At 61.0% G+C, this 65731-nt stretch overlaps 2 protein-coding genes across 2 annotated transcripts in view; one reads left to right on the top strand and one right to left on the bottom strand.

Annotated features, from left to right (window-relative positions):
- The first annotated feature begins 8908 nt into the window (after positions 1-8908).
- On the top strand, positions 8909-41304 carry LOC117643956 (mucin-5AC-like). Its single transcript, XM_034383143.1, has 7 exons — positions 8909-9607; positions 33742-33826; positions 33974-34395; positions 34980-36712; positions 36852-37014; positions 37126-37294; positions 37376-41304. The coding sequence occupies exons 1-7, from the start codon at positions 9298-9300 to the stop codon at positions 37560-37562; spliced, it is 3069 nt and encodes a 1022-aa protein (XP_034239034.1). The 5' UTR covers positions 8909-9297; the 3' UTR covers positions 37563-41304.
- Positions 41305-50314: 9010 nt separating this feature from the next.
- LOC117643795 (tapasin-related protein-like) overlaps positions 50315-65731 on the bottom strand; it is a 66690-nt gene continuing 51273 nt past the window's right edge. Inside the window, exon 5 of the mRNA XM_034382892.1 lies at positions 50315-51660. Within this exon, the coding sequence (XP_034238783.1) occupies positions 51539-51660 (122 nt within the window). The 3' untranslated portion in view covers positions 50315-51538. The remainder of the gene's footprint in view (positions 51661-65731) is intronic.

Genomic DNA, 65731 nt, shown 5'->3' with positions numbered 1-65731 from the left:
GCGTGGGCCGTGGGGGAGGCTGTTTCTGCCAGTAGACTGGCCTCGCCTCGGCTGCTCGCCCCCCCCCCTCTCCCACCCCAGCGGGGCCGCGCGAGAGAGTTAAACAGGTGCTGCATAATTTTCCGTGATTTATCCCCCCAAGTTGGGCTTAATGAATTCTTGCGGCTGCGCGAGTTTGTAGCGATTCGCACGGTGACGTCATTGTCGGTCACTTTGTCCGCGGGAAATTGGAGGGGGAAGTTGATGACGCGGCTCCCTTAATGCGTCGGCTGATTTAAAAGTCGCTCATTTCTGCTTTTCGTTCTCCTTCCACTGTAGTGGCTTCGTTTGGCGTGTACTGTATGCAGATCCGTGGCCAGGCATGTGCAATGTGTGCCGACGAGAACGCCTCACTGACTGCTCGCTCATGACTGCTGCGGCGGATCGCACGTGTCTCTGTAAACTGCTGCTCGCCCTTACTCAGCGACACACTGCGGCACTGGTCATCAAAGGCTATTAGCGGAAAACGACTTTCGACTCTTTGAAAACCAGCGCGTGACAGTTATTTATATTTGGTAACGATTCCTCGACAGTGCGCTGATTTCTGAACATTGACTGCCAGCGGCAGCGGTGTGGTCTTCCGAAGCTTTTCTTTTGCAAGTAGTGCGTGCGAAGTGCGCCGTCTAAATTAGACTGTCCCGGGGGGGGGGACTTTGATATATATGGGACGCCGTTTTTCGGAGGTGCGTGGTTTGACCGGGCGCGCCTGATGAAGATGGAACAAGGGGCAAGGGGAACGTAAGCCTTCTGACACGGAGCGCGCCCCCACCCCCTTCCCCCTCCCCTCTCCGCCCCCTCGCCTGATTAATTCAGTCTCCGAGTTTGCACAGCCAACGACACGGCAATAACTCGTCACCTCGCTTTACCCCGCCTTACCTGGAATCCCCGCGCGGTTTTTGCAGCTTTGGAGAGCACCGAACAAAGTTCACCACTCCGGTGCGCCGCGGCGCTGCAGTTGGAGAGCTGATGCGTCCTGCTTGCTTTTGTTGTTGTTGTTGTTGTTGTTGTTGTTCGTAGGATTGAGCCTGGATGAGGTGAAGCACGCAGTCTGCGCTCCTGATTTTGTCCGACCCGGGAGGCGATATTCGGCGGAGCGAAGCCTGTGTTACGCAAGACTTACTCTGGCGTGACACACTTTTTGGAACGTGTTGCGCAATGTCACGCTGGCGTTCGCCGTGTTTATCAATGAAGCGGAAATGCGGTCGGCACAGCGGAGGATTGCTGGAGATTGTTTGTTAGGCCCCTCGGATTCACTTCGGCATACAGGCCCGCGCTCCGAAAACAACGGAGAGGAATAAAGGAAACCTAATTCTCGGTTCCCATTCGTCTTGCTCCCAGCGGACCCGCCTGTCCCACTGCACTCCGGGAAAGAGTTGACGGAGTCTCCGGCAGGGCGCGCTGCCGTGCCCCCGGTTCATCTGGCCCGCGGCCCACCCACTGCACAGTGGGCCAGAAGACCGGTGGAGGCGGCCAAAATCCCGGACCTCCAGAGTCGCCAAATGGGGCTCGAATCGAACGTGTGTCCCCACCAATGGATTGCTCTCCGAACGAGGAATCCAATGGTGGGGTCACACGCTCTGTTGGAGTCCCATTTGGCGACTCTGGAGCTCAAAACGCGTCTGGAGTTTCGGCCGCCTCCGCCGGTCTTCTGGCCCACTGTGCACCGGAGAGGCCTCGTGGCCGCCGTGCCGCCGTGCCGGAGGCCTCCGCCTGGTGACGTGATTGTCATCTCTGCCGGAACTGGCCGAGGTATTCATGAGCCGCGTATTCATGAGCGGGCATTATCGAGTGCACGGCCTCGTCGTTTGTCTTTGTGACGCCCGAAAAAAGGAGAAACAACCAAAAGAAACTCGTGGGCTCGCCTGCTTAATGACTTTTCCCGAATTTAAAGCGAGATTCCGAACGTCCCCCCGACTGCACCTCGTTTCCGGGCGGCGCCCTCGCAGTGCCCTGTCGACAACGCGACTCAGAACGCGTCTTGAGCTCTGCGCTCCATGTGTCCACGAGTCACTGCCACTTCCAGTGCGGGCGCAAACACGAAGCCAGCGAAGCCAGCGAAGGCGGCCGAAAGATTTACTGGTGTGGCAGTCCTGGCGGAGTGGCGTGGCGGCGCTAGGGACCTGTTCCCTGGAAGGACATGCATGCAAGCCCGGCCCGGGCCGGCCCTACCAGTGGCCCTGCCCGTACGGCGACAGGCGCGGCCCAAGTTTTGATTACTAGCAACATGCGTGTCGCGTGGCGCTCTGCGTCGTCCGCGAACCAGAACCAGGGAACCCGGGTTAAACTTTCGATGGTCTCGATTCCCGCGTGACTCCTGCGGCCCACCACAGTGGGCCAGACGACCGGTAGGGGCGGCCAAAACTCGGAACGCGTTTTGAGCTCCGGAGTCGCTTAACAGGACTCGAACCGAACTTGTGACCCCATCAATGGATTCCTCGTTCGGAGAGCAATCCATTGGTTGGGTCACACGCTCGGTTTGAGTCTTATTTAGCGATTCTGGAGCTCGAAACGCGACTAGAATTTTGTCCGCCTCCGCCCACTGAGCCCACCCCTACCTGACCCCTAGGGGGGCTCCCCCGGGCCGACGATCGAAACAGGGGCGTTACAGGCGAACAGCGTTGTCCTTGTCGTTACGCGGACGATAGAGAAGAATCGGCTTTTAAAAGGCGCAGGTCTTTTCGAACCGCCACGGACTTGTTTGGCGCGCTTTAGGGGTGTTCTTGACCACTGGTGACGCTCTGTCTCCCTCGCTCCCCCGCGGGACGCCCCATGAGTGCGACAGTGACAGAGCGACGGGGCGATGCTCCGGAATCAGGTGGCAGGGGATCTCGCCCTCGCCCCCCTCGGCTAGATGGATCGTCCAGCCGGCCGGGCTGTGTAAGGGGACAGTCCTGACGCAAATGTCTGGAGCGAAGTAAACTTGTTGGAAAAGTAGTTCACAAGAGGTGTGATGCTCACGAGCTGCAATGCTTCTGCTTCGGACACATCGCATGTCGGCCTGCAGTCCGCACTGTGCGTTGCCTCGCGTGCACGAGCAGGCGCCTCCCAGCAACTGGATGGCCGTGTCGAGAGGCTCACGTCCTGGCGTCTGCATTCGCAAAACCCGAAAACATAAAGTGCAGCCAAATGCGAAACGGAACCAGAAAACCAGCTGCGAAAGGGAGTGCATTAACGTTAAGTGTGTTGTGAGCACGCCGGGGTCCCTCCTGAGGCCCTGCATGGCCTGCAGCCCGATCCGCCGGACCAGCCAGACCGCCACCTGGCCACACAGTACACTGTTAGGGCACCTGCCGGCCAGCCTGCACACTAGTCCTCTTTTTACACCTCCCTAACCCCTCTCACTGCTCGCAGCGTCACGGCGAGGGCGGCCTTAACGACCCGTGTTTGCTCAGGCTGAGCCACCGTAAATAAAAACCAATTGGTGGCGGTAACCGACACTTTGCTTTTCGGGAGCGGTGACGCATTTCGGAGCGCAAACTTTTGAGCGAAAATTTGAGCGGCACGTGCTGTGCTGCTCGCTGGCTCCGAGTGCCTCGTCGAGCGCAGCGACAGGGTATCATTCGATTGATCGTGTAGTCGATGGCGTTAATTATTTGCGGGATGACCCCGTTTGGGGCCCGTCGTCCGCCGTCGATATTTACTTGTGAACCCTTCCTTCCCGGGCCCGGCGTATGCATGAGGCGCTCCGGGGCCGAGCGGCCGAGGCAGCACCTGGCGAGGACACCTGTCCCGTTTCCGGTATCGCCCGGCCCTTCCCGGCAGCCCTTGCGGCCCTCGCGGCCCACGTGTCGTTTTCTTTTTACCCGCCTCGCACTCCGTCGTCCTCGTCGCGCTGGCAGTACCGCCGCACGCGATGCCGGCAGGGCGTCGATGGGTGCCCCCTCGGGTCCCTCGGGTCTCCCCATCAAGACAGGGGCCGCGCTGCTCCTCGTCACAGTCACTTCAGTCAAGGCGTAAATAATGCATCGTGCACACTATCGTGCACTGCTTGTACAATTTTGCAATCAATACTAAATTTTCAAAAAATTTAAGTTTAAAAAAATTGATGAGAATGAGAATGAGTTAGTCATTCTAGCAGGTCATTCGAAGCAATTGGTTCAAGGCTTTCTTCCTACATTAACTCCATAATGTGATCTCTCCGATCAGAGAAACTGGCTAAGCGATTTTGCGAAATGCACAGCAGCAGCTTGGGGCAGTCCTGGTGGCCTCGGCCCGGCTCGGTCAAGCCGTCAGCTCCGCTCGGCAAGGGCCGCTGGAGATAGCATCTCGCATCGCGGTCGGGGAGGGGGAGGGGGGGGGGGGAGGCGGGGCCCAGGGGACGAGCCGGCGGCCCTCGAGCACCACTGTGTCAATTAGCGTCGCCAAACGGTGTCAAAGACAGGACGCACTTCACTTTGCATCAAAATTGCCGACCGGTGAAAGAAAACTTTCAACACATTTTCATATGCGTATTTAACGCTGTCTAGAATTTTGACCGCCTCCACCGGTCTTCTGGCCCACTGTGCTGCGCCGCCTGTTATTCCGTGGGCTGGCGAAGAGCTTCCTCGAGACAATGGCGGGGCCGCTTTTCCTCGTTCTTTGCTCTAACCTCGGCACTATGTTCTTCTGTTTCCAGGTGAGTCGACGAGCAGGCCGACGCAGCGCGAGTGTGAGTGGACCAGAGATTATGGATACGCCTCGCTCCCCGTGCATGCGCCAATAAGCTTTCCACGCTTTGTCTCTGGATGATGCTTCGATTCCGTCAAACTATTTTCCAGTGCTTTTGACGTCCGACAGACTGTTTCCCGATGCCCAGAAACGAAGGAAAGTCGAATATAATTGGCTCTCTGTATTCAACTCGGTGAAACTCCAAAAAATGGGTTTACACCTCCGAAAGTTTGACCGCGGTGCGTTTGGGGCCGGCCCGCGGTTCGCGCGGAAAGCGTTGCCGCACCGCTAACTGAGCTCGGTTTGCTTCCACTGCAAAACACGTGATGGACTGCCGACAAACTCCACGACTCCGCAGGTTCAATCAATACTTGGCGCAACTTTTTTTTTTCACGAGGTTGTTGTAATAGTCGCACCACGCGCTCTACCGTGCCCGTCGGTACAACGCGGCCTGCGCGCGGCGGCTTAGCCTGTTTAGTGTGACTGGCCGGCCGAAAAACGCGCAAAGCCCACCTGCGCCCCGGTCGGCACGGTCGGCACGTAGGCAACCCAGCCGAGCGTTCAGGCGAGTACCCCGGCCCTTTCACGGCGTGCTAACGACCAAGCCGAAGGGGGACCGAGTCCAGCAGACTGATTCCGGGAGCAGGGCGCTCGGGGGGCGCACAGTGGGCCAGAGGGCCGGCGGAGGCGGCCAAAACTCTAGACGCGTTTTTGAGGTGCAGAGTCGCTCAATGGGGCTCGAACCGAACGTGTGACCCCACCAATGGATTGCTCTCCGAACGAGGAATCCACTGGTGGGGTCACTTGTTTGGTTCGAGTCCTGTTTATACCAACTGTGGAGCTCGGAACGCGTGCAGAATTTTGGCCGCCGGCGCCTCCGGGACGGCAGGACTGGACTCGCAGGGAGGCCCTCCCAGGCCCTTCCAGGATGACACCGGGGTGCCGCTCGGGGGCCGCTCATACGCTTACAGTAATTCACCTTCGTATTATCGACCATGCCCCCCCCCCTCCACTTCGCCGCGCTGCTTTGCGTACGGCCCAAGGGACGCTCTGCCACGCCCCGCCACGCCCCGCCACGCCCCGCCGCGCCGCGCGCGACCACAGAGAGGCGCCACGCCGCGCCGCGGGGAGGAACACAAGCCGTGCTCAACAACGTGGTCATTGCTGTGCCTCTGGAGAAAGTGTCGGGGCGATGGTGAACCCTAGGCCGAAGGGGCGTTTCGGGCGTTTCGCACTTTTATTTGAATGAGTGCACCAACTCAGAGGCCTCTCTTGTCACAAGTTTGGAGATGGTGCAATATCCGACTGCTTCGTAGATCCGCCCGGTGACGAGTCAGCCAACGCATAGCATCGCATGCAGGCCTGGTCCTGCTCGCGGAGTGGAGCGTGGCGCCGCACTGAGCACTCCGCTCACCCGATACGCCAGTGAGTCACATCAAAAGCGCAGAGGATCTTTTCGTCGCTCCGTCTCTGTCGCACCCACTGGGCGAGAGAGACAGCCTTGGCGGCCGAGAAAGGCAATCGAGGCGGCCGAGGCTGGCCTACCTCCCAGGAGCTCCGGTATTTGTTTGTTTGTTTGCCTTGGAAGGCGCTAATTTATTCGTCCGACGACGCCTGCAGACTGATTCCGAGAGTCGTTTTTCGTCGCTCTGTCTCTCTCGCAACGCACGGGCTGCCCCTTATGGGTGCCAGAGAGACAGAGCGACGAGAAGGACTCTCGGAATCAGTCTGCTGGCGCAACTTTGACGCGAGGGAGGAGGAGGGGGGGGGAATTCGGCAGCTGAAAGCAGCCAGTCCGCGACTCGCTCGAACGACCCATCCAATATGCGACTGCGGCTGCAAACAGCTCCATTCATTTGCTCCGTTCGTGCGCGTGGGCGGTCAAGAAGATAACAGCGTGGAAAAGGGGGGAGGGAATTCCGCCGAACCGCGGAGGAGTATCGCGACAGGTCCCTTTTCCTCATTCAGTCGCCGATCTGTCAGCTGGGCTGCTGCGTTGCTGTCAGCAGGGCAGCGCGTGCTCCAGCCATTCTGCATTCAGAGAGGGGGGGGGGGCGACAGGGGTTTAGTTTGTTCCACCGAAAATTAGTTCATAAATCACAGAATATTTTGTCTGCAAGCTTAGCTCATGTATGGCCAAAATACTTTGCTGTGACCAGCTACTTTTTTGTCCGTGTGGCCTAAAATAGTCTGTAAGGTCTTGAGAGAGAGAGAGGCGGGTGACCCAAGGTCACGTGGCGTCCGTCCGACATGCCACTGACTTGCCTTTGCCGGTGTGGGATTGGGCCGTGCCGGTCCGTGCCATGAATTATCAACCAGGCTCTGTCGTGGCCGCCTCACCGCGCTCGCCGCCGCCGGGGCATCAGAAATGCAAGCGCGATCCAGGCCTCGGCGTCGCGGCCCGGAGTGCCCGGAGCAGAGCTCGGAGCAGAGGGGCGACGACGGCGTGCTTGCTTGACCTTCACACGTGAGACACACTGGCGGCGATTCCGGCCCGGGGTCCGTACGTAAAGCGGCGAGGCGGCACTGCCAGGGCACTGCCAGGGCACTGCGAGGCGTAATGGTGAAAGCGACCTCGTAAAGCAAGCCGCTCGGCGCCGCGGCGGACGCCGGGACGGGACGGCCGGGACGGCCGGAACGGACGCCCTGCCCCTCCCCCTCCCCCTCGCCTTGCCGCCGCGACGAACCGAAGGCCCCGAAGGCCCGACGGACGGCGGCCCGAACTGGGCCGAACCGGGGCCGAAGCCAGAATGACGAGACCGAAAAAGTGCATCGGTGAGAGAGCTCGCGGGGAACCCTTTTCCTGACGTACGCGGGGGAATGCGTGCGGGGCGCGCGCCAGCCGCTCCGTTTACAAATATTTGGGGGCCTTATCCCGACAGAGAGACATCGTTACGCATGCGGCAACTTGCCGGTGTGTTGTTTCTTTGTTTCTGGTGGGGTCGCTGGCGCGCGTCCCCGCCAAGCAGCCGTCAAGCGGCCGCCAAGGGAGAGGGGCCGTGTGCCATTGACGCGAGTCCGGCGGTGCATGCTCTATGCCACTCCACTGCGAGGCGGGGCGGGCCGGCCGGCCGGTCGGGTCCAGCACCGCGTCGCCGCGTCGCCGCCGAGGCGGCCGAGGCCGTGGGAAGGACCGGCAGCCCTTTGTCCAGGCCGCAGGGCCGCGGGCGAGGCAGGCCGATGCTCTCGAGGCCGGCGTCGACGTCGTCCTGGCGAAACCGCCACGCCACCAGCGGGCTCATTCCGCGATCACTCTTCGCTCTGTCTCTCTCGCACGCACTCGCTGCCGTGGAGCCAGTGGACCGATCTCGTCGCTGTCTCTGTCGTTGACCGTCTCGCACCCCGTCGAAGGGGTGCGAGAGAGACAGGGCGACGAACTGATGCTTCGGAAACCGTCGACTGGTGCACCGGAAAGTGAAGTGCTGTGTACTATGTACGCAGTGCGGCTCGCGGCCTCGCGGGCTCAGGGCTCAGGGGAGTTTCATCCAGTGAGTGTGTTGAGGGATTCCGGAGCGGGCCGCGGCGGCTCAGGGATGATCCATGCGTGTGTGACGGTGACGGCGATAGGATCAGCGTGAGGGCCCGGAGTGGGGGGCGCGAGCTGACGGTGTTTTGTGACTGCAGCACAAACCTCGCGTCGGCGAGGACCTCGCGCGCGGCGCCTCTCGTGCGCAAGCCAATCATTGACAAGTCCAAGGGACTGTCGGGGGCAGCCCGGGGCGGGTCAGCTCAGGACGACCCTCTTGACCGCCCCTGGGACTGCGGGCAGCAGATAACCGGCTGGAAGGCAGGCAGGGCAGGCAAGGCCGAGGCGAGCCGCCACGGAAGTAGGATGTCCTGCGACATGTCGTGTTTACGCCGCGTCGCCGCGCAAGAAGTTTGTTCGGGAAGCTTCCGTAGCGGCCCGCCTGCCCGGCCTGCCCCGCCGCGCCGCGCCGCGCACCGCGGCCGTCGTGTCAGGGAGGCGGGGCGGGGCGGGGCGGGGCGGCGTGCCCACGGCACCGCGACCGCGCTCCGCTGCCAGCCGCTCCTTCCCTCGCCGCCCCGCGCACCGCGCCCCGCGCCTCGGTGGCAGCCGGCAGTGCCGCGACGTGCCGAGCCGCGCCGACTAGCCGCCAGCCGAGCCGAGTCGCGCCGGACCGAGCCGAGCCGAGCCACGGCGGTTGGAGCCGGCCCGGCCAGTACACAGGCCCGGCAGGCCCGGCAGGCCCGGCCTCACAGACACGACACACAACAACCAGTTCACGTTCACCAGTTGAGTTGGATCGCTCGCGCAAGGCGGTCGCGTCGCCTCGACAAGCCGTCTTGATGCGCCGAGCCGTCGCCGTCCTCGGAGGACTCGGTGGGGCCGTGCCGCGCTAGCCGCGAAGCCGCACAGTCAAGTGTCTAGCAGTGTGGCAGTCCAGCCCAGCTGCTTCCGGGTCCGGGCGTCTGTCCGTCCGCCTGTCTGTCCGCACGCGCCCCCCGAACCGTCGCGCTTTCGCGTGCTTAGGCGTGCTTTCGCCACCACGAGGATACACGGATACAAGGATACAGTGCTCCAGTGCCAGTGTGTGAGTGCGTCAGTGCAGTGTGAGTGCGTCGTCGACGTCGTCGTCATGAGAGGCAGCAATGCGTCCGTGCATCGCGCGTGACTCCATGGAGAAGCAGGGCAAGCAGGGCCTCGACCTGTCCACTGGCTCGGGGCTGTCCGGCCTCCACGGCCTGCAAGGCCTGCAAGGCCTGCACGGGGTGCACGCCCTCGCCTCCCTGCCCCCCGCCAGCCCCTTCGGGGCCCTTGGAAGCCTAGGCCCCTTCGGCCGGGCCGTGGACGCGCCGCCCTCGCCCGCCACGCTCAACCTGAGCGTCAACGTGCCGCTGTCGCAGTCCTCGCCGTCGCAGCACCAGCTCCGCGAGATCCTCCTCGCGCAGCTTATCCGCGGTAAGGCTGGCCGACGAACGGGGCCCTGCTGGCCCTGCCGGCCTGCCCCCTGCTCAGGCCCCTCAGTGTGGCACCGGCACCGCGCGCGCCGCGGCCGCTACGCCGTGCTACGCCACGGAGATCAACGGATGCCAGCTATTTTCACCGGCGCCGCCGTGGCCGCGCTGTGCCCGCCCCGCCCCGCCCCGCCGCGTCTCTCCTTGGGCCTCTCGGGCCGAGCGCGCTCCGACGCCGCGCCGCCGCGCCGCCGCCCCGCCGGGCCCCAAATAGTCGGGACGAATCCCGGCCACGCCCCGCCACGCCCCGCCACGCCCCGCCACGCCTCGCCTCGGTCCGGACGGACGCCGCCGCGCCGCGGCACTGCCGCCACGACGACCCACCGCAAGCACTGCGTCATTGACCACCATTGACACGTCGCTGGACGAAGCGACGCTCCAGCCTCCTTGTCGTCGCCCCTAAATGTCGCCCCTCCCCTCACGCATCGCGATGACGTCACCGTCAGCGTGCGACTCGCCGTGACGTGCCCGTCGCGCAGGGGTTGGGCCGACGCCGAACGCGGCGAACGGACTCGGGTCGGGGAAGGCCAAGGTCGTCAAGGCCGCGGTGCAATGCTTTGCCGCATCGCGCCTGCCTGCCTGCCTGCCTGCCTGCCTGCCTGGCCGCCGCTCGATGCGGCCCAAAGCCGCGGCCAGCCATTCATTACTCGCATTGACCGAAGTGTGACAGTGTAGCAGCCCGCAGTGCGGCGCGGCGGCCACGTCGCCAGTGGCGGTGCTGGCGGGCCACGCACGGCCTGCCAGGCCACGCCGCCACGCGGCCCGGGCGATGATTAGCAGCTGTGATTGGCCGCCGCCGCCTTGACGGGCTGGTCGAACCGGCGGCGCGTCGCTTCGCACACAGTGGAAGCGCTCCGCCAGTGTACTTACCAGACTGCCAAAAGGAGGAATACCTATAGTAGAACTAATGCACGACCGCGTGTGCCAAAGCAGATGCCGCCCCGCCCCGCCGCGCCCCGCCAGCGAGCAGCATGGCAGGCTGCCAGAGGCGCTCCAAGGCTGCATCGCCGTGGAGCCCAATGAGGCCGAGCTCTTTGTTTTGGCGTGGGGATCCACAGTCCCCGTCCAGGCCGCCCAATCCCTGGCCCGGAAAAGCGCCCCGCCCGCGTGGACGCCGTGTGGACACTGTAGACTCTGTCTGGCGCCGCTCGGCGCTCGGCGTCACAAAGCGGTCGCAGCAGACTCATTCCGAGAGTCGTCGCTCTGTCTCTCTCGCACTCGTGGGGCGTCCCGTGTAGGTGCGAGAGGGACGGCGGCGAAAACGGCTCTCGGAATCGAGGGCGAATCGGTGCCCCAGTAGCGAGTCGTCTGCCGCCGTTTGAAACGTGAAGCCGGTGCTAATGCATCTGTAATGCGTGCCGCGGGCGAAGCGCGACGCGCGACGCGACGGCTCCTGGTCATGGCGGGCCGGCGGCTTCCGCGGCCTCCGCAAAGCAGGGCCGTCGAGGGACGTTCTGATATGGAGAGCGGCCAGCGGCACGGCAGCAGACTGATTCCGAGAGTCGTTTTCGCCGCTCTGTCACCATCCTCGCACCATGAGTGCGAGGCAGCCAGAGCGACGAAAACGACTCTGGTCTGCAGTACGGCAGTCGTTTGGGGGCATGCTAGACCACCGAGGCGCAGCGTGGCGCAGCGACGCCCAGCCCGGCCGCGTGCTTCCCGAAAACATGTTTGCGTGACGTCAGTTTGTTGTTCTGGTGTCGTTACGCCCCGAGGAGGGGCGGCCCCCGCGGCCCCCGCGCCCCGCACTCGAAGAAGGACTGGCGCCGTCGGCGGCACAGTGTGCGTGGGGATCGCCCGCAGACCGATTCGCTCTGTCTCTCTCGCACCCGTACGGGACACCCCATGAGTGCGAGAGAGACAGAAGCAACCCCGGTGGCGAACGGCGAGTCCATGGGAGGGACCCTCTGGGGCCGTGAAGCAAATAATTGTCCATTTGGAGACAAGCGAGGCGTGGGCTTGGCGGTACGGCCACAACGTCCCCCCCGCGGAAAATGGGTCCTGCAATTTGAAAAATTGGTTTGGCTACGAGAGTCGGACGCGGTGGCGTCGGCAAGGAGGCGGTGGTGACAGGGAGACGGAAACTGGGCGGGCCCGGCTGAAATTGCACAGCAGCGAGATGGACAGTGGAGGCCCGTCGCAAAAATGAACGTCTCGCGTTTAGTCTTCTCTCTACTTACGGTGGACGTTCTACTGCAGTGAGTGCTGCCGCGGGGCGTTCTTATGGGTGCGAGAGAGACAGAGCGACGAAGACGACCCTCGGAATCGGTCTGCTGACTTGCCATTGGCCTGTTTTCGGACCCTGAATACACGTGTGTCACTTTGCACGGCTTGGTTTGACCGGCTTCCGTCGCGTACGTGTTATATCCTTGGACGGAATCTGTTCTCACCGACACGCCGGCACTGCCTGTGTTTGTTTGTACCTGTGTGTGTGTGTGTTCTGTCTAAATGTGTGCGGGCGCGTTTGGACGAGGAAATCGCGCCCCGTTCCGATAGAATAATCATTCGCCGCAACACCACCAAATGGGATGAAAACAACAAAGCGAAAAAGGCGCGTCGGCGCGCCGTGATTTGCTCCAGAGGTGTTCGCATTTTAACCGCATCGCCGCGCGCCGCGTCTGTATATAATGCGAGTACAGTACCACGTTTGGAACATTCTGAAAAATATTTGGTTGATGTTGTTGTGGGGAACGCGCAGGCACGACGGAGGAAGGGAGAGCTTGAGGACCTTACTCGCTTTTGTGTATTCACTGCGGCCGGCCCGGCCAGCCCGCATGTCTCTCGTATTAGCATCGGCGCCCCTCTCTGTCCGTGAATGTGTGTGCGTGTGTGTGTGTGTGTGTGCGTGTGTGTGTGTGTGTGTGATGCAAGGCTTCGTTCACTCCCCCATTCTCACTCAGTAGCCATCCGTCCTCCTTCCTTTTCGTCTCCTTGCTTGCCCTTCTCGCCTGGCCGTGTTGCTCGTGCGGAACGCACACGCTCTCTCTCTCTCTCGCTCTCTCTCTCTCTCTCTCTCTCTCTCGCTCTCTCTCTCTCTCTCTCTCTCTCTCTCTCTCTCTCTCTCTCTCCCTCACGCGACGTGGCGTCGTGGTGTCCGGCGGAGAGGCCCTTCAGGGGTGCCAGTCATGCTGAGTTTGCGCCGCGTGTGTGTTTGTGTGTGCGTGTGAGGGAACGGGGAGAGCGGCGTTGTAATTCCCAATGATTAATACCAGCCGCTTTGGCGCCACTCGAGTTTGAGTTTTGTCCGGGCAAATTTTTTTTGACGGTCCCATTTGACGCGCCGGCACACTGTAACGTAGAGTACCATCGGCCGTAAATACGTGCATGATCTTTATGTCTTGGCCCCGTGCCCTGCCGATGAAGTGCACGACGGCGAACGCGAGAGGAGTCACTGCGGCGATCAGCTAATGGGAGGCGGCGGTCGCGAGAATTGGACTCATCAGTCGTGTTGTGTAGCGGTTTCGCGGCCCGCGGCAGCAGCGACGCCTGCTTCAAGCGGTGAGAGGGTGCGCGGCGGCGTGGCGCGACCCTCACGACGACGCGACCCTTCGCGCCCTCTGTTTCCTGCCCGGGCCGGCTTCCCTCCCTCCCTACCTTCCGCTCCGGCCCGTGCTGTCTGCTCTTCCCGCGCGCCCTGCTGTTCCTGCGCTGCTGTTCCTGCGCTGCTGTTCCTGCCCTGCTGTTCCTGCCCCACTCTTCCCCCCTCCCCCCCCCCGGTGGCTGCCGGCCACTCGATACTGCCAGGCGCCGTGTCGTACACACGGTGGTACCCGCTGGCGCGGCTGGCGCTGGCGGTGCCCCGTGGCGATGCCTCGGCATGACAGCGTGTTCGCGGCGACGCCAATCCCCTCGAGAGGCGTTCGGTCCCCGCCGCGCCGCGCCGCGTCGCGTTGGGTTTGTGTCGGCGCCGCCGCTTCTCCCGAAACGGGTGTAGCGGCTCTCGCTCGGACGTCGCGCGGCCGCACGTACGACAGCTCAATGAGACTACTGGCGTGCCGATTGAACTCCCCGATCTGTCACCCGCTGCGCGGTGCGCGGCTGCTCGGTACACACACTGCTCGGATTGCGTGCCGCCGCAACGCCCTGCTTGGCGGCGTCCAGCGCCGTGTGCGAGTACGCACACTGTTTCCGAGAGGCGTTTTGGTCGCTCTGTCTCCATCGCACCCATGTGTCGTCCCGTAAGAGTGCGAGAGAGACAGAGCGACGAAAACGGCCCTCGGAATCAGTCTGCTGCTGGGCGAGGGCCGGCGGGGACAGGCGCCGGCCGACCTTGGACGAGAGGGGTTCCGTTTGGGAGCCTCGCTACTATTTATCTCGCTTCGTCCTCGCTGCTGGCTGGTCGATTTCGAGGTTTTCAGAGCGTATGGCACGGTCGAGAGTTGACTTGCAAGAAAGAAGCGCTACCACTCGCTTGGACGATCCACTGCAAAAAAAGAGTTCCTGCTTTTCCCTGGTAGCAAAGCCGGGTGATTTCCAGGGAGTTGCCGGGAAAACTAGGAACGGTTTTTGCCGTGTAGTGAACCCAGCGCGTGGCTTTGCAGTGACTCATCGCCAAGGGCCCGTCCTGCAACGAGCGTCCTGCTTCGCTGTACAAGCGGTGTCGCGTTTTTTCCGCGTGCGTTACGCGATTGGTGCACGGGCCCTTATCTAACGTGGGAGGAAATTGGCGGTCCCGGGTCCCCGTCCGTCGGGCCGGTCGGGCCGTCGGGGCGTCAGTGCGCGTGGCGAGTACGCGGTGAGCAGTCCTGGGGCCGTCCTGGGCGTCGCCCTACCGGCATGTGGACGCCTCGCTTTCGGAGGGGCTCAGGTGCGTATGCGTGCGCGCGCGTGGCACAGTGGGCCAGAAGACCGGTGGAGGTGGACACACAACTTTAGACGCGTTTTCAGCTCCAGTGTTGCTAAATGGGACTCGAACCGAACGTGTGACCCCACCATTAGATTCCTCGTTGGGAGAGCAATCCATTGGTGGGGTCACACGTTCGGTTCGTGTCCTGTTTAGCGACTCTGGAGCTGAAATCGCGTATCGAATTTTGGCCGCCTCCGCCGGTCTTCTGGCCCGCTGATATCCTACGACAAGCTTCAATAACCACTCCACTCGGTTTCAATCACAAGTGCCTCACTTTGAGGTTGAGTTGGCCTCCTCTCGCATGATCCGTACTCGAAAGTGAGTCCTTTTTCTTCAAGCATGTGGCCAGCGGCTGCCATGTCGTTTTCGTCGGTGACCACTCTCGGTCTCGCTGGCCGAAGGCCCCGAAGGCCCCGAAGGCCCCGAAGGCCGACGTGTCCAAATTAGGGGGCCCTGCCGAGTATTTGGCAGTGATAGTGCGGCCCTGCGCGATTGGCCGGGCGCAGATTAAGGCCGGTGTACAGTGTGCCAGTTTGGGCTGGATGGGTGTTTGCGCTGAACGCGTCGGCTGCTTCTGGGAAGCGAGCGTGGCGCCGCGCGGCGTGCCGGGCCGGGCGGTTTGATAGAGCACTTGACCCGAATGGGCTCGAATGGCAGATGGAAGCAAAGCGAAGCGAAGCAAAGCGAAGCAAAGCGAAGCGCGGGGCGGATTAGTTGGTGCTTTGCCCACTTTGCCGGGGGCGTCTCCCTCGCCCCCTCCCTGTCCCCCGAGCTGCGCGGCGTCCTCCTGGACCGGTGAGAGGGAGAGGGAGGGGGAGGGGCGGGTAGCGGCGTAGCCAGCCGGACTTCCTTCAGGGGGATCCACCCGCTGAAAATTGGTCGTGCAATTGGTGGAAGACCGGTGGGCTGGCTGGCTTGCCACTGCTGCAGCACAGGCGGCGCGCCGATATTCCCGGAAAGCTCGTTACAGTGGCGGGGAAGGTCGGGGCTGGATTCTAGGTGGGCGCCCTCCCTATGCGCCGAGGGGGCAACCACGTTCCATGTTTGGGCGCTAGATTTCAGCCAATTTTACGCCATAAATCTGCGCTTTTTTGCCTCTGTGGGGAAAGATTTCGGATTTCTGGAGACTTCTAAGGCTCCAGGGTACACAGGATTTCTCGAGTGGTGGCCTGGAATCCCAGGTACTGCTTTTGCCGCGTGTAAGCTGGCTGACTTTGAAGTCCCCGACCACTTACTCGTGCTATGTAATTTTCACACTCGAACTTTCACCCATTTTAGACAATTTTTTTGGTAGTGTGAGGAAGAGGGGCCACTTTTTCCCCTTTTGTCTAATTTGAATGGCTGTGTGTTGACGCGGTGGTGCCGCGCTGCTCGAGCCGCGGCGCGCCGGTCGAGCCGAAGAGAAATCGGAACGACGATGGAAGCGGGTCGCGGGGCCCGGATGGAAAAAAGAGGGGGGGGGGAGTCCGTGGAGCAGCCTACGGCCGAGGCGCCCAGGCATTCACTCGGCCCTAACGACCCGAGTACCGCTTCATTTGTCGTGCTAAGTGGGCGGCCTATCTTCGTTTTCGCGGCCCAAAAAATGAAGAGGTATAAAATATCCGAACGCGTGATTTGCATACAGGCGTTTTGGCGGTCGTGTCGGTTTCGGCCGCCAGCCGTTGCTCTTTGACATTTGGCAGTGTGCCGCTCTCTTCCGCGTCGGCTTTGCTTTCTTTCTGGGTCGTTGGATGGGCGAGCTTTCTGGTGGGGTAATAAGTCAAACCGTATCGGAGATCGATGTAGGCAGTGTGTCCCGCGGATTCGGGCTTCGCTTCGGCTGTTGAACTCGCCTCGCTGCTTGTTCGCGCCGTTCTTGGCCTCCTGGAGGACCAGCAGAAGCCCCTGACCGGCGGCCGACCAGCCTCCACGTGGCGGCGCTGGAGAGTCAGAGTCCGCGCCGCGCCGCCGACGTCGACTGCGTCCAGTAGATCCTGTTGGTGCCCGTTGCGTAAGCAGCAGACGCCTCCACGGCGAGTGCGTGGCCGGGCCGAACCAGGCCGAGCCAGAGAGCACAGTGGGCCAGAAGCCGGTGGAGGCGGCCAAAGACGCGTTTTGAGCTCCAGAGTCGCTAAATGGGACTCGAATCGAACGTGTGACCCCACCAATGCATTGCTCTCCGAACGAGGAATCCATCGGTGGGGTCACACGTTCGGTTCGAGGCCTGCTTAGCGACCTGGAGCTCTGCACGCGTCTAGAGTTTTGTCCGCCTCCACCGGTCTTCTGGCCCACTGTGGAGAGGCGGCCCTGCCAGCGAAAGGTATCGGCGAAAGTCGCCGCGCTCGCTTCATTTCCCGATGATCGGTGATTGTTTTTCGCGGAAGGGTGGGCGTATGGCGCGGCGCGCCTGTCAGCCGCAGCGTACTCCCTGCAGGCTGACTCCGAGAGGCGTTCTCGTCGCTCTGTCTCTCTGTTGCACTCATGAGGCGTCCCGTATAGGTTGCGACAGAGAAAGCGCGACGAAAACGACTCTCGAAAATGAATCTCTCCATTTTCGAACTTCCTCGCTGAAAAAGTAGCTCCGGCCTCTCGCTTCGTGGCTGGTGAGCCTGAAGTCGGGTTGCGAACGGCGCTCTGTCTCTCTCACACACCTGCGGGACGCCCCGTGAGTGCGAGGGAGACAGAGAGAGAGAGAGAGAGAGAGAGAGAGAGAGAGAGAGAGAGAGAGAGAGAGAGAGAGAGAGAGAGAGAGAGAGAGAGAGAGAGAGAGAGAGAGAGAGAGAGAGAGAGAGAGAGAGAGAGAGAGAGAGAGAGCGAGAGAGCGAGAGCGAGATACAGAGAGAGAGACAGCAGCCCGCTGGGCCGCCGCCGTGCTGCTCACTCGAGCCTCCCACGGATGGACCTCTGTCGACAAATTGAATCCCAGCGACTAATGAGCCTCTAACGGCGGGCCGCGCGATCAGTGTAGGGGAGGGGGGAGAGGTCGCCGTTGGCCCACACGGTGTGCGAACGGAACAAACATGAGTCTTCCCTGGCGGGCCGGCTTGGTGGATAGCCAGTAGACACCACAGTGATAACGGCGTGCATCGCGCCGGGTTGCACCCGTCGCTCGTGTCGCGTATTTAGGGCCTCGGAGCACGGCTTGGAACGAGCCAAGCTCCTAATTACTCGAGTAGTCGACCCTGTCGGCCTTTGGGGCCGTGAGCACACTGTGAGTCGACGGCCCATCTGCCGACAGTTCGCGGCCCGGCCCGGCCCCCTTCCTTTCCTCTCCATTACGACCCACCTGTGGGTGGCGCGGCACAAGCGCGGCACCAACGGTGTAGGCACCAGGCCCCACTGCGGCGCGCTCTTACAAGATTTACGCTCCAGTCGTCAATGATCCACTCGGGTCAAGCGGCCTCGACCGGCAGTGCCTCGTCGCTCTGTCTCTCTCGCGCCACCCCCCTGCGGAGCCCGAGTGCGAGAGAGACAGAGCACTGCTGTTCCGGTACTATCAGTGTGGGCCCATCGTCGCGGCGCTGCAGCGAGGGGGCGTCGGACCATCGCGCCGAGGCCGCGCCTCTGTGCCTCTGCGGTGGCCGCGGCGGGGCGGGGCGGGGCGGGGCGGGTGGCGCCGGCGAAAAATAGCAGCCGGCGGCGTGTCGCAACGAACACGTAGTCGCGGAGACAACAGGCTAATGATAGAGTACATTCGCACCCGTCTGTCTGTCTGTCCGTCCGTCTGTCCGTCTGCCCTCGCAACGCATTTGCAGCACTAATCCGTTGGGAGAGAGAGAGGGAGAGGGGTGGTGGCCCCGCCTCCGGGGACGCCTGTTTTGCGCACCGGACATCCCTTATTCACCGAATGAATAAGAATCGGCGACACACACACACACGCACACACACACTTCATCACACACACACACACTCACACACATGCTCTCATAAGCGCGCACACACACGGCAGAGGCGTTGTCATGCACACACGTCAGGTTGGTCTTGTCACGTTGAATAATGTATCTGGGGCCGCGCGGACACACACACACACACACGGACACATGCAGGCGAAAACGCACATCTAAACACGCGCGCGTGGACACACGAACGCCCGGCGATGCACTCACACACACACACACACACACGCTCGCGCTCACTTACCAGGACAGACACATAAATAGGCGGGCGGGCCGCCACCCGGCTCCATTTGCCAACTTAAAAACCGATTCTCAAGCCGTTGAGAAACAGCGGGGCCGTGGCCGCGGGGCCGCGGTGTCGCCGAGGGCCGCGGTGACGTTCGAGAGGGGGAGAATCCTCTCCTCACGCGGTTGGGCCCCACACAGCGGCCATAAACATTATGGAATTCAGGAGGGGGGAGGGGCCTAAAAGGAAAAATAGTCGACTAAAGAGCTCGCTGCATTTGGTGTGGCGGCTTGACAATGAGAGGCTAGACGGGCGGGGCGGCGGCCGGAGTGTCGCCGCGGTCCGGGGGACGACGAGGAGGACGACGAGGAGGACGAGGACGGCGGCGTGGTCGTGGCTCCAGGCTGCCGACCGCTCGCACCACCGCCAAAGTTGGTTCACTGGCCAGTCAGCAAGCCGGCTAGCCCAGCTGCTGGGCCGCGAAGGGAAGAGCGAGGAGAAGCACTCGCCTCGTTTCGAGTCGCCGCCACAACTTGATTTTTCGCGGCGCCAAGTGCGACAACCACCCGCTGGAGGTGGATCAGAGTCGTCGCGAAAACTGTCAGAAGCAGTTGAGTTTTTGCTGTGCAATTTCAAGTCCGGCCTGCCCACGAGGGGAGTTCACGGTTTGAGGGTCCGGGACGCCAGCGGCCGCACAGGTTCGCGGAGCCCGGCATCGTCGTGCCCCCTCCCCCCCTCCCAGTTTTTGCCGTACCGCACCTGGTTGCCGCGAGTACAGTTAGGCGGCGCCGGCTGTGCCGAACCGCGGCGTCGAGTCTACAGCTCGCGCGGCCTAACCTCACTCGACGTCCCAAGAGCCTTGCTCGACACTTGGCGAAATTCTCCATGCATAAACGACTCGTTGCCGCTTTTCCGCGTCTGTTTCCATTTCCTCGGCGCGTTTTCCGCGGCAATGTCTGCGGCCGTTGGTAGTGTGGTGGCAGGGCGGCGGGCCGGACCGCTGGCTGCGCGCCGCGCGCCACCTCGCCGCTCCAGCCCCACCTCCACCTGCCTGACAGCCTCGACGGCGACGCCGGGCGACGCCTGGCCGCCCAAGGCGAGCCGGGACGGAAGTTAATTCTGCAGGGCCGGATTTTCGACGTAACGCAATCAGGGCAGAGCATCGCAGGGGAGGCCTCCCCCCCCCTCTCAATCTGTCATTTCCCTGGCCGGCCAAATCCGCGCCATCCGCCGCCCTTCTAATGACTTTGCCGCCTTGCGAGATCCGGGTCGCGAGGGTCGCTTTCGTCGCTCTGTCTCTCTCGCACCCACACGGGGCGCCCCATGAGTGCGAGGGAGGCGGCGCGACGAAAACGACTCTCGGAGGCTGCTGGAGTGATTCCGCGCACATCGTCGCTGTGTCTCTCTCGCGCGCCGTGGCGCTCGCGGGGCGCGAGAGAGACACGGCGACGACGAAACGGCGCGCGCGTGCGCGGCCGAGATCGAGTTTCTTCATTAGGCTGCCTGCATCCGATCCGGGCATAGCCGGGCACTGCCGGGCACAGCCGGGCACACCGTGGCACACCTGCCGGGCTTACCGCCGGCCGCCCGGACCGCGCTGTCGCGGCTGTCGCGGCTGTCGCGGCTGTCGCCACACCTACTTGAAGCTGATCTCGGTGTTGGCGGCACGGCACGGCACGGCCCGGCCCGGCCGGCCACACCAGCCCGCTCACCTCGCCGCCCAGTTTCTCATTTCGCAATGGCCAGTGAGTTTTGCCGGCAGGAGCCGCCGCCGCCGCTGCCGTGTGCGGTTTCTCGGCCGCCCTGCACACTGATTCCGAGAGTCGCTCTGTCTCTCTCGCACCCACACGGAGCGCCCCGCGAGTGCGAGAGAGACAGAGCTCGGAATGAGTCTGGCGGCCGCCCTGCGCGTTCTGCATTCTTCCCTCCGCTGGGCTCGCTCCGTGCACCTCTGCTGCGCGCTGCCGGGCTGCCCAAGGACACACCCTCCCCCTCCCCCTCCCCCTAACGGGTTCTCCTCGCTCCGTTTTTATTTTTCCCAAGTGGAGCTCGTTTGGTGACGATTGTGAGGGTGATGCAATTGCTGTGGGCTTTGCAATGTCCCTCTCATTTCTCCCTTCCCGCCCCTTCCTTCTCCCTTCGCTGCCCGTTGCCCTTCGCCTGCCTTGGCGGGGCAGTGGCGGGACCACACAGTGGGCCAGAAGACCGGTGGAGGCGGACAAAACTCTAGACGCGTTTTGAGCTCCAGAGTCGCTGAGTGGGGCTCGAACCGAACGTGTGACCCCACCAATGGATTGCTCTCCGAACGAGGAATCCATTGGCGGGGTCACACGTTCAGTTCGAGTCCTGTAGCGACTCTGGAGCTCAAAACGCGTCTAGAGTTTTGTCCGCCTCCACCGGCCTTCTGGCCAGTGGTGGGACGAGGGGTGGGCTCCACCGTTCCGCCCTTTGGGGCAGTGTGTGTGCGTGCGTGACGTCCTCCCGGAAGTCGGCCCTGCCTACGCCACTGCGGCCTGTGTCACGGAGCCCGCCCGGCAGGCTGATCGCCTCTGTCCGTCTCTCTCCCACTCGTGGGGCGCCTCGCGGCCCGCGGGGGTGCGAGAGAGACGAAGCGCTGCGAGGTGGCGTGCCGGATCGGGTTGATTGCCCTCGGGCAACAGCCCGGGCGGGGCGCGGGGCGCTCGGCCTGTGCGCAGAATAGACTCGCGGTTTGGGCGTTTGGCCCGGGCCGGGCAGCTCGCGGGCCGCGACCACCGGCACCGCTCGCCTCGCCTCGCTGGATTTTGGTTGATGATGGCAAAGGCTAGGCTGACTCTATCCCCGCCGCGACGGGGCCCCTCGCGGCACGCCGCTGACCCCCCCCCCCCCCCCCCCCCCCGCCCCGCCCCGCCGCGCCTTCCGCTTCCCCGCCTCGGCCTTCGAGCGTGCCATTGCCCTAGCGGCCGGCTGGGTCGGGCCGCGGGGCCGTCAGGCCGACGGGCTGGGCCCCTCAGCTCGGCTCGGCTCGGCTCCCACCACGGACCTCCAGCTCGACTCGGCTCGGCTCGGCTGTCCGTGTCCACTACAGTTCCACCTTAGCGGCCCGATGAAGTGCTACCGGGCTGCGCGGCTCCAGTGAGCTGCGCTGGGTGGCCGAGAAAGAGAGAGAGAGAAAGAGAGAGACGCGCGCGGCTTGAAGCAAAGCGAGGCAGAGCAACGAGTGCGTGTCCTACAGTGTCCAACACGCCGCCGAGGCGCCAGCGCCGCCATGGCCAGCACGGCCAGCGGGGACACACTGCCTGGATTGCATCTGGTATTTAGATTGTGTGTTTGCCTGGGAGCCGCCGCACCCCACCCCACCCTTTAAGCCCTCACCTGCCGCTTACGCACCGGCGCAGTAAAAATTAGTGACCTGAAATGAAGGGACGCGTTCCGTTCCTCCAAATCTCACCTCCTCCTTTTCGCTTTCCTTCTATCTTCCTCTTCTTCTTGGCCTTCGTCATTTCTTTACTTCTTCTTTGTCTCTTCTTTTCTTCTTTCCTTCTCATTTTCTGACGGTATCTCCTTCCGCTTCTTCTTCCCCCTCCTCCTCTTTGCACACCTGTTTTGATCCCGTTCCTTGGTTTGCAATGCGCGACTCCTGCGTGTCCTGCCGGCCTCTGCGAGTGTGTGTGAGTGTGTGTTGCGCGGCACGCGTTCGCTGAAATGGACAAGCCGGCTGGGGCAGGGCAGGGCAGGGCAGGGCAGGGCGGGGCAGGGCAGGGCGGGGCAGGGCAGGGCGGGGCAGGGCAGGGCAGGGCAGGGCAGGGCAGGGCAGGGCGGGGCAGGGCGGGGCAGGGCAGGGCGGGGCAGGGCAGGGCAGGGCGGGGCAGGGCGGGGCAGGGCGGGGCAGGGCAGGGCGGGGCAGGGCAGGGCAGGGCGGGGCAGGGCAGGGCGGGGCAGGGCAGGGCAGGGCAGGGCAGGGCAGGGCGGGGCAGGGCAGGGCAGGGCTTGCTGGCTCCAGTGGCGCCTTCCAGGCGTCTTCCATCACGCTGTGGCGCCTGCCCGAGAGGGGGGGGGGTGTTACAAGGCCCTGCAAGGGCCCGGAACTAGGTCGCAAGGACGGGCCGCAAAGCGAGAGGAAGGGCACCGAAGGGCCGAAGGGCCGAAGGGCACGGATTGGATGCATTCCGGTCAGGCAGTCTCGCGTCCACCTGAACAAGTGTTACTTTCCGCGCGATTACGCGCCCGCTCGCCGGACTTTGGGATCGTTTTGTCGGCCGGGCGGAGCGCGGAGCGTAAAGCGAAAAGCCCGCGCCGTGAATAGGGCCGCTCGCGCCGAAAAAGGTGATTCGTGCGCTGTCTGGGCAAACAGCCCGTTTTCCTGGAAAGGGGTCGCGGCGTCGCAGCACACGGACGGGCCCTTGGCCCTCCGGACCCTCGGACACGCAAATAAAAGTGTCTTTACTGCTGGTCGGCGTCCCGGCGTCCCGCTCGGCGCTCGGCAGGTGGGCGGGGAGCACAGCACGGTAGCCGGCCGGGTGGGGCGGGGAGGCGGGGCGGGGGTGGAGGGGGGGGGGGGGGTTGGGCCGGGAGGAGGAGCAGGTGGCAAGCTGCGGGCAAACTGTCAAAACACATGCCGTACCAAATTATATTGATGCTCCGTGTTTGTACGGAGGTGCCTCTCCCGAGTAAAACACCCCCGGCCCGTTTCCTTGTTGTCCGACGCGAGCCGATCCGTGTTCCAATCTTGTCGGCTGCCGAGTCGAAGACCAAACCTGCCCGCCTCGGAATTATACAGTGCAGAATTTGTGCTACAACGGCGGCGCGGCGGCCATCGGTCGGATGAAACTGTCACTGAGTGAGCGGGGCGTATGAATTATGTATTGACGAATGGCTGGGGCGCGTAGCCCGGCGTAGCCCGTTGGAGAGAGGAGGGATAGACGAGTTTCAATTTGAGCCGCGGCGGTGCCGAAGGATCATCCCGCCGCTCTGTCTCTCTCGCACCGCTACGCGACGGCCCGCGAGTGCGACAGAGACAGAGCGACTCTGCGGAATCTGTCTGCAGCTGCCGAGTTTGCTCTCGCAATCCGAGGCGGCGGCGGGCCGAGGTGGCCGCTGTATTGCCGTGCCGTACTCCGCACCGCCGCACCGCCGCACGGCGCGGACACGTCAAATATTGGTGGAGCGAGCCGCTTGCGATTCATGATAGGCGTCTGCTTTTGATGCGAGCGGCCCTGCTTGCCCTGCTCTGCCCTCCCGTGGCCTGCCCTGCCCTGCCCTGCCCGCAGCGCCGACCTATATTTGTGTACTTTGTCGGATAAAACATGCAAGACTGTGTCCCGGTTTGCGGCACGCCACGCCGGGTCGGGCCATGAGGAGCCAAGCCAAGCCAAGCCGCCTCGACGGATTCGCTGGAACGCGCTACGCGCCGCCTCGCGTTGATGCCAATCTTCAACCCCGTGGCGGCCTCCGCTTCTTTCCCTTCTTTATTTCTTTTTCTTCACTTTATCTCCGCGTCGCGGCAGTGTAAAAGGACGTAAGAGGGGCCGAGTTTTGGCAGTGTGCGTCCAGGGGCCGCTGGCGTGCCGGCGGTCCTCTCCTTTCACCTGCAGTCTGATTCCGAGAGTCTGCAGCTGTCTCTCTCGCACTCATGCTGCGTCCCGTGTGGGTGCGAGAGAGACAGAGCGACGACTCTCGGAACGCGTCGCTGCTGGCGGTGGGCAGCTGTGAGCGCGGCGGCTGCTTTTTAGCGACGGAGAGGAGCAGCTCCGGTACTTGCCAATTGATTGCTTGGCGGGGGGCAGCGCGGCCGGGCAGGGCCGGGCAGGGCGCGCGCTCCGCTCCGCCAGGACTCTGCCAAGACTCCGCCAAGCCTGGCCGGGCGGCCGGGCGGTCGGGTCGGCGGCCTAGAAAGGCGGCTCTCTACGCGCACCGCGGCACCGCACGAATGGGGAAGGACAAGGCCAGGAAGTGTGCCGTCGTCCTGGCGGCGTCCTGGCGGCGTCCTGGCCGCCGCGTCCGCCCCGGTCCCGTTGCCCCGACCGGCGAATTTGGCCGCGCCACACCGTGGGCCGCGCCAGGCCGCGCCAGGCCGCGCCAATCCGGGGGCCGCTCGGGGAAACCGCGTGCCTAGCAGTCTCCCTCGCACCCGCTGCGGCCAGCGAGAGGCGCCGCGAGTGCGAGAGAGACGGAGAGCGCTGCTGTCGGGAATCAGCATAGCGGCTTGTTACGGTGTGCCGGGCAGCCTAGTGCGCGCCGATCGGCCTCGACTCTCGGAATGAGTCTACTGCTCGGACGTGCGGCGCGGGCTTCGGGCGAGAAAAGTGGCGCCTAGGCCGAAAGAGAATGACGTTGTTGCCGATAGCGGGGCTGGACCCGTGCCAGACGCAGGCCCGGCGGGGCGGAACGGGAACCAGAGGTGGAAATGTGAATGATGTCGCGCGGCGCGTCGACGCTGCGCTCACTGCTAGTGTTGACTGACCTGACTGCTGTCCTCACGCCCTGCCCTTTGTCTGCCTGCAGGTGAGTCGGCGTGCCGCTGGCCCGGTGGACGCGGCGCCGGTGAGCTAATGAAAGCGTTAATGAAACACCACCGTTAAAGTGGGATCAAGCTCAGAGTTTAATGCGGCCGGGCCGCGTCGTCCGCGAGGCCGCCTAGCTCGACTGCCTGCCTCCCCCACCCCCAACCCCTCCGGAATCTTGTGAATATTAAGTCAAAGTTCTCGAGGGGGAAATATTCGAGTTGGCTTCCTTCCTCGGGCGAGCAGGCTGCTCTGCTGGCCCGCCCCGGACCGCCCCGGACCGCCCCGGACCGCCCCGGACCGCCCGGCCTGATTCGATAATGCGGCGTCATTTGTACACCGCGAAAACGCAGAGCCAGCGCCTTTAGGACTTGAACGCGGCGGTCTGCTTGCACCGGGCCCGGTTGCACCGTGTGTTTTCAACGGGTTCCTTTTTTTGAGCGACGTTTATCGCGCGGCTCATTCTTTAAATGAACGTTAACAACCCGTTCCGGGCTTTGGGCCGGCCGGCCGGGCCAGAACCCTTTTTACTCCTGGAGGACGCCAAGGTGGTGGGGGCGGCCGGCCGGCAGGTGGCGGAGACCCTCGTCCGCCTGCCCGACGCCCTCGTGCCCCGTGCCCCGAGCCCTGGCCTCGCGACCCTCCGCCGCCACTCGAGTCGTCGTCGCGGCGTTTGTTCGGGTTTTCTCGTAAATTGATTTGTGCCACGATCCTCCACCTCTTGCCTCCGTGCACGTGCTCCTCCTTCGGTCCTTTCGGCGGCAGCGCTGGCGTAGTTCGGCGAAGTCGGCGACGTCTTGGAAAACCAGAAGGTGTCACCAACAGCGCTCCTCGGGGCTTCGCTGTTTTTTTTTTTTTTTTAAAGAATGCCGCGCGAAGCGGATGATGATGCGATGGACGTCTTTATAACGCCGTTAAAACGGCCGCCAGTGTTTGGGCTCGCGGAACGAAACGGAATGGAATTACTGATTGCCTGTCGTGATGGCCAATTGATCGCAGGGATGTTAATTCCTTTTTATGTAATTTTTATTTTTTGTTTGACGCGGGGCGGTTATCGATGCGTCGTTATAGGTTTTTGATGCCTCCCCTTTTCTTCCCCCTGGCCCTCCTTTTCCACGCCGCGGTTTCTTTCTCGCAGCGAAAGCAGGCCGTGCTCGGCCTCATCGCGTCGTCATTGTAGCCGCCCCGCCCCGCCCCGCCCCGCCCCGCCCCGCCCCGCCCCGCCCCGCCCCGCCCCGCCCTGCCCGCCCCGCCCCGCCCCGCCCCGCCCCGCCCTGCCCCGCCCCGCCCCGCCCCGCCCCGCCCCGCGCGCACCGGTCCTCCGCCGGGTCGCCGGGTCGGGTCATCGCCGGCTCGTGCGCGGCGAGGCCGTGGCGGCTGGCCCGGCTGCGCTCGGCCGCGACGCGGCGCTCGGCTCGGCTCGGCCCGCGGCCCGCCCGGCGCAGATGCGAACGGCCGGCGAAGACGGGGACGGGACGGGGGTCTTGAAGGAGGCGAAGCAAGCCGGCAGGAGGACCCGCTCGCATTATTACCCGACCTACTGCCGGCTTTACGTAACCGTCGTCTTGCCCTGCCCGCCCGGGCCGCCTCGCCGCTTTGTCCCCCAGCGTGCCCTTGCAGCGTTCGCCCCTTCGCCCTCCGCGCGACACCTCGTTTTATACGCTTTTGTGGTGTCTTGATGCGCGTGCGCGCGCGTGTGTGCGTGTTGCTGGAATTGAACCTCATGAAGGGGGCGCGGCGGGGCGGGGCGGGGTGGGGCGGGGTGGGGGCTTCTGCCTGGTTAAGCTGTGATCACACTAGCGGGTCTCCGAGCGGTTGGCGGGCGCGGGTGGGGGTGCGGTTGGCGGGTGCTCCAATCACACTGGGCGGCGCGGTTGAAGGCCCCGCTCCTCTCCACCGCCGGGAAACATAACCTCCACAACTGTCGCGCTTGGCGGTAAAAATGTCAACAAAAGGGTTTGGAATGAATGACAAAGGTTTAAATTCGTATTCTTTTACTCACTTGTGAATTGCGGCCCCATGATTTGTTCTACTTCTTCCCAAACCTACCGCTTCATATCAGTCCTCTTATAGCACTCAGCTGTGGACTCCCACAGCATGGGCGCATTTCCACTAATTCTACGAAGAGAAATTCTTTCTCTATCGAGAAAAGTTCTTTGTCCTTCGGTCCCATTATTGTTCAAGTTCAGTGTTCAAAGTCTATATCATAAATTCACAACTACAAACAACTGTGTTGCGCAACACCGATCACCGTTCGCGCCTTCTGGAGAGCAGACGACAGGCCAGAGCTGGTCACATGACAATCCAGCTGCTCTCGTTGGCTGCGGTGCGGTTAGCGGGTAAAAAAATAGACGTCGGCTATTCCCAGGCCCGCACCCGCACCCGCCGGGCGCTGCGCTCCTATTGGTCGAGCCAATACCCGCAACCGCACCCGCGCCCGCCAACCGCTCGGAGACCCGCTAGTGTGATTAAGGCTTTAGGCGCGCTATGCCGCCGCTGCCGCGCCGTCGCCGCGCAGCTGCTATATGTGTTCCACACTCGGAAAAACGTGTGTGCAGCGGTTGTACACTGTAGTATATACACTTGACGCGCAGTAGGTGTAGGTGCGAGGGAGGCAGAGCGACGACTGCCGAATCGGCGCGTGGGAGGAACCACTTTGATTGAAACGGCACCGCACCTTTTGGCTCGGTCTCCTCGCCCTCTTCGGCATGTGCGACTTGCCCTGCCCTGCCCTCGCCTTTGCAGTGTAGGGGCAGGCCGGCGTGCAGCCTTTGGGCGCTACTCCCCGGAGAGCGGCAGGCGGGGCAGGGCGGGGCGGCCCACCTCGATCACACAATGGCCATCCTACCGTTTGGGCCGCAGTGGGCGGCGGGCGCGTGCCCGCCGCTTGTGTGTGTGCGTGTGTGCGTGCGGTGTGTGTGTGTGCGTGTGTGCGTGCGTGTTGCGCCGCCGCGGCCGTTGGCGCAGGACTGCTGCCAGCTCGGCCTTGCCGCCTTGCCGCCTGCCCCTTGATAGGTGCGCGTCGTCGTCGGTTGCTCTAGTCCGGCTCGGCTTGCTTCGCCTGCTTCTGCGGACCGATCCCGAGAGTCGCTCTGTCTCTCTCGCACTCGTGGGGGCGTCCCCTATGGGCGCGAGAGAGACAGCGACCCTCGGCTCCTTGGCTCGTGCCGTGAATGGGATCTTCACAGGTAGCGGAGCCTAAGCCTAAAGGTGGAGCCTGCTGAGCCGCACCCCATTCAGCGGAGGACGGCCGGCGAGAAAGAAAAAGACGGAAAAGTGTCTCGAGTCTCCCTCGAGCGCCTCGAGCGCCGGGGGAGCAAACGAGCAAACGTGGAGCGGCGCACAGTGGGCCAGAAGACTCTACACGCGTTTTGAGCTCCAGAGTCGCCAAGGGGAACTCGAACCGAACGTGTGACCCCACCAATGGATTCCTTGCTCGAAGAGCAATCCATTGGTGGGGTCACACCTTGGGTCACACGTTCAGTTCGAGTGCTAATTAGCGACTCTGGAGCTCAAAACGCGTTCTATCGGCGTGGGATGGCCTTTTGACGCCTGCTTCTTTCACTCGGGTCGGCGTTCGTCCGGCCGATCTGTATCCACTGGCCTCGCATCGCCGCGCCGCGCCGCGCCGCTCAGCGGATTGCGGAAACTGCTGTGTTGTGCCGCGCCTCGGCCGCGCCCCGCTCCCCGCGCCCCGCCTTGCCTTCAGTGGAGGGGAGGGGAGGGGAGGGGAGGGGATGACGTACCTGGGACCTCGGCCGCCGCGGCCAGGGGATCGGCGATTGCGGACGTACGTAATGGAGGGAGGATGGTGCCCAGGTAATTAAGGTTAAATCGCTGCCTACCTTCCCGGCGGCGCAGCTGCTGCAGTGTAGCAGACTTTCCGCGCTGTCTCTCTCGCACCTCGTAAATGGGAGTCGAACCGAACGTTGTGACCCCACCAATGGATTCCTCTTACGGAGAGCAATCCATTGGTGGGGTCACACGTTCGGTTTGAGCGCAATTTAGCGACTCTGGAGCTCGAAACGCGTCTCGAGTTTAAGGTGCCTTCCCACTGTGGCTGTGCTGGGGTTTGCTCGCCCTCAGTGGCCTCGTCGCCGCGTCGCCGCGTCGCCGTCGTCGTGTTGCCCGAACACTGGCATTAGCGATCAATATGTGGCGCGTCAGCGCGTCAGCGCGACAGAGGAAGTGAGGAAGTGATTGAACAAAACGCCGCCAGCGCCAATGTGGTGGTGGAGGCACCCCGGCCCCGGCCAAGCCGCCACGAGCAGCACTCTGTTTTCGTCGCTCCGTCTCTCTCGCACCCATGCGGGACGCCCCGTGAGTGCGAGGGAGACGGAGCGACGAATCAGTCCGGGACGATGCCATTTAGCCGCCGCGGATTGCCGTGCTAATGATTATATCACAGTCGAGTTGAATTCGTGGCCCTCGCCTCGCGCGCTGATTGGTCGATGGGGCACCAGCGGCGAGGCCCCCTCCCCCCTCTCCCAACCGCCAAAATACGTATACAAGGCGACCCGCAAAGGGCTGTGACGTCACCCTGTCTCTGTCGCACTCGTGGGTCGCGTTCCGTAGGGGCGCGAGAGAGACAGAGCGACGAAAGCACCCTTCGGACAGTGTGTGCGCGCGCTTCCGACTCCGACGGCGAAGCGGAACACTACATTCGGATTGGCTGAGCGATGAGGCGTCTTTGCGCATTTGCAGCGGCTTGTTTGTCGAGTCGAGGAGGGCAGGGCAGGGCAGGGCAGGGCTTGCCGTTGCACAATGCCTGTCGGGCCGGGCCGCGCCGGGGCAACGACAACACCCCCGTCGTTGTGGCTGTGCTGGGCCAAGGCGCCAAGGCCTTGGCCGCCCCCAGAGGCTGCCCGAGGCGTCCGGGGAAGTCGTCCTCCAGGCCGAGGGCGCCGAAGGCCTCGCTTGCGCCGAGGGCGTGCCGAACGGCCGAAGTGGCGCGTCGGCGTCAAAGCGTGTACCAGTCGCGCTGTGACGGCGCCGCCTAACTTTGCCCCGCACGGACGCTTTTTCCTGTTCGGAGTTGGCTGTAATAGAAAAGTATACGCGTGGACCATCGCACACACACACACACACACACACACGCTTCACTCACACACACACTCACTCACAGTGGCGCGCGCACGCTCCCACTCACTCTTCTCGGGCCAAACAGTGGCACTAGTCGTGATGGTCCACCTCTGCGTAGAAGGGTGCTCTGCGCTCTTCGGCGCGACCTTTCCGGCCTCGGTTTGTTGGGACCCCTGCGGGAGATGCCCGCCGCGTGCCCCGCCGTGCCCCGCCGAGCCCCGCCCGGCCTCACCGTCGTTGAATCGATTTTGGCAGTTGATGGAAAGGTGTGCTTCCAAGCAAGCGGCCGTCCTCTCTCTCTCTCTCTCTCTCTCTCTCTCTCTCTCTCTCTCTCTCTCTCTCTCTCTCTCTCTCTCTCTCTCTCCTCTCTCTCTCTCTCTCTCTCCCCCTCTCCCCCCCTCCCCCCCCTCTCTCTTTTACTCCTGTGTCTATAGTCCATTCTCGGCGAGGCGCGTTTTCCTGTTGTTCCGCACACCATCAAAGTGGGGCAGCGCAGAAAGCCGCCGCTGCAAAATTTCCGAGCTAACCAACTGAGCGGCGCTATTGCTCTGGCTTGTTCGTCGTGTTTTGCTTGTCTCGCTGAGCTACCCGGTATGCCGCTGCCGCTTTTCCTGTTTCCACGGGGAAAAGCGGAAAGCGGCTTTCTGTTTGAAAAGGTTCACTTTTTGCTCCCCCGATGGCTGCGAGGTTCCTCTCCGTGACCAGCGCTTTTATGTGGCCTCATTCCCCACCCCGCCGTACTGTATTAAACTAGATTTTGGTTTTCTGTTTCATCCTTGACAGCAGGGAAAACTGACAACTCACAGCTTTATTTCTTTCAGTCTGGTCACCGTATTTTGATGTTGTTCCTCTCCTCTGCGTTCTTTTTGAAAATGATGTGAGAGAGGTAGACTGGGAGCCACGGCGTCTGCCCGGCCCGCCGGACAGATGCAATATGCACGCCGAGCGACCGCTCGGCCGACCAATGGCGGCGCAGTCCTGGAGAGATAAGCCTTCGCCGATAAGCGCGATTGGGTCGTCTGGCGTGTGTCCCCTCGTCCCGCCCCTGTCACTACCCTGTCACCGCCGCGTCCCCTCCCTGCCCGCCGTGGCGCCTGCCTCGGCCAGCATCAGGCGTCCTTCCAGGAACTCCATGCCGCAACGCGCGCGACGCTGTGCCGCAATAAGCCAGCGGTATGGATGGGCGGACACGGGTACGGCGTGCGTGGCGCGTCATGAATGTTCAGAGCAGAGTACACTGTCAGAAGAGAAGTTTGATCGAATCGACTGTATAAAAAAAGTCGATTTCCTTCCTTTTTTGAGACCCCTCCCTGCAGTCGACACAACTGCATGCACTGATATTTCAGCTAGCGGTAGCCGAGCGTCGCTGTGTGTTCCTCCGTGCAGTCCGTGCGAACTTCAATCATAGGGCAGCTTGTGTAGGCCGTGTAGGCCCATAGTGCAGTGCAGCCCTCCCGAAACGTCCGCCATGGGATTTGGGGATTTCCCGCGGAGCCACCTGGGACACGGGCTGGGCCCCCCTGGGCCCCACTGGGCCGCGGATGGCACTGCACTGGGAGCGCTGCGCGGCCCGTGCGGTCCGGCTTGCAGCAATTGGCCGTGACTCGGTGCCTACACTGCCAAACCAAAGTCGGCCCAGCGGCGCGCGACCAACAGGAACGACGGGGCACGACGGCGGCATATAGAGTCATTCCTAAAACGTGACCGATGTTTCGGAAGGTTTGCGAGGTTGTCTGCCCGCCGGCGTGCCGCGTGACGCACGGGCCGCCGCGCTGGTGACGCTTTTGGCCGCCGGCCTGTCTGTCCCCCGACGGCGCGAGGACGTAGGACGCGGCGAGGACGCGACCGCGACGCGCTCGGCGTCGTCTGTTTCCCGAGCAAAGTCGCCTGCAGGCGGCCCGGCGCGTCAACACGCCGTCACTGCGCCGCCCTGCGCCCTGCTGCCTCTTACCGACCCACCACACTGTATTGTCCACGCGGGACGGGACGGGACGGATTCATCGGACCGACGGGCCGACAGTGTAGACCACACCGACGCCGCTGACGACGCTGACGACGCCGATCCCGGCGACTGTAAATGCCAACAGCCCGCCGACCACTTTTCCGCCCCGCTCTCTGCCCCGCCGCTCCCGCCCCCTTCCGCCGCGCCGCTCCGCCGCCCCCTCCTCCTTTCCTGTGCGAGGTTGCGGCGTCGGCCGCTAGAGCGCGCCACCGCCTTGGTCCTGGCCGCCGAAGTGAAGCCTGCTTGCACTGCGTTTAGCGTGGCGGGCCGCGGCGAGGCGGCCGAGGCCTCGCTTGGGGCAAACGTAGCGCTGGCTGGCGCTGCGGGCTCGTTCGGAGGACGCCGTCGACGCCCGGGGCGTTCCGGGCCTTCGGGGCCTCCTTCGCCGACGTGGGATGTTTGAATCGGGGAGCGTTTTCCCGCCCGACTGGCCGTCGCCGCGCGGCAAGCCGAGCGAAGCGCGAAGCGCGCGAGGGGGGCTTATCAGCAGATAAGCCTCGGAGCAAGCTATCTGGGCGCACACTATCGACGTGTGTGTGTGTGTGTCGCCCCCCCTCCCCCGCACGCTCGTCGCGTCGGCCTGTCGCCCGGACGGCCGTCGTCGCTCCCAGCTTGCCTTGCCACATCGCTTTCGCTGCCGAAGGAGAGAGGCCGTTCATTAGACCCTCTTACATCGCATGCCTCTTGCCTCTGCCGCCCCGCGTCGCGCCTGCCTGCCCGCCTGCCCGCCCGGCTGGCCCAGCTCAATGGGACGGCTGCTTGCCGCCGCACTCGCCCCGTGACAGGTTCGCACTTTTCGCCGACAGCCGCGACCACTCGTGTGTGTGAGTGTGCGTGTTGGTTTCGACGACGCGCCGCCCGGAACGGTGCTTTGCGGCTTTAACCTGTTTCGCACATTCGGCCGAGTAGGGAGGAGCAGCACGCGGCAGGCACACGCGCAGTCTTCTTTCGCACGGTGTACAGCACGTCCCTCACTCCTTCGCCGCGCCGCACCTTTTTGATTTTTCTGCCCTGGTGCGAATGTTTTGGCGAGCCTCGCTGTGGCGTCCACGATTGACCTTTGTGCTCCCGAAAACACGATCGTATCCAACGCGTACCAAGCGCCTTAGTCATGGCGGTTGGTGACGATTCCTCTGAGTGTCGTACCGGATGTGCAGTCTGTGAGTGTCGGTTGGCTTGTGTTTGTGACACTTGACCGTGCGCGTCAGTCTGTCTGTCCGTCCGTTTGAACACGTGGCGAGTGCTTCCGGACTTCCAATGCACCGTCGGCGTGGAGGCCAGGCGGCGTGCCTGCGCGCCGTGTGCGCCTGTGGCGGCACAGTGTAGGCAACTAGACAGGCCGTTGGCACGCGTGCGCACCGGGTTGCCTACCCATTGGTTGTCAGGCGCTCGGCCAGCGAGCCGCGTGCGGGGCGGGGGCAGCGTTCCCTGTCTCTGTCGCCGTGTCTGGCTGGCTGACAGGGGCCGTGGTGTCCTTTCGGTCACGTTCGCAATGCCTCTTGGAGACGCTTTCCGAGTTTGTTTGTGGTTGTTTTTGGTTTTGACCCAGCTTGTTGTTGTTGCAGGCGTCGCCGGCTTCGCGGGCATCATCCAGCCTGCGGGCCCCGTCATCTCCTCGGCGCCGCTGCTGGCGTCGCTCGCGCCCCCTAAGTCGGCTCCCCCCGGCCGCCTCGGCGCCACCCCGCCGCCCGCGCCTCTGCTGACGGACGCGGAGGCCGACGCCGCCGCGGCCCACGCGGCGGGCAGCAGCGCGCCGACGGCAGCGCCCTTGACGACGGCGACCTCGGGGACGTCGGGGACGTCGGGGACCTCGGTCGGCAGCGCGCCGCCGTACCGCTACCCGTACGCGGCGCACGCCGCCCACGCTCCGGCTTACTACTCGCCGTACCCGCAGCAGTACTACCCGCCGCCGTACCAGGACCCCTGCTACCCCAACTACTACCACCGGGCGCTCCACTACCGCCGCCACTACACCTACCTGCACCCGTCGTCCGGGCACGGAGGCCCAGGCCCAGGCCCGGCCCCGGGGCCCGACCCCTACGCCGCGGCGGGCTCCACCTTGGCCGTGGCGCCGCCCGTGGGTGCCCCCCTGGGGGCCGTGCACCAGATGCAGATGGTGGTGTCCAGCGGCCCGCCGCCCGGCGCCCCGCCCGCGCACGCCGCCCCGCCGGAGTACCCCGTGGAGCCCTACGTGCACTACCCTGCGTACCCCGCCTCAGGTCAGCATCAATTCTCGGAGTTCTCGGACCGCGTGCACCTCTTGGTCGTGGCTGCGCGCGGCGCCCTGGCCTCGCACCACCATCACTACCACCACTACCACCACTATCACGACCATGGCCACCCCTACCATGGTGCGCACCATGGCTACCATGGCGTGCCCCCGCCCTACCCCTACCCCGCTTCCTCCCCGCACAAGGGCGGCGCGTAGCTGCGCCTGCCCGGCCTGCCCCCTCTGTCGCGTCTTCCACTGTCGCTGTGTGTTTCTATACTTTGATGTCGTGGGAAGGAAAGGCTTTCTCTGACTCGTCGGAAGGACGTGGATGCTGAGCGTGGCCTTGGCCTCTTTTCCGTGACCTCGTCACGACGGCCACGCTCGCCACGATCGCCAAAAGGGCGAAGAGACTGTGTGTTGGCCCTTCCGACCGCCTTGATCGCCTTTGTAGAACCTAGCACTTCTTCTATCCACTTCTTCATGCTAGAAACACTTTAACACTGATTATCTTTTTTATTTTTTGCCGTTTTTCTTTCCTCGTGGGACACACGATCCCTAATGCGTCTTTTCTTTTTTTCGTGTTTGTTACAGAGACAGCGACGTATAGGTGCCCCTGCCCAATGCAATCGTGTCCAAAAAACGTCCATACTGGTCCCCTTACTGGTGACGGTAAGGGGCCCAAAATGCAACCTCTGCCCCCAGTGGCCCTCGCGCTGCCCCACGAGCCCCCGGGACTCAACCCCGGGGCGCTCGGCCCGCCGTCGCCCGCCAGGGGCTCGGCGGGAATGCCGCCCCCGCCATCCCCCGCGGCGGGGGCCACGCACCGCTATCACGCCTGGGACAACATGGAGAGCGCCAAGAGCGTGGTGAAGCAGGACCCCGGCACGCCGCCAGACGGTACCCCGGGCGGCACGCCCCCCGCGCGAACACCCCCGACCCCCACCGGGGGCACCCCCGCGGGGCCCACCGGGCTGCTGGCCATCAGCAAGCACGACTCGCCCCCCACCCCCGGCCTCGGACCCCCACCCCCGGTAACCGGGGCGCCGCGACGAAAGCGGGACCGGCCCGTCAAGGGCCAGGGTGTGCACACCAAGGAGGACGCCGTCAAGCTGGAGGACTTGAAGGACGTCAAGAAGGCGGCGCACGACGCCGTCGCGACCACCGAGGAGGCGACGCAAACGTCCCCGCCGCCCGACGCGGTCAAGGCAGCCAAGGCCGTCGGCGTGCACGTGACCAACGGTCCGCTGAGCCCCACGGAGAAGCAGGGCGCGCCCGAGGACTCGGCGCCGCCCAACAAGAAGAAGAAGACGAGCAAGGCGAAGAAGGTCGACGCCGAGGTGCAGGGCGTCGAGGCTGACGGCGCGGCCAAGACCAAGGCCGCGGCAAGCAAGTCCAGCAAAAAGGCGACCGCCAGCGGCCCCGCCAACGGCCCCGCCAACGGCCCCGCCAACGGCCCCGCCAACGGCCCCGCCAATGGCCCAGCCAACGGCCCAGCCAACGGCCCAGCCACCGAGAACAGCAAGAAGGCCAGCAAGCAGAAGAAGCGCTCTCAGTCGCGAGCGGCGTCCGTTGACAGCAACAAGTCCTCGGGCAGCGCCAAGCGCGCCAAGTCCCGGGACAAGTCCCAGGACAAAGCCGAAACCGAGAGCAACAACAACACCAAGTCGACGTCTCGCGACAGCAGCAAGTCCCGCAGCCGCAGCACGTCGCGGTCCCGGCTGGCGGAGGAGGAGGCGGCGGCCGCGGCCGTGGTGGCGGCGGCGGAGCTACCCGAGGGCGTCCCGATCAACCAGTGCCGGCGGCTCATCGCCGCGCAGAAGAAGCTCATCTCCAAGTGCCTCGCCAAGAAGGAGCGAGAGCAGGCGCGACTCGCCAAGCAGGAGGCGACCCGGGCGGCGCGCTTGGCGGCGCTCGTGCGCGCCGCGGAGGCCAAGAAGACCCCCAACCCCGACGGGGACGGCGAGCACGACGGCGAGGACGCCGCGGAGGGCGTGGCCACAGCGGCCGCCGCCGTGCGTCTGGCGATCCCCGCCGTCTCCAGCGCACCCACCACGACGTCCACCACAACACCAGCCCCCGCGACCACGGCCAGCCACCGCCACAACCACCACGGCCACCACGGCCACCACCAGGACGACCCCCCCGTGGAGCGGAGCCGCGTGGAGGCGCTGGCGGCGCAGGCCGGGCTGCACGTGCCCGCCTGCCTCACCATCTCGCAGTCAGAGCTGCGACTCCTGGAGTCCTGCGCCGAGGTCAAGGCGCCCAAGTATTCCAACGGCTGGCAGTGGCGGGGGACGCCCTTCCTGCACAGAGTCTTCCTCAATGTAAGTTGTGGCCGAGGTCTCCGTGTCTTGTTTGCTACCTTCTCGTGTTTGAAAAGGGGGGGGGGCTGTCTTTGAAAGCCGGATGAACATAGGAAAAGTGTCGGTGGACTGTGAGCTGATTGTTTGCTTGTGTTTGCAGTGCGACGACCCACCCGTGTTACGGAAGTGCTTCCCGGGCATGCAGCACATGGAGGGCGACAACATCGTGCTGGGCGACACCATCCTGCTCAAGTCGGGTACCAGGAAGATCGACTTGCCGTTCGTGGCACGAGTCATTCATCTTTGGGAGAACCCAGAGGATGGTAAGTGTCTGTTTCATGACCAGGAATGCATTCAGGAATTTATCCTAAATAAGGAGGGGTGAAGCCCTTTTACTAGACCATGTATCTCACAGTTTCTTTTCTGAATTTCAGGTGAAATGATGCTGTCTTTGGTGTGGTTTTATCGGCCCGAACACACCGAGCAGGGGCGCAGACCTTGTGATCTGGATGATGAAATCTTTTCATCCCGTCACAAAGATATCAATAGTGTGGCATGTATCGAAGATAAATGCTACGTTTTAACTTTTAATGAATACTGCAGGTAATTATTATCCTTTTTATCACTTGAATGCCATTCTTTCTCAACTGGAAGGGTCTCATTGTTTTTTATCTTTACCTTTAGATATCGCAAAACAATTCGTCGCCTAGAAGAAGGCCTGTCCCCTCCTTCGTTGGTTGTGCCCGCACCTGAAGGAAAATATCCTCGTCATCATCGGTTACCTCCTGGGCATGTTGCACCTGATATGGTGTTCTTCTGTCGTAAAATATATGACTTCCGACAACGGCGGTTACAAAAGAATGTGTTTTAATAATTTAAGGCATGTTCAATTTGGCACTGAGGCTTTTGCAAGAAGTGGCTTCCTTTCTAATTTGTTGAAAAATGAATATTATTATTTGGTGAACTAATGTTTGTGTACCTGAATGAATTTCTTGTATTGACAATGTCAAAATATTGCTATGTGTGTTGTACAGGCTAGGATAATTTGACTAACAACTCCGTTATCAATTTGCCGCTACTTGCAAAACCCTCTAAATGTTTGTTATTTCTTTTTTGTTTTGTGATCATATTTGTTTTCTAGAAAGAAGACCACTTAGTTTGTTACATAATGTTACTACTGAGTTATGGTCTGGTGTGATAGACTCAATCTGTTGTGTTTACCAGTTCTATATATATCTGTTAGTGTTTCTCATGATGGTGGACTGAAGCAAATGGTGCTCTGTAATGGATCCCCTGTCTTGTGTGATTGTTCTGTTTTCTTTTGTTTTGTTTTCTCTTTCTACTATGGAGAGCCAAAAATTCCTTCAGGACTGTGAATTTTCTCCTATTTCCTATTGTTAAGCACATTGCATATGTGAAAATCAAGTTAGTATAGTTTTTTAATTCTTTAAAAAGAAAAATATTTATGCAAAGATACTTTTTTAATTTGTCTGTAGGTTGTAATTGATTGAGATATTCCAAACATTTTCTCTAAGAATCAGTCTGACGTGAGGTGTATTTGAGTGTCTTAGATGATACGCATTTAAGTTGTTTGGGATGTGTGTACCAAGCAGCATTTCAGGCAACATGGGGTGCCTTTGAAATAAGGTAGATGTTCTATTGACTACCTTCATCATACAATTGTGTTTTTTTGTTGAGTGAGAAAAAAATGCTTCTCACCTGGTGTACATACACACTCAAGTCGTGAATGATACTCCAAGTCAGAGCAATTGTTTCTTGTCTTGAAATTTTTTTCTGTGTCTAGGCATTGTTATTTGCCTTCCTTATTTAGTCATATTTATTTTAGTCTTAATGCCAACATGTTTCCCCTCAGTATGTAAGTCTTCAAGTACATACAACTTTCTCAGTGTAACCTGTTTTACATGAAGGTATTTATTTCTACTACAAAATGATCATTGCTGCCTCAGTTGCTGTTCAGCATTCTGTTTGCTGTGTTAAAATCTACTTTAAAAGTGTCAATCAATTTGATTCAAAATCATGTGACTTTTATGGGCCGATGTGACATATCTTAGTGTGCATTGTCAGTATCTCAATTAGTGTTCAACAGTCTCAAGTGGAGAAAACTTCTTGAAATAAGATATCAACATTCCAATTGTGTAAGCTGTTTTACTAGTTTCTGGACAAGTTTGTGAGTGTCGCTTCTTACTCACATGTATTCATGTGAGGCTCAGAGACCAAAGATATAAAGTATAATGGTAACTTCTTGAAGTTGTGTTTGTTTTTTCCTATTAAGTGATGAATTCGTTCTTGAAATGGGTAAATGTCTGTGAGACACTTCCTGCTTGTGTAAAATTTCCCTTGTTTGTGAAATACTTAGATATTTAATGTTTCCTCTCTGTGCTACCCTGTAGTTAAGTCATAAAGTGTGAATGGAGTGTGATGATTGAGTTTGGCAGCAATACAGCTGGTGACTGTAATGGTGGTTCTGAAACAAAAGAATTTCCAATATTTTCACAAGATGGTCTTGTATGTGTGATACTTATACCATCTTTGGACTGGTTATATTTTAATACCATGGAACAGTTACATACAAAATTGTAATTTTAACATATCTTTCTGTGTAAGATTCAACCTCTTTTCCTTTGCTTTGTTTTTGTCTTTTTTCTTTTCCTTTAGTTTGTTTCTTTACTCTGGGACCTTGAGCTTTAAAGTAAAGGCTGACTATGGTGCAGCAAGTTAACAATTTCTACTAGGAAAAGATTAGCCTCAGAGGTACTAATTTCATAGATTCAATCTCCAAAAGACCAAGCCGGAAGCATTGAGATAAATTGTCTTTATTTTCATGTTGTGTACGCTCTTACCATTTGGAGGCAAACCAGAATAATACACAAATAAAAACTAACTGTTGAGATGATGACCATTTTGTTGAAGGATCCTGTCTATTTTAAAAACGGTTAGTTGATGTAATCAGATAATAAGGTCATGTGTTCTTGCTTTTTTCCCTATCGATTTTGATTCATATTTATGTGTGGGTTAAGCTTCACCCTAGAATTTATTTCCTGTATCTTCAATAAATGTCTTGTAGTTATTTTCTCTTTGCTTTAAATGTGTTAGGAAACAAATCAATTACAAAGTCATTTTTTGAAGAACTTTTTGTTTTCTGTTCATGAATTCCAGTTTGCAAGGAATGCGAACTTTTCAAATTGTAATATATTGCCTGTATATTTCATATATACATATACATAGATTCATGTTTATTTATATGTGTATATGGTCATGTAGGAATTATACTTTGTATGCCACTATGGATGTCATTTTGTTAGGTCGATAGGAAATAAGGAAAACTACAGAAAGTGGATAAATTTTTATATATCGTGAACCTTGGGAGGAAATTAATGTTTCTCTCCACATTTTTTTTGCTTCCTTGTTATATTTGCTGAAAAAAGGCTTTTGCCAGGCAAGCAAGAAGAGTAAACCTGCTAACTGTTGCATTTAGTACCCTGTGAAATTTGTTGCTAGCATATTGACTGTAATGTGTGTTTCTTTCCTTTTTTTTTTATAATGGTTGTCTGGTATACTTGACTCAGTTTTTATTTTTTTTGTGTGTCAGTTTTCTTAATATTGATTACTACCCAATGTTTTGGTAGAACTTACATTACAGTTGCAGCAGTAAGTTGCCCAGTTCCCTCTACTAACTTCTATACAAAAATTGTTTTATTTTGAATTCTGGTTTTCATGGTCAAGAATTTCCGCTTTATATTTTCCCCTTCCTCTTCGGGAGTATCTTGTTTGTTGATTGCTGTATGTTGGAGAGTTGTACCTAAAGTCCATTCCAATGGCTATTGTTTGTTCTCTCAGAACTCCTGTTACGGTTGTTTTTAAGATCGCATTCTTGACTTGCAACTACCATTCTGGATATCATTGTTTTCTGTTATTTTTTTTTGTATGCATACTTGTAAACATAAGCAACAAAGGTAAAATCTCAGTTGCATAACAAAACCAAAGTCTTGTTTGTTACTGTTACTCATGATGGATGAGCATATTTTTGCTGAACCAATTTATACTCAGTTTTGCAAATTGTTCACTCTGGAAATTTCCACTGTTCCACTAATACTCAGCAGTTCTACCAGGCAATAAGTAAACCTCATTTTGCGTAGCTTTGCAACAGCATAGTTGGCAATACTAAATCATACCAAACTGATTTGGGACCAAATTATTCAATGTTCAAAATGCTGTGAGCTACGGATCGGAAATTTTGTTGAATTTTAGAATTATTTCATTTATATTGAAGAAAAAGCTTTGTGGAAGTTACATAAGCATGAGTCAAGTAAGCCAGAAGAGAGTATATTAGTCTGGAAGAGGTTGTTTGTCTATTAAATTAAAATAACTGAGTGATAGTGGAAAAATGTAGTTAGCGCTTTTTAAACAGCAATGTCCATAGGTGCCTTTGCATGCTGAAATTGAATTGTTTATTTACATCTGTCTGACGAATGTATATTTCAGTGATATATTATTTGTTGTGTGTACGTAGTATACAAAGAATATCCGTAATGATATGTTTTCCTCATTATAAAAAAATAATGAAAGTATTAAAAGTGAAGCATTTTGTAAAACCTGTTGTAGTTTTTACCCCTTTTCCTCACCTGATTGTCCTTCAAATACTTCCTAATGTGGGGGCACAGTGGCAGACGACCTCAACACGTCAGTATATACCCCGACGACGAGGGACCTCAGGCTAGCGGCAATACTCCGCGCTCAGCAAGCGCCCCCCCCCCCCTCCCTCCCCGCGACGTGTCAAAGCGGTGGTCTACCTTCCGGGCGCTGTGCCACAGAGGGAATGAAGCAATAAGAACAACAATCCTTAAACAGTCTCTTTCCAGCAGAAAACTGGAACCACAAAAGCGATGATATTCTTGAAAGTGATGAGGGTGGATAGAGAGACGCTTCCGGGAAAAAGGCACAAAGAGGCGATGGGAGCCCAGCGGATTTTGCCTAAACGACGAGATCTCAAACTTCTTAGAAGTGTTGCGAAGGTGGAGATGGAGGCCGACAGGGCGGTGGGTACACATAGGCACCGACGGGGACCGGCGTCGCGAACAAATACACAAGGCGGGCGGAAAGCAGCAGCGCGGCCCGCGGCGTGGTCTGCTAGCTCAGTACAGCGCGTCGCGGCACGTCCACACCCGAGGCAAACAGCAGCAGGCACCCGAGCCGCGCGCAGCTGGCTGCTGTGCGTTGTAAGGAAGGAAGCATTGACCTGGCCGGCCGGCCCGGGGTGGCGCAGGCCTAGGCCCCCGCGAGCAGAGCGAGCAGAGTCGCCGCTCAGACCGGCACCGAGCCGCTCCCCGAGCACGGCGAGCACGCGGACGCGCACCACGCCGGCAGCACGCCGATGAGGGCCGAGCCCGCGGCATGCGCGACCACCGGGAGAGCCAGGGCGACGCGGCGCGCAGGACGGCGGTGCTGCTGAGCGTCGTCGTCGTCGCGGTGCTGCTCGCGGCCGGGCCGTCATCGGCATCCCCCAGGCCACACGCCGCCGCCACCGCCACCGACGACGAGCAGTACGTGTACGAGGACGGCGACGAGTACTCCAGCAGTGGCGAGGACGACGACGACGCCGAGGACAAGGACGCCGACGAAGCGCTGCTGAGGCGGGGGCGGCACTTGGACGAGGCCGACAAGTTCGTGGTCACCTTCGAGTCGCCGGTAAGTGGCACTTGCATTGTAAACCAGGCCGTGGTGGCTGGGGGGGGGGGGCGCCACACTCCACCTGTTGGCGTTTTAGTTGTAGGCGTAAGTCGGAGCCCCAGGACCTAATCGCCTCTTCTCCGTACTCCGTGCCCTTGTTTCCGAGGGAACTCGACAGTACCCCCTCCTCCCGCTCGGCCCGCTCGCCGAGGCGGTACTTCCCTTGCGGGCCCGGACCATCTAGAGGCTGCCAGAGGCACTGCGACGCACCGAGCCGAACCAAATCCGACGGAATTTATTCGTCGCACTAAACAGTATCGCGTTTGACGCTGCGAAGCCTGAGAAGCCCGGCTCTTTTTTACGACTCCTTGCTCTGTCTGTCTGTCCGTCCGTCCGTTTGTCGGCGGCGAGGCCCGCGGCGTGCCTTCTGGGCCCTGGCGCCCGTATTGCAAATTCTGCGCCCTCCCAATTTCCTGCCCCCGCGGTGACGTCACTGTGACGTCACGCAGGCCACCAAGGCGGTGCGACGCGCCACCCTTTGACGGCCAGGCCAGGCCGCTCGGCCGGGCGGCCTTCCGGCGGAACCGCGATCAAAGCGCGAGCGGAGCGCTTGCGCCGCCAAATGTTTGGCGCTTGCCGCGCTCGCCTCGCGGTTTGCAGCAGAAGCAAGAATGCAGGTGCTCCCCTTCGCCGCCATGCCGGCCGAGATGCTGGCCGCCGCGCTGGCCGAGGCGCCGCCGTGTAATCCCGCGGCTCCCCGCGCAGATTGCGCGCCAGGCAGGAATGTGCGAGTGCGAGCGAGAGGGGCGACGCCGCTGGACGGAGACGCCGCGAGTGCGAGAGAGACAACAGGCGGCGCTGCTATCTTATCTCGCCACTCCGACTCCTTGGCAAAGCAGCCACCGCCCGGACCATGCCGTGCCTTGCCATGCCACGGCCCCGCGGCGGGTCCAGCCTCGGCTTTGCCGTGTGCTCGCCGTGCTTGCCTCAGGTAACGCCGGCACTGCCGCCACTGCCGCGCAGTCGAGCACACAGCTCTGTCCTCTCGCACCCCCCGCGGGACCGCGGGCCTCTGCCTCGAGCTGGAGTCCAGGCTGATTCCGAGAACCGCTTTCGTCGCTGTCTCTCTCGCTGGGAACGCCCCAGGAGTGCGAGAGAGACAGAGCGCTGAGAGCATCAGCCTCTTGACAGGCAGGCAACCCATTCCCCCGAAAGACCACACTACTTCCCGCGCCCTTGGTCTCGGCCTCTCGGCTCGGTCTTAAATAAAAGTTAACGAGGGTCAGAAAGAGGCCCAACATAGGGCATGCTCGAACGGCCGCTTGGCGCGCTCGGCGCGCTCGGCGCCCACACTGTAAGCGTAAGCAGCGTAAGCACTGGCGCGCAGATGGCCGCCGCGCCGCATTCCTCGGCCGCCACAGCGCGGAGGAGTTCCCTGCCGCGTCCAGCATCCCAATCCATCCATCGGCGGCCGCAATAACACATTACTACTCGGATGGGCTGTGTCGCCATTTGCGCAATCAATTTAGATTCCCGCAATAAAAGCTGGTCCCCTCCCTCCCGCGGGACGTTCGGGCGTCACTGCCTGGATTGACTGACTGACCGACTACTGTCGACGTGTCGTTACTCGTTACTCTGGCGCCGGGCCGTGCCGAGCCGAGCCGCGTCCGACCCAGCACATTAGCTCGCCTCTCTAAATTGGCAGAGCGATTCGGGCGTGACAAGTCTCGCGGCTATGCCTTCACCCCGCCCCGCCCCGCCCCGCCCCGCCCCGCCCCCCCCGCCCGCCCCGCCGCGCCCCGATGCCTGGCCGATGCGTTGGCGGCGGGTTGCGCGGCGCGGCGGGTTGGCAGCATCGCACACCAACACCCCTATTTATACGCACCCGGCTCCCGACCCGGCCCGGCCTGGCCCGGCCCCCTGACAATGGCTTCGCTCGGCAAGTCTCGGGCTGTATCGGCAGCTTTGCGGCGTCACTGTTTGTGTGTGTGTGAGTGTATGTGTGTGGAAACGGGGGGGGGGGGGGGGTAGACTGGCACCCAACTGAACTTCGTTTGAACTGTTCAGCAGAAACGCTTTGGTCTACCTCCTGGTCGTTTGTGGCGTGCGTGTGTGTGTGTGTGTATGTGTGCGCGCGCGCGCGTGTGCGAGAAGTAAGTCCTGCATGTGTGTGTGCGTGTGTTTGCGTGAATGTGTTCGCGCGCGCGCACAACTCACAACACATCACACTCCGTCGCCTCGGGGGGCAAAACATTACGGCTGCTGTGTCACCCGCCAGCCGCCACGCCACCACACCACCGCGTGGCCGGCGAGGGCCGACAAGCATGCGCGGCGTGACGCGGACACGGCGACACGACGCGCGCGTGTCTGCGTGTCTCCGTGTCCGCGTGACAGCCGCGACAGCCGCGTCGACGCCGTGATGGCACGTCCGAGTGAATCACCGGGAAGGGACTGGAAGGCATCCGGCGCACAGTGGGCCAGAAGACCGGTGGAGGCGGTCCAAACCCCGGACGCGCTTTGAGCTCCAGAGTCGCTAAATGGGACTCGAACCAAACGAGTGACCCCACCAATGGATTGCTCTCCGAACGAGGAATCCATTGGTGGGGTCACACGTTCGGGTCGAGTCCTGTTTAGCGACTCTGGAGCCCAAAACGCGTCTAGAATTTTGGCCGCTTCCACCGGCCTTCTGGCTCGGCTCGGGCGGAGCGCCTGGCGCGTAGGCAACCACGACGACAGGCCCGACTGGCGGGCCTGCCTACCCTCGCTTCTGCGGGCGCTCGGCCGGCGCCATGTGAGTCCTATCTGCCGCTCGCCACTGCCAGCATGCGCACTCGGCCGCGCCCGGTTCTAAATAAATACAACGCCGAGGGACGTACTCGCATGTAATAATGGTCTGCAAGAGTGAATTATGCAGGCAGAACCAGGCCCCCGCCCCACCGGCCTCTCCGCCCCCCCTGCCCCTGCCCGGAAGCATTGGGGGCAATTTCCAAAAAGCGGCACGCCCGGCACGTCTCGCAGCGTCCCCTCTGTTGGCCCGGGTCGGCCGGGGCCGAGGCCGGGGTGCCCGGCGACGCGGCTAAGCGTATTGCTCACTTACTTCTCTGTAATAATATTCGCAGAGCGAGGGGGGGGGGGAGGTGCTAAGCTGTGTGCACCTCATGAGGCCCCCGCAGTAAAGCCGCGCGGAGGCGCAGTGGGCTGATTCCGAGGGGGAGGTCTCTCTCTCGCTCTCATGGCGCGTCCATGTAGGAGAGAGAGAGAGAGAGACCGACGAGACCTGGAGGCACGGCGCAGGCACGGCGCAGGCTGCATTAGGCCGGAAGACACACCATCCCCGCGGGAAAGTTATGAGCCAAAAGAGAACGAAATGAGTCGCGCAAGAAAGGAAAAATAACGACCGGGGGACAGTTTACTCCGGGGAGGGGGGGGGGGTCGAGGTCAACACTGGGGGCAGGCAGGTGTGGGGCCAGGCAGCAGATTTAAGTGCGGAAAGCGCCCCGTTTGTACGACCCTGGAGACGCAATTACCACCGAAGCGACGAACATCAACGAGGAAAACGGATGAGGAGATTGAGCAGCGAGATCGCACATACGGCTCCCACTTCGGCTCCCACGCACTGAGCGAAGGCTGCTTTGCCGCGGACCCAGCTCCAGGAAGAGGAAGGGCTGCATGTGTGTGTGTGTGTGTGTGGCCGCGGCTAGCGGTAGCGGAGGCGGTGCTGTCCTTAGAGCGGCTCGGGCTTGGGCTCGGGGGTGTTTGTAGGTCGCGGTGGCGGAGGCGACAGCCGAAGCGAAGGCTGATACATCAAGATAAATCACTCGCCCCCTCCTCCCCCTTCCCCCTCCCCCTCCCCCGCGTCACCAATGGTTCGACGCCGATCCACCCGAGGATCCACCTGGCTGTAAATTTCCGGGTTGCGCTGCGTCGCTGCTGCGTGGCCCGCGCGTTGCGGCGACCCGCGGAGGGAACTGGAGGGGACTGGGGGGAAGTGGAGGACTGAGGGCGCACCTGTGGAAGTGCCGGCCGAAGCAATTATGCAGGGCAATGGCGGGGCAGGGCCGTCATGCCCCCCGCAATGACGAATTTATTTGTTGCGCGCACGCATCAAGCAAGCGGGGCAGTTGGCCACTGGGCTCCTCCGCCACACTGACCTACTCCGCACGCCGACCTTGTGGACGGCCTTGACGATGACCCCCACCGCACGGCGCACTCCTGCTGCATCTCGGCGCGGCAGGTCTGGAGTCTGGCCGCTGCAGTCGTCCTCGGGACATCAAATAATAAATTCAGGAAGGAAGCTCTCAACGAATATATATGCGCGCAATAAATTCAGTGGACAAAGAGTCATATGTTCGCGGCGCTCAGAAACGCGCGCCGGGCGCGGGGCCGGAAAAAAAAGTGGCTGTCTGAGTTACTGCAAAGTCTGCAGGGGCCGCGCGGACTCGCAAAGCGGAGCCTGGCAGAGCCTGGCAGAGCCTGGGGGCGAAGCCCAGCAGCACGGCCGGCATGGCATGGCCTGCACGGCCACAGCGCCACGCCGCGCGGGGTTGCACTTTCTAAAGACAAAAAAAGTGATTGTGTGAGTTGTTGGACGGGATTTATGGCAGTGGGAATGTGAGGAAGGGGTAGTGTGTGTGGCTGTGTGTGTGTGTGGGGGGGGGGGACTCTGGGCGTGGACACACCGGGCCGCCTTAGTGTAACGAGTCGAGACTGGCCGTCGAAACTTCCTATAGTGGCCACTGCCGGAGACAACTTTCCATTCGCCCCGGTCAAACACAGTAAAGTGTGCGTGCTCTCATTGGGTTACGGCCCTTGCCTCGCTACGCAAGGAAAATAAAAATAAAATTATTTCTTCTGCGGCGTGTGTGTGTGCGCGCTGTTGCATTATTCAGAGGTACCAATAACACTTTTTTTTTTCGCGACTTACTTGTTTTGTGCGGAATCCGCTGGCCCCACCGGCAATGGAAAGGATTGGGAATGAATGCACGTCAGTGCCTCTTGAACGTGTGTGGGAGAGAGAGTGGGTGAATGAGTGTGTGTGAGTGTGTGCCGACTGAGCGCATTAGCCCTGCTGCAGGCCCGAGGCCCTCCAGTCTGCAGGCGCCACGGCGACTCGATACGTCCGGACTCACTGCAAGCACAGTGTGGGGAATGAACCCCAACCCGGCGGCCCTGTGTGGCCACAGGACCGCCCTCAGCACCCCGGCCGTCCATCCGCCCCCCCCCCTTTCCCCACCGCTGAATCGGACTGAAGGGATATTCACCGTGTCTCCCTCCCCTTCTTTACTGCCGGCCGACCCCTCGCCGATACTCGCGCTGCGTTCTCGCCGTCCTCGCGTGCCTCTGTGTTGTGGGTGCGCCTTGGGTGCGCCGCCCCCGCCGCTCCAGCAGTGTGCTTCCGAACGGAGCTCTGTCGCTGTCCCCCTCGCGCTCCCAGGGCGTTGCTTTGCAGTGCGAGAGAGACAGCGCGACGGCCCGGTTCGGAATCAGCCCGCAGCACTCCGAGGTCGGCAGCCTCCCTGCCCGCCGGGTGGGGCGCCTGCCGCCTCGCGTGTGCGAATACTACTAACGCCGTCTCGGCTGCTCGCTTCCAGGACAAGCACGCTCTGGAGCAGGCCAGCTGCCCGCCGCCGCCGCCCAGGAGGGCGCCGCAGTGCTGGGCCCCGCGCTGCGCCTCGGACGGCGAGTGCGGCTCGGCCCCGGGGCAGCCCCGCCGCCGCTGCTGCCTTAACGGCTGCGTCAGCACCTGTCTGCGGACGGCCGACCCGCCACTCGGTAGGTACAGCCAGACAAGAGTCCAGGGTGTTGAACGTCTTCTTCTCCATCGGTGTAGTTTCAACGGCACGGTGGAGGGCCAGTGGAGGAGGCCAAAACGCGTTTTGACCTCCAGAGTCGGTAAATGGGACTCGAATCAAACGCGTGACCCCACCAATGGATTGCTCTCCGAACGAGGAATCCATTGGTGGGGTCACACGCTCGATTCGAGCCCCGTTTAGCGATTCTGGAGCTCAAAACGCGTCTAGAGTTTTGGCCGCCTCCACCGGTACTCTGGCCCACTGTATTAGCGCTGAGGTGGCTTTGTTCGCAGTGGTGGACTGGGAGGAGGAGACTCCAGACGCGCTGCACCCCGTCGTCGCCAACGGCCCCGTGCCGGTCCCCGCGGTCGTGGCCGCGCCCCGCCGCCCAGTCCCCGCGCAGGCCGCGGCCCTGGCCGCCCCCGAGGTGGTGGCGCTAATGGGGGGCTGCACTCTACACGCCGCCGAGCTGCGACGCCTCCAGGACTTCGGGGCCTTCGGGGCCTCCAGGGCCTCCGGGGCGATGGGCGCGGCCGGCGAGGGGCACCCACGCCCGGAGATGGTACGACTTGCCAACAACAGCACTCCGACGACGCGGAGACTGCGTCGTCCGCATTAATTCCTCTTAACGCAAAGCAACCCTTACCCTGCTCACCCCGCGCCGCCCCGCGCGTGTCTCCGTCTTCTTCCTGCTGCTTTCGTCGCGGATTCTCTGTCTCTGTCACACGCGTGCGGCGGTGCGGCGCCCTGCGAGGCTGCGAGAGAGACAGAGACTGTCGCGCTCGCGGCCTAATTGGGGTGTGGCGCTCCAGGACACTCTGGTTACAAACACGCACGCACGCACGCACGCACGCACGCACGCACGCGCGGCGCGGCACAAGTGTGGTCTGGATGTGCCACGCGGCCACGCGCCCCGGGCCCCGGGCAGGCCAGGCAGGGCGAGCGCCGACAACAAACGCGCGCCCTGCAGACACATTCCGAGAGTCGTTTTCGTCGCTCCGTCTCCCTCGCACCCACAGTGGACACCTGTGAGCGCGAAAGAGGCAGCGCGACGAAAACGACTCTCGGAATCAGTCCGCCGGCGGGCACGCCCTGGGCACGCCCGCCCCGACCGCCGGGACGTGGCGACGCGGCGACGTGGCGGTGACAAGGGAGTTCCGGGGTCGCCTCGCCCCTCGCGTCCGAGGGCAGGGAAGAAAATAGAGCTTTGCTGCGTTTTCGTTTTCCGGTCAGAAAGAGGCGCATCACCTCGAGTTGTTTAAAGAGTCGGGCTGAAAGTCGCCCCCGCTGCGCGTTTTGCCGTGCGGTTTCACTCGGCGGCCTTGACGGCGCCGTGGCGGTGAACACCGTCCAGATAGGATCTTGCTGCAGCAGACTGATGCCGAGAGTCGTCGCTCCGTCTCTCTCGCACTCAAGGGGCGTGCCAGATAGCTGCGAGAGAGACGGCGCGACGAAGACGACTCTCGGAATGAGTCCGCTGGCCCGCTCCGCTCCTCGCAGCGCTCCCAGCACTTCCAGGCGGCCGCGCCGCGCCGGGTCAGGTTGCCGTCGCTGGCGGTCCGCCAGCCGCCAGCCCTACAGTGCGGCGCCGGCCCGGCGATCGCCCCACCAGCCCCGCCCCGCCCCGCCGCGCGTGACTGTACCCGATCCAGGCCGGCCAACCCGACCAATCCCCGCACTCCCGCACCACAAGCAGGCTAACCTACGACCGGGAGAGACCGAGAGAGAGAGAGAGAGAGAGAGAAAGCCTGCAGATTATTGATGCCGCGTTTGCATCGCAGGCAGGCGGCCCGGTCTCAATTTCTAAAACGATAATGATTGATAGTAATAATTGAAAAGCCGCCTTGTGACAATAATATGGTTATCGCGGAAGCCTATTATTATTATTATTTGAAAATAAGCTTCATGGAGGGGCGCGGCATGATGCGTCCGGCTTTGCAGTGCGCCCGCGAGGGATAATTGTGTTCTGTTTCCGGTTGTTGCAGCTTCTGCAGTGACGGTGCCATTCTGTGCCGAGTGAATGTGGGGTAGTCTGGCGCTGCCTGCGGCTACCGTCCACCTTCCGCGACCTTCCGCCTGTGATATTCAGCGTAGAGACACTGCCTGTCCGCACTGCTAAAATTAAGTTTAAGAAACCAGCATGTTTATTTAAAACAAATTTATTTATTTCTTTTGTTGACATTATGTGTAGAAATAAAAATCTATTTTACTTTGAAAATGACTCATCCTGCCACGGGCTTTGCTCGCCCGTGTGCGATTATTCATTGCGTTCTATTGATCCAAACAAAAATAAAACCAATTCCTTAAACATCTCAAAGTTTCCTCTGGTAGAGGTTCAGAATAGATGAGATTCAACCAACGGTTTGAAGGACTGGCTTGTTCATAAAGAGGCTTCCGATGACTCACTCAACGTGTGAACATTTCCGTACATTGAACGAGCCGCCCGGCCTCCCCTTAGCGTACAAATTCACTCGAATGAAATAAAATAAACAGTATTATTTAACGACAAGGTTGCACCCGGGATACCTATGTACATAATGTATAAATATTAATTTTTGTCATTTGTTAAAAATGTCAACTTTATGGTTAGAACAAAATCGTCATTCATAAATTATTCTTGTAAGTTAATTTTAACGCGAATCACAAAGAGACTGGATAGAGATCCTTGGGGCCTCCTAAGTAAATTAAATATTTTATTCTCATAATGTTTGCAGCATCACATAGGTCCATCGCACCTTGCCAGAGATAGGTGCATTATAGTGCTTTTTTGGACATGTCTTTCATGTTTGCCAACCACACTACAATATGAAACAAAACCTCTCCACTCAGCTCGAGTTACAATAAAACCGAGAAGCAAATCGGTCCAGAAGCCAGACCTCACCTAATTATAAACTTCCAATTTATGGACCCTCAAACCTACACTATAGTATGGCGGCCTTTTTTTCAATTTCGAGTGGGGTGGGAAAATGGTCGACGCCACGATTTGAAAACAAAATCGATTTCTCTGACAGCCACCCGATTTTGGAAATCAAGGTACGTAACTTTTCTTCCCAAAATATAACAGTTCCGAAACAGGCAACGTTAGGGATATAACACAAATATTCCAACAGGTGAACTCTTTTTTTGTCCTGTCAAGGGCAGGGTCCAAGCTCAGTTGGAGGCCGACAATTATTTAGTCACTCACAGACAACTCATCCACGGGGTATCAAATTCCCGATACAGTGAAAACACACACATCTCGCCGCTGCTGGCCAAAGGAGCGCGAGGCTTCAAGTAAATTTTCCGTCGGCAGTCTGTTGACGAGGCGAGGGCAGTCGTCGGAAGGCAGGCGCGCTGGCGCGCTGGCGCCGCCGGAGACGGCGGACCCTCAACGCAGCACGGAGAAGTACGGCTGCAGCGCGGCGCTCAGGGCGAGCAGCGCCAGCACCAGGAACAGATGGGGCTGCCGCGCTGGCGGGGCGGCGCCGTGCAGCTCCGACATGCTCTCCCCTGGAAGCAGACAGACAGCGCATCAGACAAAAACCGACAAACGCAGTCGCAGACACAGTCGCGGCTCCGACACAGAGTGGTGGAGGCGGTCAAAGTCCCGGACGCGTTTTGAGCTCCGGAGTCGCTAAACACGACTCGAACCGAACGTGTGACCCCACCAATGGATTGCTCTCCGAACGAGGAATCCATCGGTGGGGTCACACGCTTGGTTCGAGTCCTGTTTCGCGACTCTGGAGCTCAAAACGGGTCTAGAGTTTTGGCCTCCGCCACCGGTCTTCTGGCCCACTGTGGACCATGCTGTTCCCTGGACGCAGACAGGAAACGCATCAGACGAACCGACAACCACACTCGCAGATACAGTCGTGTCCGAAAAGTGACTCGGCGCCCGTTTCCCGGCGAGCTCGGCCCGCAATCGCCCGCTGACGTGCAGCGCGCCAGTTTTCCCTGCTAACGCCCTCCCTACCAGTGGCCCCGCCGCCCCGCGCTCCGAAACCGCCAAGACAGCGCGCCGCCGCGGCGCGGCCGGCACAGCGAAATGAAAATGTAATTAAAAAGATTTGGGCCAGGACGAAAAGCTTTCCGGAGATGGTTTCAAAAGTTTGTCCGAGTTTCAATTGCCTCGGACTGTGTGCAAGAGCCACTCTCGGCGCGGCCGCGGTGGCGAGGCGAGGGGGCAGCAGCGCGACGCCAAAGACCGCCAAAGACCGCCAAAGACCGCCAAAGGCCATAGGCAGCAGAGGCATTTCAAGTGCGGGCACGGGGCGAGTGCTGACCACGCACAACCAACTACAGGCATTTCAATATGCCGCGCTACCTCGGAACTATACACTGATATTCAACGACAACACGTCATTAGCGATGCGGATTGAAGCGTGGCTCTGACTTTTCCGAACTGACTACCCAACCCATTTCATTCCCAGTAACCAACAAAAACAACAATTGAAAAAAAACGGCTCGAATACGTAACGGACACTTGTTTTAAACCGGTTTGAACCACGGCGACGCGGCGACAAAGCCCGCCACGAATCAAAACCAAACAACAGCGACTCAGGGCCAATACTCCAGGGACAACAGAAGTCGATTGGGAAGCAAACAATGATTCCTCGTGTCATCTTGGAGACGGGGCTACAAAGCGTAATCTTCTTCCGGACGGCGGCACGTCGCGCGCCCTTCCCTTCGGCCCCCCCCCCCTCCGCCGCCGCAGTGGCCGTGGTCCGAGTCTTTCGGCTTAACTTGTCAAGATTTTTTTGCGGGAAGAAAGAAGGGCGCCCCGCCAGGGAAGGGACTGGCGTCCTCTCCACAAAGTGGCTTGCATGGGTGACCCAGAATTACTGGGCGTGCCGCGCCAGCCACGCCAGCCAGGCCTGTCATATTTCTCTTCCCCTCTCCTTCCGGCCCGACCGTTCTCCCTTTCCTTTCCTTTTAGTTCTTTCATGCCTCTTTCTTTCTTTCTTTCTTTCTTTCTTTCTTTCTTTCTTTCTTTCTTTCTTTCTTTCTTTCTTTCTTTCTTTCTTTCTTTCTTTCTTTCTTTCTTCTTCCGCCTCGCAGTGGCTTGCACATGCACGGAGTTTGGGGGACAGGGATTCCGGGGATCCATTCAAGGTGTTTGTTATGCGAGTCGCACACACCGCCAGGCCTGGGCCGGGCCTCCGCCGGGCCGCCACATCCCTCCCCTCCTCGTTCCTCTTTCTTCCGTGCAGTTGCTTCACCTCCGGCGGTGACCCTCTCTCCCTCACCCCCTCCCCTCGGAACGACCGATTGGGGAACCGTAGCAATGACCACGGGGCCGATACGAGCTGGGACTTCCCGATTTCGGGCGACGCGGCGCGCAGAAACGCAGGCCGCGCGGTCCTCGGCATGCACTGTTTGCGTCTGGCCGATTGAAACGAACGGACTCCGTGAAGCGCTACTTTACACAGTGTGGCAGCGGGGCTAAGACCGGGTGGCGGCGGTCAAAATCCCGGACGCGTTTTGAGCTCCAGAGTCACAAAAAGTGGCAATACGAAAGTCTCAAGGAGACCCGCCGATCAGCTTCGGTGTTCTTATGGGAACCGGGCCTTCATCCGACGCTCCCTGCCGCGCAATTCGACAGATTAGTGGGTTCGTATTGGGCTGGCCCACCCGAAGTGCGCGCGGTTTCTGTGGTACAGTGAGAGTCCAGATTCAGAGGCCTTACCTCAGAGGGGTCACATTGGGTATTTGAACCCGCGACCCCGAGTGCCGAGTCTAGTCAACTCCTCTACCCTGACCGCTCAGCCACCGAACCAGCTTATCGGCGGCGATGTCGCAACTCCTCTTGAGCTGCCGTTCGAGAAATCTGGTCCCGAAAAAATGGTACCTTGAGCGGTCTCGAACCCGGGACCTGCTGCTTCCCGCATCGTGCTCTTAACCACTGAGCCACCGGGACGCCATGGCACCCGCTCTGCCTGCGCTGGTACTCAATCTTCTCTGGATATACCTCCCCAAGCAATTGGTCGCCGAAAAAATTGCGTATACTACCGGTCCCGAACCCGGGACCTGCCGCTTCCCACATCATGCTCTTAACCACTGAGCCACCGGGACGCCATGGCACCCGTCTTGCCAGCGCCGGTACCCAATCTTCTCTGGATATACCTCCCCAAGCAATTGGTCGCCGAAAAAATTGTGTATACCACCGGTCCCGAACCCGGGACCTGCCGCTTCCCACAACGTGCTCTTAACCACTGAGCTGCCGGAGGATCATGGTGCCTGCACTGCCAGCGCTGGTACTCAATCCTCTCCGAATAAACCTCGGCAAGAAGTCGGTTGCCTCTGCCGAAAAATAGGCTCATGGAACTAGTCTCGAACCCGAGACCTGCCAGTCAGGAACGCAGCACTCTAACCACGGCGCTACCAGGTTGCCGCTGCGGAGCGGTATCGGGTGGCGGACCAGGCAAAGGGAAGACCGGGACTAACTCAAGATCGACTCGACCGGCTTACTCGCCGGCACCTGCTCATAAGTAAGTCACAGCTGCAACCTGGCGGGGCTCCGGGCCCTCCGGGCGGCCGGGCGGCTGGCTCGGCCACCAATTTATCGCGAGTCCGGCGCAGCCCAGCCCGGCCCGGCCGGGACAGAGGTTAGGGCCGGGCCATCCAGGGCCATCCCTCTCCGCGTAAGCCTCCCCACCGCCACACTGTTTACCCGGCCGCGGGGGCGGGGCGGGGCCGCCCTGCAGTGCCTGCAGCGGGGAATGCCCAGGCCGCCGGGCCGCGCCCTACACCTGTTCTCACGTTTTATTCAGCACCCCGTTGATCCACGAGAGCCAACACTGTCTTTTCTCCAGTGCGGGTGCCCGCCGACAACGCACACACACACACACACACACACACACACACACACACACACACACACACACACACACACACACAGACACACGCACAGAGAGGGAGAGAGACCCGCAAATGCACCGCCCTTTCTTTTGTGCGGGCGAGGGCAAAGACCGTGTGTCACCGCCGCCACCCCTTTCACTCTCTGTCTGTCTGTCTCTCTCTCTCTCTCTCTCTCTCTCTCTCTCTCTGTCCACGTGTATACCCTGATCGAAACAAATAGATTCTGCGGCTTATTGTATCGCCAGTGCCATGATTGATGGAAGGCGGAGAGGGAAGAGTGAGAGAGGGGAAGAGAGAGAGAGGCGAGGGGACGCGAGGTCGCGGCGAGGGTCGATCGGAAGAGGATGGAATGATATTGAATGGATTATGATAAATGAGGGGGAAACAGAGGAAGCAAGGTTCGGCGGAGCGGGCCGCTGCGCTGGGTCCCCGCGACCGGCGGCGGCCTGTGAGCGGCGCGGGCCCGACGACGGGGGGACCAAATCAAACTCATTTCAACAGCCACTCAGCGCTGCTCTCTCCAGACGGCAACGGACAAATAAATAAACGTATCTTCTTGTCAACTCAATTCGTAGCGGAACCGCACGGCCCCCAATTAGGCGACTCGTCTTATAACTGAAGCCGCCGGCAAATGAGGTTTGGGGACTGCGAGGGAGAGCGGGAAAGAGAGAGAGAGAGAGAGGAGAGGGGTGTCTTTAACTACTGCGCGTCCGAAGGACGGCTGCCCCGGCGGCGCGTGTGTCTGACGCAAATCAAATTTCGCCACTCGAGTCGAGAGGGAAGTCTTAGCGTGAGTGCAGCCGACAAGTTGGGACAGTTAACGCGTCGCCGCGGACCCGACGGGACCCGACGGGAACCGACACGCGGCGAGGCGCACGTCGACAGATCCCAGTGCAGGACATGACTCAGACACGGCCCCCAAAATAGGCCTCGTATAATTCAGACCGGATGATCCAGGTCGCGTCTCCGCCAAGATCGGCCTACCGGTGACCTGGCAGGACCTGGCCACCGCTGCCTTCGCGACGCCGCCGTGGAGGACCACCAAACTTGCCAGAGCGTGGGAGGAATGAAAAATCGCGCGGCCCGCTACGTGCTTCCAGTGTGCTGGGGGCTATGCGGGGCGGCTTCGAAGTTGGCGATATCCGCAACCGCTTTGGCGTCATCCTGCGACGCGGCACGCCACTGCACAGCAACACGTTGCCGTCCTAAATAATTTGTTGTTGGCTGCTTTTTTTTTGCCTCGCCACTCAATGAGGTGCCCTTCAAGAAGGGCATTCGCAGCTTATGGATTCAGTGGCCCCCTTGAATCTCAAGGCCCCGTTTTATTTGTTTGTCTGGGTGAGTGGGCTGCTGTGCAGGGCCCGGGCTCGCGTCGTTTCCCACGAACGGCGGCAAGGCGGGACACGTCCAGGGCACGCCAAGGACACGTGCAGGACACTCAGGACATGTTCAGGACACTCCAGACACGTGCAGGGCACGTTTAGCACACGTTCAGGACACGTCCAGGGCACGTCAAGGACCGTTCAGCACACGTCAAGCGTTTATGGGACACGGCCAGGACAGTCCAGGACACTCCAAGACACGTCCAGGGCTCGCCCAGGACATGGCAGGTCTGCAAGGAGGGATCGGGACGGGCTGTGCCGGCCCGGGAAGGGGGTGGGGCTGAGGCGTTTAATTCAAAGAGGAGCGCAGTTTAAGCAGCTAAGCGAGTCCATTCGTCGTGGGTCTTAGTTATGCATTGCATGCCCTGACAGACGCAAAAGCGGCGAGGGCAGGGATTGCTGGGAAGGGGGCGGGCTGGCCTGGCCTGGCCGGGAATGGAACCAGAGATAGCGGGACCGACGCAAGCGGAATAAGGATTTGACGACGACGGATTGGTATGCAATCTGGAACTGCAGTGAATGATGGAAGTTGAAGAAGCGGAAGAGACGTACAGTCCAAACGGTTTGAACCCTCTCTCTTTCTTTCCTTTTCTCTTTTTCTGTCTTTTTTTCTGCGGAGACATGCCAGTGGCGACGGCCCGCTGGATCAGTCGTCGCGTCCAGTGAAATGGAAGAGACCAGACAATCAGTGCGAAATAGCGGGGGCTTTGTCATTGGCCTCGGTCCCTCGGACTCACTCCGCGCCGAGGGCGCAGGTCAGGTTATGGCGGACACAAGTCGGGGTGCGCTTTGCGCCACCGTCCTCAGATCTCCGATCGAACAAGCACAGCGTCACCAGTGGATGTCCCTCGCAACGAAAAATCCGCCGGCCGAGTCCCATTTACGGATTTTAGGGCCTGACAAAATGCGCCCAGGCCATTGCGTCCTCCCGCTCTGCATCACAAGGCGGGCGGGCGGGCAGTGAGCTGGTTCCGCGAGAGTCGTTTTCGTCGCTCTGTCTCTCTCGCACTCAAGGGGCATCCCGTAGGGACGCGACAGAGACAGGGCGGGGACTCTCGGGATCAGTCTGCAGGCAGGCAGCGAGGCTTTACCGGGACAAAACAATCAGGCCGGGGATTCCTCAACTATTCCCGGCCAACTCGCCCACCTCGATGGCGCACGCTGTGGAGGCGCACGCTGTGGAGGCGCAGCCCTGGCGCAGCCGAGGCACAAAGTCTGTCCTCCTTTTGAGCGCTAAACTGCACGGCCTGCGCAGCCAGTCATTCCGAAATGCAAATAAGGCAGACATTGCGATGCACGGGGCGCAGCGAATCGGCGCGACGCAGCCTGGGCTGATTCAGAAAGCCCTTCTCGTCGCTCTGTCTCTCTCGCACCTACGGGACGCCTTATGAGTGCGAGAGAGGCAGGACGAAAGCGGCTCTCGAAGCCAGCCTGCCGGTCGCTGACGGACTGGTTGGCGCAGCGCCGCGCCGCGCCGCGCCGCTCCCCTTACTTCCGGCTAGCTAGCACGCCGTGCGCGGGGAGCGCGGCCCGCGCGGGGACCTGCCCGGAATCGCAAAGTCAGCCGCCACCGCCGCCTGGAGCCTGAAGGCTGCCTGAAGGCGGCCAGAGCTTCCAGCTTCCAGTGCCACGGTGGCATCTGGAGCCGAGGCCTCTCTGTGTCACTGGCAACGGAAAGGAACGGGGCGGCACAGTGGGCCCAAAACCCCGGACGCGTTTTGAGCTCCAGACTCGCTGAATGGGACTCGACTCGGACCGCGCGTGTGACCCCATCAATGGATTCCTCGTTCGGAGAGCAATCCATTGGTGGGGTCACACGTCCGGTTCGAGTCCTGTTTTTAGCGACTCTGGAGCTCAAAACGCGTCTCGAGTTTTGGCCGCCTCCTCGGCCTAGCGCCCGCGGACGAGCGGGTAGGCAACACGCACGACGCGCGCGTCGGCAAGTGCACTGGTTGCCTACCTCGCAGGCGGCCGCCGCGGACCGAGGCGCCTCTTAAGGCTAATTTTGATTCGAGACCCGAGCGCCTCCCCGCCCCTGCGCTGCCGCTTGCGGTCCGGTACACTTTGTTAAAGCCGAACAACGCTCCCCTGTCGCCGCCGCCGTGTCGCCGCGCTGCTGGGGCCGCTGGGGCCGGTGGGGCTGCTGGTGTGGGACCCACACTGTGGGACCCGGGCCTTTGCCTCAGATTGTTCGCCACCACAACGGCACGAACGGCAAACGGCGAGGCGCGGCACGGCACGGCGCAGCACGGGGTGCCCGGCGTCTGTTCGGCCATCCCCTGAAATCCCAAATCCCGCGGCACGGCGCGGCACGGCGTGGCACGGCACGCTGTGGCGTGTTTCAATGGCGACGGCGTTGTCGGCAAGGTGGCGGCATCGCAACACAGCCAACTAAAATGGCGTCCCTCGCGCAGGCCGCGCCACGCCACGTCGGCTGCCTCCGGCTCAGCCCAGCTCTGCCGAAGATCCGTCTCCCTCGCACCCCTACGGGAAGCCCCGCGAGTGCGGCGGGGACAGGGCGACGGAAACGACGCCCCTTCTGAATGAGTCTGCGGCCCCGGGCCAGTGAAATCGATAGCTCATTCTCGCGCGATAATAGCAATTATATCGCTCGGCATTAATTCGAGTGGGAGCCGAGCCGAGCCGAGCAGAGCAGAGCCGCGTGTGGCGGCGTCATCCACGCCCGCGGTACGGCGACGGTGCCGTGTCCTCGCCTACACGGCAAGAAAAGGTGCGAGAGAGACAGACTCTCCTGCATCGGGCTCATTCCGGACAGTGCTTTCGCCGCTCTGTCTCTCTCGCGGCCCCCGACGGGACGACCCTCGAATGCGCGCCGCGAGAGACAGAGCGACAAAGGAGCACTGCTCGGAATCAGACGACGCACCAGGGAGACGCACCTCGGGCACCTCAGCCACCGCCATTCACCCAAACTCATTAGGAAAAGCGGTAACCGCGTCGAAACAGCCGTCGGCGCGCTGTGTGCGGGGGAAAGGTGTACTCCAGAACGCCACACCTCCAGCCCAGGAACTTGTCAGCCATTCGCCATCGTACATCATTCTTTTAGTTTGTGTTTGTATACGCTTTTCGAAAATTTTGGTTGTTTGATTGGTGGGAATTTTATCGGTATTTTCCAACTTTGAGAGCAGCCCTCTCCGCGTTCTCCTGACTTCGTCTTCCAGTGGCGGCGCTGTTGTTGTCCGACCCCCTCCAGTCCGGCCCCGCGCCGCGGCCCCACGCCGGCACACCAGAGGGGCGTCTCACGGCATCTGTGTGAGAGTCCGTGAGCGGGCGCGTGGATTTCAGCAATCGGAGGGGGCGCGCTCCGCCGCTCTGGGTGTCGCCTGATTGCCGGCTTTCGCGTCCACGTCGAGGGGCGGGGTAGTGGGGTGAGGCGGGGCGGGGCGGGGCGGGGCGGGGCGGGGCGAGGCGGGGCGGGACGGGGCCGTATTCAAGGTCTTCCGTTCTGCCTCGTTCCCTGCACTACTCTTTTTCACATTTTCCCCCTCCGCCTTTTCACGGCGGCGAGGCAGGCGGCGGGCGAAGCCACGTCGGGGAGAGACACGCCGGGCCGGCGAGGCCTGGAGGAAATACACGCCTCATAATTCTTTTTCCAGGCGACACCTGCCTGCCCTGGCGGGCCCTGCAGCAGCCCGCGGCGGGGGTGCAGAGGAACGGAGAATTCCAGTGACGACAGCACCGCCAAAGCCGGCGTCACGGCCGCGGCCTGGAGGCCCTGGAGGCCCTGGAGGCCCTGCAGGTCTTGCAGGCCTGGCGGGAGGCCCTTCATTCGTAAATCAACAGACACCACTTAAACTTGCCGCCTCTCGAAAGGAGTCATAAAGGCCGCGAATGGCGCGCTGGGTGCTGCGTACCGTGCGCGTCCGAGGGGTGTCCCGCGAGACGCCGACCCGAACGCGGCCCTGAACTGCGGCGCACAGCGCACACCGGGTGGAGCCGGTCAAAATCCCGGACGCTTTTCGAGCTCCAGAGTCGCTAAATGGGACTCGAACCGAACGTGTGACCCCACCAATGGATTGCTCTCCGAACGAGGAATCCATTAGTGGGGTCACACGCTTGGTTCGAGTCCCATTTAGCGAATCTGGACCTCGAAACGCGTCTAGAGTTTTGGCCGCCTCCACCGGTCTTCTGGCCCACTGTGCAGCGCGCGCAATGCTCCGCCGCCCTTGTGGTGGAGTTTGGGCGCGCCGGGCCGTGGCGAGCCGGGCTGGGCCGACGCTTAACGTATCTCATCTACCCATCTTCATCTGGACCCGGCCCCACCAAGGTTCCGCCCTGGGCAGCCCTGGCCCTGGCCCCGGCCCCAGCCCCGGCCCCGGCCCCAGCCCCGGCCCCGGGCGAGGCAACAGACAGACGGCGGCTGCAGTCCCAGCCACCTTCCCGGCCGTCCCCACAGCCAGCGCGACCGGAACACGCTTCATTTTCTTATCGTGGTGATTGACGACGTCCTCGACGTCCTCGCGCTGCAGCCGCCGGCCGCCCCTCGTCAGCCCGCTTCCTGTTTCGGTGTTTGGGCCTTTCCGTCCGCTCGCCCGCCCGCCCGTCTGTCTGTCTGTCTGTCCGCCTGACAAAGACGAACTGCACTCCAAACGAGTACCGCTGTGACCCGATCACCAGCATTGCAAACAGTCTGTCGCATTGAGGCCGCGACCGAGGACTCGACCAAGTTGGCGTGCGGGACGACTCCCTTCCGCACCATAAACCGGAGACAGCCCGGCTCCAGTGCGCCCCGCCCCGCCCCGCCCCGCCCCGCCCCGCCCCGCCCCGCGGCACCCTCGTCAGGCGCGGGGCCACGGCCGACGGGCCGGACCGCCCTAGCTGCGCTCGCTGCGCTAGCTCGGCCGCGGCAGCCTCCCTGAGTAGCCGGTCGCCGCGCCGCCAGCGAGCTTGCAGTCCGACAGTGTGGCAGTGTGGCAGCGCGGAGTGAAAAAGCAACTGCAGTGGCGCCGCCTCCCCGGAGGGCCCTTCCCTTTCGATAGGATCGACGCCGCCGTCCCCGCCAACCCGTTGCCGCCCCCGCCGCCCCCACCCCGCTCGCTGGCGCATCGCGCTCCGTACTGTTAGCATAGCCCGCGCGGCGCGTGGCCCGGCGCGGCGTGGCCCCCACACTGTGGGCCCCACAGGGCCGGGCCGGAAAGTCGGCCCGGCGAAACAAAGCCTCCACAAGGCCCGTCCCTCGGCGCCGATGGGGACGAAGGCCGCGATCCGTACAGTCGCGCAAAGTGGTAGCACTGTCGTGTTTCCCGGTTAGGTTAGCCCGCCCCCGGGCAGCGCGCCGCGCGCCAAAATTCAAACCCCTGTTGTTAATCTGGTGGCGCGACCTGGCGGGGCGGGGCGGGGCGGGGCGGGCGAGGTCGACGTCCGACCTGCCCTGGCGTGCCCTGGCCAGGGTCACTCCTTCCGACGGCCGGGCCCCGGGCATCCCACGGCGGCCTGGCCTGCCTCGGCCCTCCCGGCCCGTCTGGAGCCACCGCAACTTTGCTTTTAAAACTTAGCGGGCCGATGGCTGAGGCTGCTGCTACCGCCACGGCACAAGCAAATAAGCAATTCTCGCTTCCTCATTGGCTGGCTCGCTCTCACCGCACTCAACCCTTCCGTCACGGCGAACCGCACTCGCTGCGGACTGAGAGCCGTTTTCGTCGCTCTGTCTCTCTCGCACCCATACGGGAGGCCCTACGAGTGTGAAAGAGACGGAGCGACGAATGCGACTCTCGGAATCGGTCTGCGGGGCGGCATCCCTTTCACAACTTCCAACGCTTCCCCCGCGCGGGCCGCCTAAAACAATCAATGCCCTCTTCCCGATCGATTCGGGAAAAAGTGTCGAAAAGTGAGGGGAGAAAAAAAGGGCTGCCATCCATGTGGACCGTAATAAGCACCTGAGCGTCGTAAAATCGTTCGCAGCAAAGCCATAAAAAAAACTGTTTCCAACGAAAAACATCTTTAAACATTTGCGTAAAAAATTAAATTGACAAAATAGAAAGCCTGCTGCGTTTTGAAAGTACAAAGGGGAAGAAAATGTTAATAAAAACAAAAGATAGGGGTTCCAATTTTCCGGCCACAATCTAGAAAATTTTTTTCTCTTCATCGTGCTCCCGAGTGAGTGCTTCACGGCAATCGTCCGCGAACGAGGCCCATCCATCCGGCAGCCAGGTGTGTGGCCCGCGCGGCCCGGCCTCCCGCTCATCTGCAATTCATCTCCGCGTTTAGCGAGCCCCGCTAATTTGGCGCCAGCTAGTGTGCACTAGCAGTGTGTCGGCCTGAATAAAGATGAGAATAGGTCGCCAAAGCGAAGCCAAAGCGAAGCCAAAGCGAAGCCCAGGCGCGGCAAAAGCGAACCTAACCAATCAGCGCCCAGCGGCGCCGAAGCCAAATTGCGCGCGGATTGCGGTTCGCGTGTTTGTTGTTGCCGATCCGGCCGACTCCGAACGGCGCTCTGTCTCTCTCGCACCCGCGGGCCGTTCCGTAAGGGCGCGAGAGAGACAGAGCGACGTCGCACGATTCGGAAACGGAGGGGAAAACGACCGACAAAGGACCGGCCCGGCACACGTTTTGGTCACTGCAGGCCATCCGCAGGACTCGAATGAAGCGCGTTTCTCGATCGCAGAGACGCTTAAATCAAACCCCGAGAGAACCAGTCTTCAATGCCACAGTGCACTGGACTCTCTCGCCCCGCTCCGCCAACCACACTGACTCCGTCGACGGCCGCCCGGGCTGCAAGAGATCCTCTCTGAGTGTACTCGTGCACCACAATGCGACGGTCGGTCGGTAGACGTCGCGATGGGGGTCCCTGTCCCGGGGCGTCAGCACAAAGGGGGCCGGCCGAGGCCGACGCGGCCGCGCACAGTGGGCCAGAAGACCGGCGCAGGCGGCCAAAACTCTAGACGCGTTTTGAGCTCCAGAGTCGCTTAACAGGACTCGAACCGATCATGTAACCCCACCTACGGATTGCTCTCCGAACGAGGAATCCATTGGTGGGGTCACACGTCAACTTTGAGTCTCATTAGCGACTCTGGGGCTCAAACGGCGTCTAGAGTTTTGGCCGCCTCGACCGGTCTTCTGGCCCACTGTGCACTGCGAGCACTTGGAGCACTTAGAGCAGTGCCCCGGCCTGGGCTTGGAATCAAATGAAAGCTTCATCATTGCTGCCCGGCTGGCGCGGCGGCGGCGTGCTCGAACACTGAGCAGACTGAGCGGCCGAGGCGGCGGCGGCTCCGCACCTCGTAATTTCCCAGCGGGTGCAGCAGCCGCCCTCCGGAGGGTCGTGCTGTGGTCGGCCCGCCTGCCGGACCCCCAGGGCCTCCAGGACCTCCAGGGCCTACAAGACCACCAGGACCTCCGGGCCGCACACGACTTGGAGGCCGCAGCTGCCCCCGAGCTCGCACCGCCAGGGCCAGGCAGGGTAGCACGGCCTTGGTCTCGGCGGGGGCGATTTCCCCGGAGTCTTTTCCAGAGCCCCACGACGTCGTGCCGCCACGCGGCCGGCATGTCATGGACGTCATGGACGTCATGGAACCCTTCGGCAGACGCCGGCCGAGCCGAGCCGAGCCGAGCCGACACAAACGAATGTGGGGAGAGCAATTGCGGAGGGTGCCGCAAACGAGCGGGACTGGAGGGCTGCTCCAGCAGACTCATTCCGAGAGTCGTCCTTTTTGTCGCTGTCTCTCTCGCACTCACGGTGCGCGCCGTGTCGGTGCGGGAGAGACAGCGCGACGAAAACGACGACTCCCGGAATCAGTCTGCTGCACTAGCAAGTCCAGACGAGTCCGCCCAGCCCACTCTCACCGGGGGTGGAAGATTTGCCCGATTCCGCACGAGAGGAAGCACCGCTTTTCCGCAAACAAAAAAAAATCAGAAAGGTCAAGTCGACTTGGAATACGAAACGAGTATACCACTGCTTTTGGATTCGTTGCGGTTGGTTTCAACTACCGCAAAGTGGTCAGGGTCTCTTGTAATGCACTGCTCACCCAGAGCGCACTCACACACACACACACACACACACACACACACAGTGGCGGGTAGCTGCGGGAGTACTGTATCCTCCCAGTGTCTTCGATCGCGCGTGGTGGCCGCTCTTAGCCTAGCCCCTTGATGTGGCCAGCGCGTCGCCCCGCGCGCTCCAGAGAGTCCCGGGCCAGGCCGGTCCCAGGCCAAACTCAGCGGCACCGCCCGCCCCGCCCCGCGGCCGGCGTGGCCCGGGCAATGGAATACTCCCCGCCCGGTACCGCTCCCGCGGGACCCCTGCGGTGCGGGTCGCGCAGCAGCACGAGGAGGGCGTGGTGTCGGACGACGCGAGGGGCGCGGAGCAGCGCGGAGCGGAGCTGTGAAAACTGCTGCCGGAATTTGTCCCGGCCGTCGCTAACGCTGTACAAAGGAGGGAACGGGTTAGCCGGCTGCTGTCAGAACTGTAACCGCCCCCTCCCCTCTCTCTTCGCGGACGACGGCACGACGGGGACAAGTCTAATTTCCTTCTCCGACCTGGAGGCTGCCGGCTGCCAGGCGCCGCTTAGGGCGGTGCCTTCGTCGCGCTGTCTCTCTCGCACTCGTGGGGCGTGCCGCAACGGGTGCGAGAGAGACGGGAGCGGCTTCCCGGCGCCCGTAAATCCTATTGTGCGACCTACCTTGGGCCTCGAGCATGATCGCACCGCCTCCTCCATCCCGACGCGGACCCAGAGCCAAGTCTAGGGCCGAGCACCTTGCCGCCGCCTTTGTCCGGCTTGTCCTTTTGTTGCCACGGACTTGTCACAGCGAATAACCAGGCGCCGTGTCGTGGCCCCCAACGAATCCTAAATAAACACCGCCCCACTGCAAGGAAATCGACAGCGTGCCCGCGGCCCGCACGCAACGCGCCGAAACAAAGCGCTTCGCGAAATTATCCAAACCCACACTGTGCGCGTGATTTTTCTATCGGAGCCGAATGTTCCATTGCCAAGTACCCCTCTCAAGTTTGCGACAGAGTCTTTCGGCTCAGATCGCTCAGTAATCAGTAATCGGAGAAATTCAGGGTAATGAGATTTTTTTTTGTCAGTGCCCGGCTGGCCCGCCTGAGGGGAGGCCGCGGTGGAGGCCCTGGAGGTAATCTGATAAAACAGGGCGGAAACTGGCACGCAACACTGTAGGGGGCGATCGGCTAATGAAAGGCGAGCACCATCGCACCAGTCGTTTTCGTCGCTCTGTCTCTCTCGCACCCACACGGGACGCCCCATGAGTGCGAGAGAGACAGAGCGATGAAAACGACTCTCAGTCTGCTGGAGAGACGCAACATTTTGCTGCAGTGTGCCGCGCTCCAGGTCTCTTTCTTCCGCAGTGCACACTGCACGCTCCGC

The sequence above is a fragment of the Thrips palmi genome, unplaced genomic scaffold (genome assembly GCF_012932325.1).
Source record: "Thrips palmi isolate BJ-2018 unplaced genomic scaffold, TpBJ-2018v1 HiC_scaffold_17, whole genome shotgun sequence".
Lineage (NCBI taxonomy): Eukaryota > Metazoa > Arthropoda > Insecta > Thysanoptera > Thripidae > Thrips > Thrips palmi.
This window is presented reverse-complemented; position numbering and strand designations above follow the sequence as displayed.

Bases quoted from the DNA above. Each gene is read 5' to 3' on its own strand.
- LOC117643956 (XM_034383143.1), top strand. From the start codon at position 9,298: ATGCGTCCGTGCATCGCGCGTGACTCCATGGAGAAGCAGGGCAAGCAG. The intron at 9,608-33,741 runs GTAAGGCTGGCC...TTGTTGTTGCAG, and splicing joins CCTCGCGCAGCTTATCCGCG to GCGTCGCCGGCTTCGCGGGC. The intron at 34,396-34,979 runs GTCAGCATCAAT...TGTTTGTTACAG, and splicing joins CCCTGCGTACCCCGCCTCAG to AGACAGCGACGTATAGGTGC.